Below are 59331 nucleotides of genomic sequence, written 5' to 3' on the forward strand. Positions count from 1 at the left end.
ATTATACCGACGCATACCATGAGCAGACGACGCCAAATGAATCAGCTGGTAGCGTATAGCTAGTCCGCCAAATTTGAAACGGCTGCTAGCGGTACACTGGGAACAAAAAAATGGGTTGTTTACGTTTAGCACAAAGGATTTCGGACTGAATTGGCTATTTACGGACAACGTCTGGGCGCGCCTATAGCTTAGGCGGGTCGAAAGTTTTTTTGTTTTTTTTTAGGGGGGGGGGGGGGGTAATCACTGTATTCGAATTAGGAAAGTTGCGTGTGCACACCATTTCCATATTCTAATTATCCCTCACTGAAGAGTCTCACTCGGAACCTGTTTATTTTGTGTTAATCGAGATATGGAATATAGCAAACCATGGAGGTAGAAAGACTAGCCAAGATATTTTTTGTGCTTAGCTAAACATTTAGAATTAGATACTGACAAAGTCCGATTAAAGGACCACTTTTTAAACAGTTAAAGAAAAAGGAAAAACTGTGTTATTGCAGTGGTCTGTTGATAATAACTGAGTCAGATGGCTTTATAACATATAGTTTACAAATTAATTAGGCGTAGGGGATATACTCTTTTATTTACAGATGATAATAAAGTCCTATTCAAAATATTATTTGAAAATCATTAATAAATTTTCAATTTTCAAAATCTGAGAGAGAGGAGGCGGGAGGGGGGGTGGCCGGTGGGGGACACGGCGTTGACCTTTGAGAAAACAATTAAGATATAGATTGCTTCTTGGAAGGTATCCTTATAGTAAGTGTTGTTGGGTATAACTTTACCAGCAATTGGAAATGAAATCAGCTTATATCTGGATGAAAATTGTGTGGCACTATTTACCAATACCTTCATAAAATCAAATAATTTTTTTAAATGATTTGTCACAGTGATTTTTATGAATAAATTAGCATAAATTATATGACTTTTTGGGGGGTAAAATTTGCCTTAAAAAAATATAGTTTCGCATGTTTTCATCGCGATTGCGCGATCTGCGACCGCCAGATCTTAAGGGGACCATAAAGCACCCCCCCCCCCCCGTTGGTGACAAGAGTAAAAATGGTTCCATGACTTGCTCAGGCAACGATTGCTCCGATTGTAATCTTCACGTTAAGCCACTGAACCTAAAACCTAACATCCAAAACTAAATAAACCCTTATTCTAATCTTACATTAAAGGGATGGTCCAGGTTTATATTGATTGATTGATTGATTGATTGATTGATTTTATTTGGCAAGTCACCATAACATATAATTATACAGTAGCATTAAAACAACAGGCTTGCACAGGATGACCCACGAAAGCTCGAAAGCTTATTTCCAGTGGGGTCCTCATTATACAGAATTAAGATAATAAAATGTTAAAATTATACTATTTACATATTAAAAATGAAGAAAAAAAATCAGAATTTACTATTACCAATAAATAAGATATATAGACAATAAATAAGATATATACAAGAATATAACGAAGAAGAAGAAGAAAAGAAGGAGAAGGGAGAGGAGGAACAGAAGAAGAGAGGGGACGAGGAGTAGAAGGAGACGGAAGAAACTGATAACGAAGGGAAATAAATAAGGAGAAGAACAACAGCACAAACGTGACGACAATAACAACAAGAAGAGGAGAATAGGAAGAAATAAAAGAAATAGAAAGAATAGAAGAAAGGACATATCGAAGCTTCAATCAAACTATGTAAAATACATGATAATACCTATAGTAGAGAAGAGAAAAGAACTAGGTCAGTATTCAGGCTAAATCAACCGTACAGCATATCATTTGCATCTTCTTTTTGACTCTCAAGTGAAAGATATTCTTTCAATTTCCTCTTAAAATGAATTGATCAAAATGCTGAAAATTTGATCAAAATCGGATAACAAATAACGAAGTTATTGAATTTTAAAGATTTGTATTATTCCGATGAAACAGTTCTAGGCATGTCTTCATAAATATTTAAACAGTTTTATCATAAATTTCGGCTCGCGATTTGCGCTCGTATTGATAAAAAATATGAGTACCCAGGCTCCCATTATTGATGTAGGAAAAGACCCAATTACCATCCTTTTCATGATTTAGAAATTTGACATGTCCAAAGGACACAGACGCCCCCGCTTAACGCTATCAGAAATTCATTCAATAATGATTGAACTTATAATATCGTGCAGAAACCAATATGCATATTATAATGAACAAATTTGGACCTTTGACCTAAATACTCATACTTTCCATAATAATCTCTGATAGAATTATGACAGCCAGTTCATTTGATGTGACCTGACTGTATTTTGGTGTCATCTACCCAGACACCAAACACTTAATATCTGGTGCATATTTCCAAAGTTATCATGCGGAAACCAACTCGCAAATATAATGAGCTGTGACCTTTGACCTGTCGAGTCCGAATTATTTTGATCTCAGCCTGTATTTTGGTGTCATCTACCTACACACCCAATTTTGAATTATGCACTTTCGCGCTCCCATTATTGATGTAGGAAAAGACCCAATTACCATCCTTTTCATGATTTACAAAACATGAATAAGTGTCCAACTTTTAGGTCTAAATCTCATTTTTCCCGCTCGCGCTTCGCGCACGCATCAATTGTTTAGTTAGAATGTCCAGTCCTTAGGTCGGGTGACAGAATTTTTAAGCTCGCGCTCCACGCTCGCAGCAATTACTTAGTTATATACAAACAATTGCTCAAAATGTTTAATATTATATATATATATATATATATATATATATATATATATATATATATATATATATATATATATATATATATATATATATATGTGTAAAGTTATACATGTACAACAGCTTTGGCAACTCTTTTTATTTAAATATTGTAAAGAAATTGATTTCTTTACAATATATATATATATATATATATATATATATATATATATATATGTGTGTGTGTGTGTGTGTGTGTGTGTGTATGTATGTATACACGAGTTTGTTTGTTTTGTGTGATCGAGTGTCTTGAATGTTGATTCATGATTTTGCCCCCCAATCCCAATCTGAAAATACCCCGAGATCGGGTTAACGAGCATATTTAGCAAAACATAGGCCTATATAATAGTCATGGATCTAGTATAGGTCCATGATGCTATACAGCGCACCTAACTTTTACTACGTTCCCCTGTACACATAATCTATTTCTTTTAGAAAGCTAGCTTATTACAGACCCCTTCAATGTTAGTTTGAATATCAGTCAAGAATTCCTCGCTCATTTACTATACGCTCGGTTGCATGGCAGTAGTCAGTAATAGATCAAATGGATTATTAAAATAGTCATAGCATTGGTGATGTAAACATTTGTGATTAAACAGATCATCACTTTATTTGGATACAAAATTTGATTCTGTTTGTTGGGGGAAAATAATGCATAAATCAATAATTGTTATCTCCATGCAGTCACTTTCATGAAATCCATTGTTTTAGCATTAAAAAAGGCAGGCCGAAACTATAGGTGGTGACCATCCCAAGCCAATAATTTCCATTGTTTTTGTTTTTTATCATGTAGCGCCTTGAATAATGATTCATTAGAAAGTGCGCAATAGAAATACTTATTAGAATTATAATTTGTTATCATTATCAATTAGAAGAAAATTAAAGTTCGGACGTGCCCCAAAAGCACCGTGCTCATTTCAAATAGATATTTTCCCCGGGCTTATCCTAAAGGACAAGTTCAATATGTTTTTTTATAAATTATATAGAAACATAAGAGTAAACGAATAAGATATTAAGTTTTGTTTCTAATATCAATTTTGTGACATATTGAGAGTAACCTTCTTAATGTGTAATGGATATATGTATATTGACTATTTTGTCTGAAAAAATCAATCATTTACCTGCGCATTTGGAAAGACTAAAGCACATTTTAGATATAAATAATTAATGTTATTAGAAAGTACTTTTTAAGTCGCCATGTTGTTGCTGCTGGTGTCGTCGGGTTTATTTTTTATTTTTAAGATGGAATATGGATAAGAGCCCAAAGAAAGATTACAATATTTTTGACTTCCCGGTCGATTTTAATATTTTACAAGTAATTGGAAAAGTCACCCCTTGGCGCAAAGGGGTATAGAAGAAACTTGTTCACACTTTCCCAGAATGCTGGCTTTTTGCACCTGGATCAACCATTTAAAGGTCAAATTCACCCCAGAAAAAATGTGGATTTCAATCAATAGAGAAAGCTTAACACAAGCCTATACGCTTAAAATTTCATCAAAACCGGATGTAAAATAAGCAAGTTATGCCATTTCAAATTTTCCATTATTTTTTCACAAAACGGATCGATTTGACTGAATCATAGAAAATTAATGTTAAAACAATCGGGTAATTCCAACTGTTCGGGAGGAATAAAACTTTGTTTTATATGACAATGAGGAGAAAACGGAATATTTCATATTTCTGATAAAATACAAAGGAAATAGTGAGTGGGTGACGTCATCAGTCCCCTCATTTGCATACCGACCAGGATGTGCATGATTTTTTTGTGAAATCAAACGAAAATTTAAAATGTCATACTTTCTTATTTTACATCCGATAGTAAAATTTTCAGTGTTATGCTTGTCTGATTTTTCTCTTTTTATTCAAATAAACTTAATGTTGGAGTGGACATGTCCTTTAAAGTGTGATACCGCAGTGGCGGATCCAGGGGGCACAGGGGGCGCACCCCCCCCCCCCTATATTTGAGCGGCGCCGAAGGCGCCGCTCAAAAAAAATAAAAGAAAAGTAAAAGAAAGAAAATAAGAAAAATAAGATATAATATTAGCAACAGTAAAGGAAAGACTATCCCCCAGCAAAGCACAATCATATCATCTTCCTTATCTTTTCTTTTAACTACCCTTTTCCCAACAACTTATCAGAATAAGAATAATCAGCGCCATTTGGTTATAAATCGGCGCCAGTCAAGAAAAATCGGCAATGCCAGAGTCTTAACCGGCGCCGATCAAGGATAATCAGCGCCACCGAAATCTCAATCGGTGCCGGGCAAGAATAATCGGCGCCATCTGGTTAGTAAATCGGCGCCGGTAAAGAAAAATCGGAACCGGCGCCGATCAAGGATAATCAGCGCCATATCTAAATCGGGGCTGGTCAAGAATAATCAGCGCCATCTGGTTATAAATCGGTGCTGCCTGAGTCTTAACCGGCGCCGATCAAGAATAATCAGCTCCACCTAAATCAAAATCGGCGCCGGACAAGAATAATCAGCACCACCTGGTTAAAAATCGGCGCCAGTCAAAAATAATCGGCGCCTCCTGGTTCTAAATCGGCGCCAGTCGATTATGAATTCGTTACCGCTGCCTAAATCTTACGTGACGTCGGTAAAAATAATCAGCACTATACTTGTTCTAAATCGGCGCCGGTCAAGAATGATCAGCGGCACCTGGTTATACATTTATTTTTGAATGGTCATAACGAATAACAAAGCTCATCGCATGCCCTTACAGAGTGGACTGGGGCGGGGCAGTTGCCCACAGATGTCATGAAATCTTTAATTTGTTATTTAAAAAATCCCAGAATCATACAAAAGTGTAGAGCAAATCCTTTAATTTTGATCTTATTTTCCAATGCTTTAATAAAAAAAGGTCAGTCACTTTTCTTCTTTACTCATTCCACATTGTGCCACCTCTATATGGCCTTAGTGTAAGACAGCTATCATCATGACTATAGTGTTTTATGAAGATGATTCGATATTTTAGTCCAAAACTTTGCTAAAACCCGTTGCTAATACCGGGAGTGTATAATTACGAAACCAGACGTATATTCGTTAGACCTTAAACCACTAAATATCATTTTCAATGTATAAATACAGTTTGTCAATACCTTTGTTTTAACGTTTAAATGTTTACGCCACAAAATTTGATTTATTTTCATCTTCCATTAAGTTAAATATTATTCATCTGATCACTCAGGAAGAAGTTAAAAAAAGATAACGATACCTGTAAAACTGGAGAACTATTTCCAAAGCTCTGTCTTGAAGGATCTCTTTCTGAATTCAGGTCAAAAGCATTATATCCAGTTTCATCAAAGTAATTAAATAAAAATTACTCATCATTACAAATTGCATTATATTTAGTTAAAAGCATCACAATATATATATATAAATACCAAATCTGTATATAGGCCTATACATCATGTACATGAAAATTGAATGATAATATATAAACCTGGATTGGTGATGTATTCCTAATGATTCATGATGTAGTATCATTGTATATACAGAGGCGTCGATCCTGGGGGGGGGGGGGGGCAGGGGGCGGGCGATCGCCCCACCAATGAAAATATTGGGTGGGCAAACATATCGTTTTGCCCCCCCCCCCCATGATTCCGCATGTGCAAAAATAAAATAAGATGGTAATGTTACACATAAATCAGCAAGCGAGATTGAGCTACACAACTCGTTCAGTCCGCTTTTCAGATTGGAATATAAAATTTTTCAGCACGCGCTTCGCGCTCGCAGCATTTCTGTAGCAAAAACCCCATACTTTTCATGATTAAATAGGTGAATAGAATGTCCCGTTTTCAGTTCTAAACCTCAAAAGAACTCCCGCTTCGATTTGCAATAATCTTTTGTTGGATATAATCCTGTTCTTTCATTAAAACTGTCATTTTTTCAGATCGAAATATCAAAATTTTAAGCTCGCATCTATTGTTTTTTTTTAGATACCCATCTTAATCATTGGTACCAAAAATGCTTAGAACATCAAGCTTTCTGGTCAGAATATAAATAAATTTCAGCTCGCCCTCGGCACTCGCATTATCTGTGTAGTGAGATAATTATGTATCCTCCTCATGAGTTACTACAAACAGTCCTAAACAGGCACCTTTTTCCTGTTTTCAGGTCAGTATTATAATACTAAAAAAATTTAGCTCGCGCTAGCGTTAATTTGTTGGTGAGATATGTGTCTCTATCTCATGAGTCATATAAATAAATAAATATATATATATGCATATGTGTGTGTGCGTGTTTGTGTGTGAATATGTTTGTTTTGTGTGATCGAGCGCCTTTGGAAAGTTGATTCATGATTTTGCCCCCCCCCCCATCTGTAAAAAGGATCGACGCCCCTGTGTATAGTAAAAAAAAATTGCATCTCAATTAATATACAAAAGTATTGGCCTCATCGCAATTGAAGGATTAGTATATACACGAGATTTTGAAATCGCACATAACATGCATAATTTGTGTTACTTTTTGCTTGTTTCTTTCTTGTGTGAAAAGCTTTGCATTTGTTCAGTAATCATATTTGCATCCGTATGATTTCTTTTGTTCTCTTTTTCTTTCCTGTAATACATATATGTACGCGTATAAGAATAAGTCTACTATACTTTCTTCATTTCCAAGGGGGATCCACACTTTACAAGCTTTGCTTTTTAGTGGATCCCCTCATTTCCATTTATGCTCTATATTATACTTTTTTTTCTGGGTTTTTTTTACGAAGTAAGAATGCCCTTCTGTAAAATTGTACTTGATTTGTATTACTTTATATTACTTTGTATTGTGTTTTGAATGGAATGAAATAAAAGAATTGAAATTGAATAAGTTTTTCAATCTCTCTCTATATATGTTTAAGAAAGATTATATTATGTTTAAATTGATGTATATTTTCTGTTATAATGAGATATTTTTAAGTGGACTTCAGGGAATGGTCACGTACGCAGCAAGGGGGAGGGGGGGGGGGCAAATTCCCGATCAGCTGTTGTGAAAACACTTTTTTTTTCCTTAACATTTCATGAAAACTAAACAAAAATGTGCAAATGTGAGATGTGCACCAAATACTTTTATTACACTTATAAAAAAAATAATCGCCCCATTGAGCAGCTCGGTCCGTTTGCTCTATCGTTTTTATTTTATTTTTTTTAATAACTTCGAGTCTTGCCCCCCCCCCCCCCGGAAACATTATCTGCGTGTGGTCATGCAAAATGGCATGACTGGAAATTATTTTTGAAAAGAGCATTTGACAGGGTCAGACTTTACCCCTTTTTCAACATTTTCTTTTATGGCGCCGGTGAAGTGCAAAAATATGTGCGCCGCTCGGCAGTGCGCCCCCCCCCCCCCCTTTCGCCAAAAGCTGGATCCGCCTATGATACCTTTCCATGACTTCTTACAAAAACACGATATAACAAGAATAATGCAGGACAAGAATAATACAGGACTCTTTCAGGGTCTGACTCTCTTGAGATCGAGAATGATCTTGCTTACAGTTCAATAATGAACCATGCACTTCTTTTTTGTTGTTCGTTGAGGTTCGTTCAGTCACAAGATCTTGGCCAACTACATGACTTGTATGCAAGCAAAGGCCGAGTGATGGCGCGAGACCTGCGCGCGAGACCATTAATGCTGACGGAGAATTCCGAAATGTATTTGCAGCGATATGATGCAAGGGAGATCAAGGCAACGCTCCGATCGTATACATTGTAGACAATATACGATCCAGATTTCGTTTTGTACCATACCTTGTGCTTGAAAGTGCATAGTGAGTCACGCACGGAGCGACCCCCCCCCCTTTTTTTTTATACAAGGTTTGATATCAATTTGACTGAGATACCAATATAATTTCATAATGTATAAACACAAAGAGATGTTATACATATTTTAAGTTCAGGTAACAATCGCAATATTTTTTTCCTGACGGCTACAGTTTAGTGCACCATTGGATTAAAATGGTTGGATCAGAAAGCGCACTCCTGTCAGGGGACTTATCAAGGCCCTTTTTTATTACGGTGGCTGTCCTGCCTTATTGAATGATAGTTCATTTGAATAATATTATTCAATGAACTATCATTCAATAAGGCAGGACAACCACCACTATACGGCTTCCAGTAGAGAAAAATAAGAATAAAATTGTTTTATTAATAAACAAGAAAGACAGAAGAGTATTTAAAAAGAGGTGGGTCTGTAACTCTGTAGAAAAAAAAACATTGTAATGGCGATCAATCTCGCATTTGCACCTTTCATAGAACGACAAAAATGACCTCATTATTTTTGTTATTCTTGATTTCAATTTCTTTCTTTTTCAGTCATTATAATCAGTATTTTTCATGCTATCGCTTTTTTTTCAAATACTTCTGTGATCTCACCCAAAATTATAGGAAGCGGGCACTGCATGGTCTGGTCCCTCGCTATACACATATTGCGTGGTCATTCTATTCGTCAAGTTTAACCCCCTCCCCCCCCCCACAGAAACTGAATTGAGATCGAGTTCTTCAATAAAAAGACAAAGTTCATTTGATTGAGATTTGTGTGACCTTAGTTTGGGAGTACCTGATGGATGTCATTGTTTAGATTCCTATACATGCATTTCTATGGCAGAAATAAGCAGAAAAAATTATTTACCTATGGTATTATCATTCGGATGCAAAAATATGCTGCTATGTTAGTGAAATTGTATATATAGGCATAGGCCTATATGCTATGAAAACTAATTTAATTCATAGGCATGCCATAAGCGTCGTGGTGTAGCGGTTCTGACTCTCGCCCTGCAATAAACCAGTTCGTAGTTATACTTCAGGGGCAATTTCGGTCAAATGACCCTTCATTTCTTTCATTGTGATAGGCAGATTTCAAAGCAAGATATTATGTAAGCTTGCCTTACATAGCAGGATGAAGAAATTGAATAGACCAGGTGACTAGAATAGCACATCATTCCACACTCGATGAAGGTATTTGTTGCATTCCTACTTTGAATGCATGTTATAGCATATTATACAATGTACTTTTCAAACTGTGAGATACCAGTCGTCCGTGGACGCATTGTTGTTTTTTGTGGATGTAAATGAACAACACAATTCAAAAGAATACATGAATAATCAAAAATCAAAGTTGGTGCTTATCTCATTAAATTTTAAACCACCATGTCACTTTTGTACAAATGACCTTCGTCTGATCATTTTCCGATCATACGCAGAGTGGAACTATATACGAACTGGCTTATCAGAGGGTCATGTGTTGCACCGCGACCTAGCGTCCTTTGGCAAGGCGTCAATCCACACTTTGCCATGCACTCTCCACCCAGGTGTTAAATGGGTACCCGGTAGGATGCGAAAGTCTATGAAGTTTGCATATAGCAATTGAGTCTTGGAAATCTTGTTGGAATGCTCCCCTGGGAGTGGAGAAAGTGCATACATTGTGTGCGGGCATGTCAGGATCCGATGACCGGGGAAATAATAATTGCAATGTAAAGCGATTAGAAACAAAGTGTAATAAGCGCTATATAAAATTTATGTAACTATTATTATTTATTATTATTATGTGCGTTTACTTGTGCAAAGCAGTGCATGCAATCCATGCATGGTGCAATGTTTCTACAATGTACAAATAAAATGTTTTCAGTCATCATGAGCAAGTAAATAAAAAAGTAGGAATTGACAGGTTCTGCTATAACTATGGCTGTCTATATAATTATGACGCCACATATTCAAATCTAAAACATAATAATAACGGCCCTTAACTATTCTTGGATATATTTTTTATATCGGATCTGCACTATAACTTTCCGTTGCATCGGAGCATGACTGAAATACACTCGTGACCAATGCCGATTTTTTTTTTAAGTAAGAGGCCAACTGAATATAAGATTTTTATATAAGTGCATTTTTGTAAATCCCGATAACAGGGAATCACCAAGCACGAAATGAGAGCTGAAGCATTTCGTATGTTGGCCTATCATAAGACTCAATTCAATTCAATTTATTTTTCATTCTTCAACATAATACAAATAATTACATGATAAATCAATTCAATTTAAATAAAAGCATGAACAAAATTCTACATTGAATAAATAATATACATATTCAATAAGTGATTCAAATATAAATTAACATGCATGTCAAATTTAAATCAATATAATCAATGTAATTAAATATAATTAAATCAATATAATCATATATCATGAGAAGAATGGAGGGGTCCACTGAAAAGCAAAGCTTGTAAAATGTGAACCCCTCAAAAAGTTAGGATAGAAAGAATATTGAAATATACGTTAAGGAATACATGAAGATAACGAAAGGGGCCAAAAAAAAAATCTTATATACAAGGATTGTGAAATTCAAAGACAATACAGGGGCAGCGGAACCGGGGGGGGGGGGGGGGAGAGAGGGGGTACTTGCCACCCCCCCCCGAAAAATCCTTGTAGAAAAAATTGCCCCCATTCAAAATACAAAATGCACTTTTGTTCAAAATGAATGTGCCCTTTTTCAAAATACCCATTTTGAAGTAAAACATACATTTTAGGTTATAAAATGTTTGGCTCGCACTTTGCGCTCAAATCAATTATTGTTTAGTAAGGTACTCCTCCTGTTCATGCATGGTTATACAGTGCGTCCCAGAAAAAACGAAACCGAGATTAAGCGATGATTTATCATAACTTGATCACAAATACAATAGACAAATGACCTGCCAATGTAAAGCTTAGAATCTCCTCTTTCATCTGATATTACCTAGATTATTCGTCATTCACGCATGAGTGAGCAAAAACAATTTGAAGAAAAGATACCAAAGACTCATTTGGCGGGGGATATCTGAATTTCAAAAAGAAAATCACATGCCTAAAAATTTCAATATCTGCTCTTTTATTTGATACCTTAATCACAAAAAATGGTCAAGAAGTAAAAAAGTTATGTTCCCTCGAAACAATGCTTAATTGTATTTCCATAATTTCATTAAATAAACGTGTTTTCACCGGTTTCCCACAGAAGCTATGGCTGATCGTCAACAAAACGGAGTGTCAAGTGAGTTTGAACGCTAGCCTGTAGAACCTCTTCATTTTATGAAATTTCTTGAAATTCAAGCATTATTTCAAATAACCAGAACTTTGTTATTTCTTGACCATTTTCTGTAATTGAGGTATCAAATTAAAAAGCAGATATTGAACTTTTTAAAAATGTGGTTTTCTTTTTGAAACCCAGATACAGCCCGCCAAAGGACTTTTTGGTATCCCCTCTTCAAATTGTTTTTGCTCACTCATGCGTGAATGAGAAATATTTTACGTAATTTCAGATGAAAGAGGAGATTCTAAGCTTTACAATGGTAGGTCATTTGTCTATTGTATTTGTGATTAAGTTATGATAAATCATCGATAAATCTCGGTTTCGTTTTTTGTGGGACGCACTGTATAGGGATTGTATCAGCCATTTTGAATGTCAAAATACAGTATTTATCACTTCCATGGCAGAAGAAATGCTATATTTCATAAAAATCATGTTTTCAAATAATGTTTTATCATACAAAAGGATTTTATGGATTTCATAGGCAAGTAAATCCAAATTCTTACAAAATTACATGTCCCCATTTACATTGTAGATAATACTGTTAGGGCCTAGCTATAGGGGCCATTTTCCACAATACAGCATTTATCTCATGCATGACAAAAAAAAATGTATGTTTCGCAGAAAACATGTTTACAGACATTATTTTACTAGGTGATCACAATTACATGCATTTTATAGTTCTTACTCTTGTGAAAATTAATTTCTCCAATCGCATTGTACACAATGTATAATGGGCATATTATGGCAGCCATTTTGAATGTCAAAATGCAGCATTTATCACATAAATTGCATTTATTTTTCGTCAATATTCCACTCGCTCATCTTAATACTAGTAATATGCATTTTAGTACTCACTCTTGTGATTTTCTTTTGTCCCCATTATTGTGCATAATACCAGGGCATTTGGTGTCTTTTTTATTATTAAAATGCTTCATTTATTACATACATGACATGAGATACATAATGTTAGTAATCATGTTTTCATCCATTATTTCACTAAAAATCACAATTAATTGCATTTAGTGCTCACTTTTGTGAAATTTAGTTTTCCACTATCATATTGTACATAATATAGAATACAGGGGTCTATGGCGGCCATTTTGAATATCTAGAAAATAATTTTTTGTCAAAAATCGTATTTTCAGAGAGTATTTCACTCATGCAACACAAATACCTGGTACATACATTTTATAACCAATGTGCGGGCAATTTTATGATTTTCATGGGTAATTTGCATATTTTGGCGGTCATATATTGGATTTTGCCAATTTGCAGAAAATGCTCAAGGTTACACGAGTGGCATCATTCAGATTCGTAATCAGCACCCTCGAATTGACAAGATACCATAAAAAAAATATTGTATATATGAAAAAACAAGGTTTGGTCAATTTTCTATGGGGCCTATCCTGGACTAAATGGAATGGGTATCTATCTAAACAATAATTGATAAACAATGACATTCTGACCCAAAAGATCGGATTCTAAGCACTTTTTGAAACGATGAACAGGATGGTAATTCAACTAAACAATCGATGCGATCGAGGAGCGAGATGAAAATAAGTGATATACTGACTTGAAACGGTAACATATCATTTTGAACTACTGCATTATATTGCATTATGAAGGGTAATTGTATAAATCTCCCCGGATAAATCCCGTTCGGGGTTCGCCCTGGGAAGCATGGGTGTAGAGTCAAATTCAAATTCAAATTCAAATTCAAATTCAAATTCAAATTCAATTCAAATTCAAATTCAAATTTATTTATTTCACTTCCATCAATTGTACATACATGAATTGTATACCATTTATAAACATAAATATTTGTATACGTTGCTGCAAAAAAAGTCATAAACATAAATATTTGTATACGCGTTGCACAAAAAGTCATCGCCAAGATGTTTATTGGGTATAATAATGGAGAGATTTTATATAATATAATATAGAGAGATTTTACCTGAATCTCCTTCATTTTTTTTTCCGAACAAAATCGCATTGGGAATATGAGTTTAAAATTTGTGTATTTTCCATAGTAAAAACTGCCATTTTGACTATTCTATACTAGGTTTTGATATTTCTTGTTTCAGCTGTTCAGTTTACTTGTTATCTTTTTTCCTTTCCTTTGTTCTTTTCTTTCTTAATTTTTTCTTCTTCTTTTTTTCTCTCTTTCTTTTTTTTAATGGATATTTTGGTTTATCACAAACAAATGTCATAGTTACAATATGCGTATAGATTCGTTTGAAAAATCCGCCGTTGACTCAGAGCTCTGTCCCCTCCTCATGAAATTTTGGGTACGTGTCCCCCCTGTTCCCCCTTTTCCGCCGCCTATGCACCCCCCCCCCCAAAAAAAAAAACACGAAAATACGTTCCGCTGCCGCCCTGCGTGAAGAAATAGGCCTAACGAGAGCTGAAACTGAAATTTTATATTCTTCTTCTTTGAATCTTATTTTTCTTCCTTTGAATCTTTCCCATCTTCTTTGAATCTTTGAATCTTCTTCTTCTCCTTTTCCCGGGCCTTTTTCTTCTTTGACTCTTCTTCTTCTCCTTTGAACCTTCTTCTTCTTTAAATCTTGCCCTTCTTCTTTGAATCTTCTTCTCCTTTTTCTTCTTTGAATCTTCTCCTTCTTCTTTGAATCTTCTCCTTCTTCTTTGAATCTTCTTCTCTGAATATGAACCCGGGATCTGAACTGAACCATGCATTGTAAGTGTAACGTCGATTTCATTTTGACCAACATACACAGGGGGTATGGTGGAAAACAAAATCTTATTTTCTCAAGCGTTTTCTTTGTTTGACAACAAATCGCCGCGCCAAAAGGCGAAATTTGCGAATTTGACAGCTGAATCAACGGAATTCTCAAACGAATCTACGCAGCGCAAGGTTTTTCAAACTGTAACTATGTTTGTGATAAACCAGATATCCATAATCAGAGAGTGAATTGTAAGTATAAATAACAAAAATAATATTTTACAATTGTTTGGATGCCAATGTAAACGTTTTTATTGGAAAAAATAGTTCGGAAATGAGAGTAAGTGAGAGACGAGTCAGAGACCGAGTGAGCGATAACGGTCCCACCCTAATGAAAAAGGTGACGGCATCAAAATATTTCATTTGAACTGTTCTGTTAGTCATGTACCGGTATTAACGTTACTCAGCTACTTATGATTCTTATGAATACTTATGGACGATAGTTGATACTGAACGAAGTCATTAAGACTGTATTTTGCTCCAATTCTCTTTATGATGGGGTGACCATAATTTGCGCACATTTCAAAAATTATCATGAAGTTGATTCTCAATCAAAAATTTCTCAGAGTCACAGGACACAGCTCACACAAAATTAATCAAAATCATGAATAACAAATGGAAGGCAAGATCCCAATTAAAGTCAAATTTTCTTGACGGAATTATAAAGTAGGTCAAGGGTTTCGCTGGTATCGCGATCTCAAAAAATTCCATGGTGATCGACTAGTGCGGCCTTGGCTGAAAAAGGTCATAAAAAGTGTGACCTTAATTTGTTTTGCAAGACTTTAGAAAAGAAATCAAGCAGATGCAGACAAAGGTTAGATAATGAAATTAATATCAGATGCACCGTTGAAATGCCATAATAATAAGGCATTTAGGAACGCTATATACTTTTATACATAGTAGGATGGGGGGTTGGGTGTCTGGACACTTAACGAAAGTTGCAATTGAAGTAAGTTTACACAAAAAATGAGCAGAAAAAATCGCCAATTTCAAAGTTATTCACATATTCATATTGTTTAGAACATACCTTGTGAATATCTCCGCAATATGTGCTTGCAAACTTGTTTTATTTAAACTTCAAAATCATCTCTCCGGATTACTTCATTTTATCGCACCGCAGCTCCAGATCCCCGTAGCACGTGCGCCCTCTGTAGAGGCTTGCTATATATCTGATTTTTTAGAGGCTCTCAACATGGGCTCCGGTGAGGGGGGGGGGGTAGGAGGGGCTGGGTACATTTTATGAAATGGAACATGAAAATATTCCTGAATTTATTTTCTTTTAATATATTACCCATTGTTTTTTATTCAGATTCTAAGTGATTATGCGAATTAAAATGATAGCCTATTCTTCGATATGTTTCATTTTCTTTATATTAAAACTTTATGAGGGATTTTTTTTTCATGCAATAATTGTCATTTTATGAATAATATTTTCATGTGCATAATATTTTCAAGTACTGGTAAATCATATTTTCTTTATCTAGGATCATTCATTTAAATTTTCCTTTGTGGCTTTCTTTAAATCTCTGCCATTCATGATTATATTTTTCTCTTTCACTCTTTCTGTTATTAATGTTTATGTCAATCATTCTTATAATTATGCAGTTGGTCACCTATTCAACCTTTTATTATTCCATACTCTCATATCCCACTTATAGTCATCCTTCCACGCTTTCCCTTTCGTTGGTATAGCCATGATTTCTTTTCAAACAACTCCACACAGTCATTTTCGCAGTAGTATATGTATATATCATTCAAATCAAAACACCATCGGACAACACTGCATAATAAAAGAGTCGCACAATTTTTTTTCAAGACGATTCATTTGTGGGTTTTATTCACTTTACTGGAAAACAATTCCAGTTATATTTTTTTCTTTTTCGTCTTTTTTTTCAACATATATATATGCAGACAAAAATAAATAAACTCCCGGCTATACAAATGAGTTGGCTACATGCAGCAGGGGCAGAAGAAATCATCGCTTCTTGCAACGTATGCAGTGCTGACACAACGGGATAAGTGCACCCAGTGCGTGCACCTGTCACACTGGGCCCAAGAGACGATGTAGATTGTCTTCCTATCAATTGATGGAGGGACTCGTTGATTACACAACAAGTGTCTTTGTCACCTTCCGAGGCATCTGAGTCTGAGTCGTCACTAGGCCTCTCGGTGAATTCCAGCTTCTTCTTGATCCCAGATGGACCTGGTTGACACTCTGCGTTGCTATCATGCTCACCGACTGGAAAAGGTGGAGTTGGCCTAATTGGTGTCAAAGATGTCTGAAGTTGCTTGTTTGCAGCCAGGACCTTCAAGTACTCCGAAGTCTCCGTCACAGCCACTCCAGATGGTTGATACTTGTAACTTCTTTTCTGGTTGTTTGACTGAGGCTTCTCGGAGGTACTCAGCGGTGGTTGCATTTCTGCAAGCAAGTTGGCGATGTTGATGTGGTCATCTTCGACATCTTTGGCATCAGATGCTGCATTGTTGTTGTTGCAGTTCTTTGTTGAGGTCACAAGATCAGAACAAGAACATATGTCCTTCTTTGTTACTTCTTGTGGACTGAACGGAATGATCCCTGTGGCACGAAATGATGATTTCAGGTTTGAAACAGTCATCGCCATCCTGTGTGCTTGGCAGACAAGCTCACATATGTTGTATCTCGTGATGACAAGACCGACGTGATCACGCATAAACCTGCTGCAAGCTGCGTTGTACGCAGACTTCATTGGGCTGAACAAGCCAACATCCAACGGTTGCAGAAAATGGCTCGTATGTGCTGGAAGAATGAAGATAACTATGTTCTTTTCCCTTGCGAAGTCGATGACGTCTGGTGTGATGTGCGACTTGTGTCCATCGCAAATAAGCAGGACGTGGTCTTCAGCCTTCCTGTGCTCATCGACAAAGGGAAGGAAATGCGTCTTCATGTATGAGAGAAAGATTTCGGAGTTGCTCCACCCTGAATCTGACATCTCAACCTTCGTTCCTGGGAGAGCTCCTTTTCTAAGGTCGCTGTTGACACGCTTACCCTTGAATATGAGGAAAGGTGGTAAGCTGTCACCTGCTGCGTTGCCACAAGTGATGAGGGTGGTTATCGCCGACCTTGGGGATGTGATGGCTTGTGGACGATGGCGAAAGGATCGGCGTCCGACGACCTTCACTGGCTTGTGCTCTGCATTGAACCCGCTCTCGTCGACGTTGTATATTAAGTCTGGTCTCATTTCCAGGTTGTACTTCTTAAGGGTGGCTTCCAGCTTCTTAAAGTAGCTGTCCACCACTTCCTCCTGGGAGCACTTTGCCCTCGACATTGACAAGGCAGCTGGCCTCACGAGCCGGATCCTTGGCCATCTCCTCATAAACCCTCTGAACCAGTTGTTGGTAAGGAAGTGCCTGGTGCACAAGCGCTTATTAAATCTATCAAATTTTCTTGCCAGATTTGAAGCAAGGGAGATGACCTACGTGAAAAGAAAACAAGAAAATGAATATATTATTATGATGATTTATTTCAATAAAAACTTAATAATATTTGTAAACATCTTGGTTTTCCATGTATTGGCAATAATAACACATCAGAAATCGAAACAAATGATAATATTCACGAGTAATGCAAGTTTGCAATGCCAACAAGTTCTTTATAAACTTAAAATATATATATTATATAGATAAAAGTTATAGTCATGTATCATTAACATCAAGTTGTTTCATCGAAAAGATAATACATCATTATATAACATTGTTAAATAAAATTGGCTCATATTTTATATTTATGTGTGTCGCGTTAAAAGTATATTGAATGTTAGGGTAATAGGGACAGTGATTTTCCGTTTCAAAAAATTGCCTTTTCCGTTTCAGAAAATCGTAAATTCCGTTTCAGCATGTCAGAAAACGGAAATTCCGTTTCCCCATAGACTTTGTGTACACGGAAAATTGGCAATTCCGTTTACCATTCAGTAGCAATATATCACTCTTGCTGCGCTGGTCAAAATTTGTATCTGCCACTGTACCAACAACGCAGTAGAATCCGCTCTAATCGGATCTATGCAGGTACACAAAATAATTTCACAAACAAATCTGACATAAATACATCCTTACCTTTCACATTATTATCATTATTTTTTTGTTAAATTAAATTTTATCGATAATTTTGGGGGTTTTTGGACATCGTTTCGACCAGTCAACGACTTTAGCCTATCCGCCATTTTGGATTTCAAGACCGGAATATCGTGCTGTTACATCTTCAAACGTAGAGGGCAGCAACACACGACCGTGTTGTTTGCATATGTGAATGTTTTCGATACGGCCGACCCCGCCGCCGGCCAAGACCCGGCGCGGGACGCGGGCGAGGCCCGCGGGGTACGATCGAGAGTGATGGAGTCAAGAGCAGTCACGATGTGTGGATTGTCATACTTTGTAGTGAAGTGAGATCGTGTTTTGTGAGGTTTTGTGGCCAGTTAATATTCATATTTTGTTGAGATTTTGGAGTAATTACTGTTGCTGTTCTGTGTATTCTGAGGAAAAATATGTTTTCCGTGATTTTCCGTTTGAAATGGCACTTTCCGTTTCAAAAGGCAATTTCCGTGAATTCCGTCCGTTTTCCGCGATCGCGGAAAATCACTGTCCTAGGGTAACAAAAGTATCAATTAGCCTACTTACTTCACGTCGGGAGAGCCCATATCCTCTATCCGCCAGGTGAAGAATGTGATCGACCAACTTCTGCTCCTCCTCTCTTTTCAAAATGGGTGAGCCTCCTTTCCCAACACGCTTGTACTTCTTGGTCATGAAATCATGCAGGGAAGATTTCGGGAGACCGCACTTTATTGCAGCTTTCCTGACCGATTCTCCATCATCAATCAGCCTGGAGGCAGCATCATATATTTCGGAACGTTGAAAAAAACGTTGAGGATTCTTCTGTTTGAGTAAAGGAGAGTAAAATAAGATTAAATAAAAAATGATAGAAATATATGCTAATCTATCTTTTTTTTTTAAATCTATCATAATAGGCCTATATATCATCGACCCCCCCCCCTCAGACTCACTGAAATTAGCACCGTCGGCATTATACCACGACTCTCATATCACCACCACAATCACCACCATTATCATCATCACCGTCACCATCATCACCATCATCATCACCACCATCATCACCATCATCACCATCATCACCATCACCACCATCATCACCATCATCATCACCATCACCACCATCATCACCATCATCATCACCATCACCACCATCATCACCACCACCATCATCACCATCATCATCATCATCAATTAGATAGATCTATCATCGTCATAATTCCCATCATTATCATCTTCATTCATAATCATTATCCTCGTTATCATGATGAATCAAGTTTTGTTTGCACTCGTAAGTTTCTTTCGTTCGGTATTTACGATCGTGAGAGGGCGACACCATGACCTTTGCACTCAATCACGAAACGTCATCAGTAAATTCAGAATAGCACTTCACGTCATACAAAAGCTGCAGCGGGAAGAACATCGGGCTCGTAAATTGCTCCGATTTATAGCACAAACAGTCATTTTAAGGTACGAAAATTGTAATTTTATTCTAAATTGTACCATAAAGGTACCTTATTAGTAATAATACTCACATTTTTTTGCCTCATATTGAAGGAATGACTATCCAAAAATTTTTCCCAGGGGTCTGCGTATCGCTTGATATGCGTGCTGCGACATATACGCACTTAAAGTACGCGTCCGGACACCCAACCTGTCCGGACCCAGGATCACTGGGTATACACTATATCATAGTAGGGTGTCTGGAGAAAAATATTATTTTTCTTATTTCAAGAAAATATCACATTTTCTTTGTGAATTTGAAGAGAAATGACCTTCAGACTGACAGAAATGTAACATTTTTGAAAAAAATCTGATTATTGGCTGCAAAAAAGAAGAATGAAATTAGGTCAATTTTCAGCATTTCTCTGCCATAGACTGTGTAGTTAAGAAATGGACACACACAAATCCAAATTTTTAGCTTCTGAGAGCTGTTATAAATTCATTATTAATGCCAAAAACTTGTCCATAAAGAGTCCAATAGGATTTTTTATGCTCTTTCTGATGGTATGATTTTTATAAAGATTTGGAAACCAGATCACAATGAAAAATTGCGACAAAGTGAAAAAAATGTGCAAAACAGAAAATTAATTTTCCCATAGAAAACGCATGGGGAAATGGCAATCTCAACACACACAAAAATAAGGGTTTGCAATTTATCTCTAAATCCTTATTTAAAATGATCATATAAACTTGTCCTTACTGTCAAAAGAAGCCCCTGAATTTTCTCTTTCCATACATGCCAAACACAAGTTAATAATCAATTCAGATTACATTTTTCTAGTAGCCTGAACTTCCCGAAAAATATGTGCCATATTTTCCCCTAAATCAGCCTGTCTTATGCTGACACTTTTCAGTGTGGCTTCAGACACCCTAATCATAGCGTTTACACTGTAGATCAATTTACAACACTTAAAAAAGCTACATCTATCCTAGATACAAGTACGTTTTCAACTGTTTCTTAAATCTAAAAATTCGCTTGCTGTCACATTTTACTTATTTTGGAGACCTCTGCTCGCAAACTGGCGATTTCTTGATGCTTATCGAGAACATCAGATTTTCTTGGAGCGGATGCAAAATGTAGCAAAATTTGCCAATGTTTTCACAAATAGAGACCTTGGTCTTCAAGAAAATTACCATAGTGAGTAATTTAAAGTCGCTCTTTCTGTTGGTGTTATCAGTTTTTCAAGATATGAATTAGATGTTGAGATATTCAACCGTGCGCAAAATAGGTAGACTCTAACACGCAAATTAAAGGTCAAGTCCACCCCAACAATAAGTTGATTTGAATAAATAGAGAAAAATCCAACAAGCATAACACTGAAAATTTCATCAAAATCGGATGTAAAATAAGAAAGTTATGATATTTTAAAGTTTCGCTTATTTTTCACAAATTAAGCACACCTCTGCACGAGCAAACACATAACAAACATGCATGGGTATTTCAAATGACTCAAAAGTCACAAAACAAGTTATCTCACAGAACCATCACTACTTAAACCACAACAAAACATCAAAAATGAAGAAGCAGGGGCTTGATATGAATGGATTTTCATCTCTATTGACTCGGACAAAATAATCATGTTCTTCATTGACCCTTCATGAATATCTCTGCTCATTTTGCAGGCTTGCAGCTATTCAATTCAGACCTCATCCAACACTTTTAAATCCTGCTCTTTTCGTGATGGCATAATCATAACAAGCATGGTATCATTTAAAGATAATTAAATGGTCTTTTGAATGATATCAAATACCGTATGCTTTGTGTAAAATTGGGAGTTGGGAGAAATGAATGGCCAAACTCAGATTTCAAAAGAAAAATTGAGGGTTTTATTTTTAACGTTGGTATTGCTATTAGGTTTCAAGGTTTCAAGCTACACTGACTGCCTCCTTCAATCCTGAAGATTCTTGCAGTATTGTAGTACCGGGTACCGGCAGGTGCAATACACCGGGTTAACACCCTACTCTTTGACGAATAGTGTATTGGTTTTAACGTGCATAGGTCGTGACTCTCCTATACACGGGACCAACATTTGCGTCCTTTCCGATGGACGGAGTGTTTTCCAACTGCATTCACACCTGCACTGAACACAGCGGTGAGGCACGCTAACACACAACGCTAGCATCAGATTTTTTTGTTAGACGTCTTCCGGCATGCTGCGGGACTCGAACCCACGCACGTTGAGATCTACGATCTTATCCGGAACAGGCGCTCTAACCGACTGAGCTACGCTGCCTCCTAGTAAATTACTATATTTTACAGTTTAGCCTCGGTTACCAATTTAGTGGCCCATTCTGAACATTCTGAACATGAAAGTAAACTAAAGATTATGACATGGCCTTCACAGTCACCCAATCTGAATCCTATCAAGATAGTTTGGGATGAACTTGACAGAATCATAAAAAGGCAAAGCAGCCAACTTCAGCTGAGCATCTTTTGTATCTCCTCCAAGAGGCCTGGAAGAATATCTGGCCAGATTTCCTCAAGAAACTAATCAACCGAATGCCACGTGTTTGCCATGCCATCATAAAAGCCAGAGGTGGCTGATTTAAGGAAGGTGTATCCTTGGAACTTGTGAAGAAAGTCAGATATTGCAGATACAGAAATAGCATTTTTTGTACTGTGGTTGTACTTTATGTCTGGTCTCATCTCAATTTCAATCATCACAATTGTTTTCTCTTTTATTAATTTGTCATTTTGTCTTCACCATTTAAGACATGCTTAACTTCAGGAACAGTTTGAATGGTATAATTGAATTATTAAAGGTCAAGTCCACCTCAGAAATATGTTGATTTGAATCAATAGAGAAAAATCAGACAAGCATAATGCTGAAAATTTCATCAAAATCGGATGTAAAATAAGAAAGTTATGACAATTTAAAGTTTCGCTTATTTTTCACAAAATAGCTATATGCACAATTTAGTCACATGCAAATGAAAGAATCGATGATGTCCCTCACTCACTATTTCTTTTGTTTTTTATTGTTTGAATCATACAATATTTCAATTTTTACAGATTTGACAATAAAGACCAACTTGACTGAAACATAAAATGTTAAACAATGGTAATTCCACATGTTCAGGGCGAAATAAAAATTTGTTTCACAGGACAATGAGGAGAAAAATAGAATATATCATATTTCATATAAAAAAACCCAAAAGAAATAGTGAGTGTGTGATGTCATCAGTTCCCTCATTTGCATACCGACCAGGATGTGATTATAACTATTTTGTGAAATTAAGCGAAACTTAAAATTGTCATAACTTTCTTATTTTACATCTGACTTTGATGAAATTTTCAGTATTCTGCTTGTTGGATTTTTCTCTTTTTATTCAAATCCACTTTTGGTTGGGGTGGACTTGTCCTTTAAAGATAAAATGTAAGAAGAAAAATGAAAAAAACAAGAGACATTAAACCTTGACCGGTAAGTTTTGAAAATATGAAAATGCTAAATTATTTCACCACTGGTATTTTAGTTTGCTTCAGAAGTGATGTTTGTTCATTGTTTACTGATCAATTAATATTGAAAGATTCTGCACTAAAAACCAATAAAATATGAAATGCACAGAGTCAACCCTAAAAACACAACATGACAAAAATTCTCAATTGACTTAAATTGACAATTTGAAAGAGAGGGGTGTTTGGACACACCTGATTGCTTTCTGAAACGATTTTTCATCTTCAAAATAAAGCCAGTTTGAAGCCTGATAATTACCCTTTAATTTGATACAAAATTGTCACCGTGTTTGAAGAGCATTAGTGAATAAATTGTAAACGATTGTAGAAAATCAGTTCTGGTTACAGGTGTACCCAAACTTTTGACTGGTACTGTATAGTAAATGGAAATTACGTTCTCCCAGAAGCTTGTTTTCCCCCAAATATTGGATGCTTAAAGTTGTGCACCGTGATCTATTTTGGCAATTTAAATCACATTCTAGACCCCAAAATAATTGCTGATTGTTGAGAAAACAACTTATTTCTGCTGCAAAAATGCTTATTTTGCTTATTTTATTACTAACAATAATTTTGATATAGAAATCAGTAAATAATAATTATTTACTTAACAAACAGACCGTTTTCTTCTCTAAAAATCATCTTTGCTCAGCTCTGCATGCCTTTATAAAGCGAGCACATGCACGTTAAAAGCACACATTTCCTATTCAGTAGGGACTTGATCAACTATGTATGGATTCATTAGGGTCTATGACTATTCATTTAAAAATTGTATTTACAAAAATTTTAGAATTTTTTATTTTTTAATTCGATCTTGCTTTTCATTTATGTTTTTTTTCTTCTTTTGCTTCATTTAATTAATATTTTGATTTTTTTTACTGACTAACCTGCATTTGATTTAGATATTTTCAATTTGTGTATTGGCATATTCCTCCTGTAGCTCTTATTATTATCATTATCCATTATTATTACTATCATAAGTAGAATAGTAGTAGTCCTGTGGTATAAATACTTATTATTATTTATTACTATCATCATCAGCATTATCAATGTTATTGTTCCATTTTGAAAATGTAAGAATTCATAATTCGTTCTGTCTTCATGATGTAAAGTGGAGTGAGGCATTGAATAAACTGGAAAAAATATTTACAAAACGGCCCATGGGTTCTCGAGATCTAGTAAAATACCATAAATTTAAAAAATGATGCATTTAGCCATTTTTTGTTGTTGAAAAAACATGAAATTTAGCCTACAAGAAAAAAAAAGATGATTTAGATTACCGGTAGAGCTAATGGGAATCTAGCATATAGAGTAAAAAAGTATCACAATCTGCCAAATTCCTTTCTGTATAAAGTGTTAAAATACGTGTAGGTCTACTTCACTATTTTCAAGTTGGACAGGGCAAATTCTCAATGATCATTGATATTATTGAATTTGTTTGTTTATGGGCTCCTTTTCTCAAGTTGAAAATAAAAATATATCAGCTTTAATCAAGATGGAGTCATATGGCAAGTCAATGTACGTTGGTTTTACCCATAATACCCCACAAATCCATCTTTTAAAAGTGATGTTATTGTTTTTGTCAAGTTGAGAAAAGGAGTCCAAAATCATAGATAAAATCAAAATCAGTGATACAATACTTATTCTTGGCTTATCAGTTGGTAGCTTTGTATAAAAAAAAGTATTTTTAAAGTCTATATTAGATTGGTATGCTTCACAAGGATTATATTTGGCATCCTACATGTATTCCCACATGTAGACATTCATGTCAGTAGAACTAGCTTGACATCAACTGAAATCAGTCTAGAGTTAAGAAAGAAGGGAATTTTCCAAATTTTCTTGATAGTTTCCAACTTGATCAAAGTGATAAAAGGAATTATAGAATATACATAGCATTTCATGGATGCATAGATGTAAAATGTGAAATTTCAGCAACTTTGGGAGGGTATTTTGTTTATCCCTATTTTTGTAGAATTTGATAAGTGTTCTATATTTTTCTTTTGTTAAACTCAGGATAGAAAGATGGAAAAAGATACACAAAGCATGGATGCCAAGACTCATCTGGTGAAGATGATGCAGGTTGCCGTGGAAACAGAAGATTTCTATCAACCATACCTCGAGTACATAGGTCAACAACAAGAGGTATAGCAAACTTTTTACTCTAACTAGGCATGTGACTATATACATTGTATGATTGTACATGTACTAGTTGAATACCAGATTTCCACCCCAAAATTCATTGACTTTTCACTGTCACATGAAAAGTAAAGACCCAACACAGATCATTTGTTTCACTTAAATGGTAAACAGAAAATCACTGTCCCTAAATGTAACATTTGTGTACTGTTGACACTACAGAATTAATGCTGCTATGACCTATCTTATGGATTATCCTAACAAAAAGTGTATACATGTATGATCTGATTGGACCATTTTCTTTTCAGGACTCTGATTGCATTCTACCTTACATGCATGATGTCATACTTGATCGGCTGCGAAGCTTGAGCCGGTTTTTCCAGCTTTGTCCAGAAACTTTCTTCCTGGCAGTCAATACTATGGACAGATTCCTGTCCCTTGTCAAGGTAAGACAGCAATGATTATAAAATAAAAATTAGTAAGTGAGTACCTCAATTATTTCTGGAAGTATGATTGGAGTTGGACCTACATATTGATTTTATGAACATTCAACTGGCCTAAACCTCGGCTGGTCTTTAAAACATGATTTTGAGATTATCACATTCAAACAACACATAGAAAGTATTACACCGTTTTTCTGAAGATGACAAGAACACACTTGGTGAAATGTTGATTTTGGGTGGTCCTTTTCAGGATCAACATTTGCCCAAGAAAGATACATGGTTTACCATGAAAAACCTACAATAACATTCAAACTTCAATTTATTATAAGTATATGGTATAATTGTATACTTTTGCCTACAATTGGGTTTGTTAGTTGGTTTTGTAGTGCCTGTATCATACTGTGACATTATCTATGTTGGAAGTGCATCCAGAACTATATCCGTACCCCATAATATAAGGTTATCAGTCATGAATCACTACTACCATCTTACTTTTCATTTGAAATGCAGTAAATGCACACAGTGCTTGTTTGAATATCTCTGAAGATCTGTGATCTTGTATTGTATTTTTGCCAGAGCCAACCATGAATGTTAATGTTTTTTCCCCTTCCCTTATAGGCCCGTCCTCATCATTTGATGTGTATTGCAATAGCAAGCTACAACCTTGCTATTAAAGCACTAGAACCATCTGAGGTGAGACCTATTTTATTGCTTCTCCCCACTCATTTTGTTTTCCTCTTTCACTCTTTCTCACTTGTTTTGTGTCTTTCTCAGATTGTACTTGCATTGATGCCTATTTCTTTTTGTTACTTGGAAATCCCAAATCCAGGTATCTCAATGTAATTTGAATATGTAACCAAACATACACTGCTTCTTTTCAAAGACTACTGGTGCTATCACTGTTTCCAATATGTTGATTTACAGTGTTTTGAAAGGCCCTATTTTTAAGTGTGAACTGCATTTTGTTTAACAGCACAATGTTGGTTATAACAACATTTGTGACTTTTAATGTTAGTCTTTTTGTTTTCATTTTGCATTTTGATTCATTGATTCCTTTATTTTACCTTCTTTGATTTGAAATGCTTTGTGTATAGATCATACATCTTCATTTACAAAGGAAGAAAGAGAGAGAACTATAGTTCAAGAAAGGTGGACTGTAATACAATATGTTACTAAATAATATAGATATGTCATTGGCAATTTGGCTTGGTAAAAGAAAGAAACTACAATTGGAAAGTATACAACACATGGAAAGTATTATATCAATTGTTTTGAACACTTTTAGGACAAAAAAAATGGAAAGTTGTTCTAAAACTTGAAAAATGAATAAAGAATTAATTGACTTGTCCTCAATATCAGCCGAAAAAGAAAATAGAAAGTAGTTTTAAAACTGGAAAACTGAATAAATACTAAATTGAATTGTAATTTTACATTCCTCAGTCCTCAATATCAGCGGAGGACCTCGTTCGTATCAGCCAATGTGGGTGCTCTGTCAATGATGTCCTGCGCATGGAGCGTATTATTCTTCAGAAGCTTCAGTATGACCTTCAAGCACCCACTGCTCACCGATTCTTCAAGCTCTTCCATGCATACAGTGTTGTACAAGGCATCCTGGGTAAAGATACGGCCATGCAGAATACCCAGCTTGAGATCAGCACACAAAAGCTGGAGGCCTGCATGTGTTACTTCCCTTTAACTCTGTACAAGGTAAGAGCTCAACACCCTCATTGGCATAACATTACCTTTATTTTAAAAAGTTTAATATTTTATTTTGATTCACAGAGCCTAGTTGTAAACCAGCTATTATTATTATTTTTTATCAACATACATCTACAGCGGAGGTGGTTACTCTGTATAAAGTAGTTTTGAAATAAATTAATTAATAAGTAAATTTATTTTCTAATTTGCAAATGCTGATTATGATTCTAATCATATCGCCCATGATTACCATATTTGTGAACATTATTCTACATCAATGCTAGAAAGGCAATGTAGTTTGCATCTGAATGATAAGTTAAGTTGAAGCAATTCTATTTAGAACAAAACATGTTATTTACTCATCTAAATCAAAGTTCATCCTAAAGGCCCCCTCACACCTTACCGAAGTTGCCTGAAATATGCCTTGCGATGGCTGGCGAAAGGCATTTGTTTAAAAATCGTTTTAAATGGTAACTGATAGTAAATCAGATTTACCCTTCGTGTTTGGGTTCGCACACCTTCTGAACTAACAGCTGCAATTATTCAAATTTGCGCGGAATTTTTGAACATGTTTAAAATTTCCCGACAAATTGAAAAATTGTTGGTCATCTGTTTGAATTCACATCTCTTATTTAGTCTGCGGTAATCGTTCGTGTGTTATTGTCGCGCATAGTCCCTCATCGCGCTGTTGCCTAAGTGGACCGATCTCGAAAGAACCCTTAACGAAGCACCACGATGACACAAACATACAAGAACGCCCGATCTATTCCCTCGTCTTCGTTTCTAATTGCACGCCATTGTTCACTGTTTGTTCGTCTTATTAGGTTATATCAACCCTTTGCTCACCTTTGGCTGCAATTTACTCAGAGGTGAACCGAAAAAAATCGATGTCTTTCGCATTTCATATTTATCCTTCGCTTACCGTTCGTTGATAAAATTAGACAATAGTTGCTGATCGCATGATTTGACGGAAATTTAATTGGAATTCGCGTGCATTTCGTGCATTTTTTAAATTCGTCACCCTTCGTCCGCCTACATTCCGTCAGGTGTGAGGGGGCTTTTAGCTGAAAAGATTTCAATTGTTCCAAGAGATTCAATATGGAAAGAGATTTTTGTTACTACATGCACATTGTATTTTTTTCTGTTCAAAAGAAATATTTCCAGAATCGTGTACTGTACAATTTGCCGTCTTTTCGAATTGAGGTATAGTACAATGACTCATGTGGTAGAGTTGTAGTCATGTAACTTGGTGACCTTGCTTCAAAACCAAGTCACTGCAGTGATACCTTCCATTAAAGGCATAAACACATTTCTTTGATAGCACTCAGCTAAAACCAGTCAACTGACCTTATATTAATTTTTTTTTCTTTTAGCCGTCAGTGCTGGCGCTGGCTGTCTTAACCCATGAGTTACCAAACGCATCTTGTGAAGTGCACAATCCTAATGATATAAGATGGATGAGGATTGTATGGGATATACAAAGAGTTTCTCAGGTAAGGGATATCACATTACACAGACCTTAGAAATCAATTGTAGATTTGACTTTTACCATTGATTGCAGATAAGATCAGTATGATTTATCATGAAAATAAGTTCTATGATCATTAACCTTTGTGGTACATGACCATATTTATTGATTGATTGATGACTTGATAGATGAAATGCTTTACCTCCTTATGCTCAGGTTAGTGATACAGACCTGGTGAACTGCCGATCTCAGGTCAGCGAATGTCTCAGGATGTACTCCTCCCCAGTCTCTCGCATGCCTCACAGCCGTCTGACATGGATCGTCAGCACCAGGACAGCTAGGCAACTCAAGTTCAGTGCTCAGGTTTCTTCAGACCTAGCTCCGATCCCAGAGAACAGGATTCTCAACTGTTCACTGTCTTCTGATGGAGATACAGATGAGTAAGTTCATCCTGATTTAATCAATTTGAGGAGGTACTGTAGCTCAGATTATAGAGCAATTAGAAAATTGATGCACTTGTGCTCTTTGTTTTAGGTATTATCCTCATCATATCATAACAGGTGAGTTAGAGAAGACCTAAAACCATCTCTTTCTAACTAAGGCCTAAAAAAAATTATGTTGCCCTCATAAGCCCAAAATCGGAAAAGTGGGTCGGTCAGTCAATTTTTATTGTGGGGGTTGACCCTGTTCTTTCACATTTTGCAGTCAGTCAAATGAGGGCAACTTCACATTTTTGTCTCGCCTGCATAGCAGAGCGAGACTATAGGCGCCGCTTTTCCGACGGCGGCGTCGTCAACATTGAAATCTTAACCAAGGTTAAAGTTTTGAAATGTCATCATAACTTAGAAAGTATATGGACCTAGTTCATGAAACTTGGATATAAGGGTAATCAAGTATTACTGAACATCCTGCCTGAGCTTCAGGTCACATGACCAAGGTCAAAGGTCATTTAGGGTCAATGAACTTAGACCATGTTGGGGGAATCAATATCGAAATCTTAACCAAGGTTAAGTTTTTGAATTGTCGTCATAACTAAGTATATGGATCTAGTTAATGAAACTTGGACATAAGGGTGATAGTGTATTACTGAACATCCTGCCTGAGCTTCAGGTCACATGACCAAGGTCAAAGGTTACTTAGGGTCAATGAACTTTGACCATGTTGGGGGTATTTTTGGAATTGTTTTTAACTTTGACATTTTATGGATCTAGTTCATGAAACGTAGACGTAAGAGCAATTAAGTATCCCTGAACATCTTGTGCAAGTTTCATGTTACATGATCTTGGGCAAAGGTAATTTAGGGTCAACGAACTTTGATAATGTTGGGGGTATTGGTGGAATTATCATAACTTTATAGTTTATAGATCTAGTTCATGAAACTTGGGACATAAGAGTAACCATGTATCCCTGAATATCTTGTGCTTGTTTCTGGTCACATGACCAAAATCAAAGGTCATTTAGGGTCAATGAACTTTGGCAGTGTTGGGGGTATTTGTTGAATTTGCATCATAACTTAGAAAGTGTATGGATCTACACATGTAGTTCATGAAACATAGACATAAGGGTAATTGAGTATGAATGATTGTTTGCACATGTCTTAGGTCACATGATCATGGTCAAAGGTCATGTTGGGTCAATGGACATAGTATTCTTTTGTGAATAATTATTTAATAGCTGTTTTCAAAGTCAGCACTGCTGCTATATCGAATCGCTTAATGCAGGCAAGACTGCCAGAGGCGTTCCACTTGTTTAGGCCTAACATTCATGTATTCTTTCTTAACAGTTTGGTAAAAAAACACCATTAAACATTTTTTACATCTTCAAAAGTTCAATTTTGATGAAACCAGATATTGAAGTCAAGTTTTTCAATTAGAATAGAACAGTTCGTTGTGACAGGTTACAAGTGAAATACTGATCCTACGGTAAGATATTGTTAAATGAAACTGTATTTAGATCATATATTCTTTATGTTTTTCACTGGATTTACCTAAAATTATGGAATGGCATGTACACAAATATTGTTTTGCATTCAAGACCATAATATCTCCCATTCCCTGATTGACGTTCTTCAGGTCATGTGAGGTGCTGAGCGATGGTCCAGACAACCAGTCATCTCCTACAGACGTTGAGGTGGCTAATCAGTCTTCCCCCTCAAGAACTCTTGTCCTAAACACTCATCAACTTGCCTCTCTTTCTACGGACAATGAAATATGTGTGGAGAACAAGCTCTTCACATATGAAGACGAGTCTTTAGCACACTGTCCAACGAGAATCCATGGAGGTAGCTGACTAGAGGCTGACAAGGAATCTTGATTCCTTGACAAAAGTTTAACATGGACACCTAAATCCAGGGTTGTTGATTGCTGGCCGATCAAACCAACTCGGGATGTAACGTCTACGGCATAACTATGCTGATCTTAATCAGTTATTATGTAGATTTGAAGGAAACTTGATTCCCTGACATTGAACAGGACACCAAACTTCAGGTAATGATCGCTGGCAGATCATACCGAATGTGAATGCATCATCTCGTTCAGAACTATGCTGGTCTTAGTTGCTGTAAGTATGGTTAATCACAACTAGTCTCAAAAGGACTAGTACTGACATTGGGTTAGACGTACCTTCTGAAAAACTGTCAACTTTTCTTGTTGGTTTTATCACTGACATAGAGTGGCTGATCTTCTAACTTAGACCCATGCCGTCCCATGCTCGATTGTATTGTCTCTAAAAGAACAATAGAAGCCTAGTGTCCTGAGCAAAGTATCGACCTTGAATGGAGGCGAAGATGGAGATAAACATTGACCTTGATGATGTTAAGACAATAAGACTGTTACATGTATGTATACACTCTGGGATATGAAGGAGCCAACTCCACAATTATAGGTAAAATGTGTGTTTCAACATTATTGATGTATTGTGAGTTCTTGTGTTTGAAACATTGATGGAACTTACAACTTGTGATCAATAGATGTATGTGCTGAGAAGGTTATGTTACAAGAATTGCAAGCCAGGATTATGCCATTGTAATACATTGGTGATTTATTGACATCGCTACCAGAACTGCCTCAAAGGCACTACTTAAGGACAGCTTTCCGGCATATCTTCTATAGGGATAGTGTTGCCAGTGGATATGATGATGAAAGTGTTTAGGAGAAGTGCATTTCTTCACGGCACAGTGGTACTTCCTAAAGCTTCTATCCAAGATATGCTTTTTAAGATGTGACTTGTAGGATGTGTAGGGAGCACAGAGAGAAAAATGACAATTTGTTGTGTCAAACCAAAGTGCAAATCCAATTTTGATGTTAAAACCCTGTGAATTGTCATTTGTTATGTAAGTACAAGTATGTGATGCAGTGTCCTAGAGATTAGAATTAAGTAATGTCAATAGAATAGAAAATGAAAGGAGTTAAACATGTAGGATCTTGTATCTTGTGCATAATCAAATATACACCTGTAGGTGTGCAAAAAATATTTTAACAGCTGACAAAATATCTGTATTACCATAAACAAAATATAAAATAAACATGTTCAATGTCTTTAAACAATGTGGGATATGACAATGCTTGAAAAAAAAACGTAATAAAAGGGAAAGCGCTAGGATCTGACATGAATAGATTTGATCAAGATTAAGAAATACATGTTTGTGATTTGTGAGTGGAAAACTGAAAAAGAAAAAAAAAATGTGTGTTTTAGGCATCTTTTTCCTAAATCTTTTTTTTGGGGGGTCAAAACTGACAATATAATTTGCTAACATTGTAAGACAAATTTGCTGTCCAATTCAATCGTACTATTTCAGTAGTTTACTGTTAACAGTGCATTTTGTGAAACAGGGCCATTTGGAAAGAACGTGGTATTATGCAACTGATATGAGTGTATGCTGCATGTTTTGGGGCAGTGCATTGATTAATATATTTAATCATTCTACATGTACAGCTGTCTCCTAGGATTTCCTTTATTCATACGTTCAGTATATACGCACTCGTTCATATTTTCTTGAAGTTTTAGGATCAGACCTAGGACACCGTCTCACTACCTTCCTAAAAGTTTAACGTGTAGTGAGAACGGTTGAACGGCGTTTGTGCGGTACCATTTCTTGTCAAGGAAATTCTCATGAAAACAAATTAATCATGATATTGCTAACTACTGTAGAAACCAGTTGCAGACAATTTAAATCATATTTGACTGACATGTAAAACTGAGGTAGTCATAAGTTTTTGTAATTTCTTTTGCTGTGAAAAGCAAATTTGAAGGAGTAGCTTTAAATTTTTTAGCACGACATTTGCAGGAGAATATATGTATTTGGTAAGTTATTGGATGGTGCTATGACATTGCTGCATTGCAAGTTTGTGGTACGGTACTGGTATGTGTTGGATTGTTCTCATGTCTTCAGGAACTTGTTTTGGGGGCAGGTGTTTCTATGTTATTTATTCAATTTACCATTCTGTTCGTTTTTGTATTTCTTCAGTCCCATACGTGTGGTCTGATGTCATGGTCATGCAATTAATTAAGGCATGTGATTTATATGCACTGGTGATACAGATACTATATTTTTGTATTCATTCATGTATTACTTTACTTTAAACGAATCTATTTTTCTTCAACTAGGTGGGTTGTTGATGAATTTAACTATTTGTGTATGGCTTGTAGTTAATATTTACATGTAAATCAATACTTACGGCATATTCTATTTTCTTTTTACAAAGTGCATGTAACATTATACAATGTACATTTATGCCTACCTCGAATATTTTTTCTAATACAAATTGATTGCGAGTTTTGACATTTAGAGGCTAAATTTTTTATGTATCCCACACCTTCAATAAGCATGAATATTGGCTTATTAAGTATTAGTATTTTTTCTTGTTTTAGACACAAAAAAGATAGTTCTTAGGGAATTACAACACGAATTAACTGACTTTATTAAAGTTTGATAGGTGTGATAAGATTATTTTACTACCATGCAGGTAAAAAAAGTTAAATATTTTAGGTATATTATTCCTGTGTATATCAAATACTGTTACAAAAGAATAAAATAAAAAAATTACAAAGCTAGTCCTTGTGAGACAAATACGTTTGTGGAGACAATCTACCGAATACAAATACTTTGTAAGAAGCTACTCCTTTCTTTTATCACAACTGTATAAAACTAAAAATAATCATCTCTGTCACAAAGCTGGTTAATGATAGATAAGTTTTGGAAACTATTTATGTTCTTGAGAATGATGCCGTGATCAATTTCTACGCTTTTTACACAGAATTGTCTTAACCTCGGACTATCGCTAACCTCGTACCATCTGTAACCCCGTACTAATTTTTTCCCTTTTCACACAAATTTTCTGCCTAACCCCTGCTAAGAAAATGCTTGCTTATCTCAAACATAATTTAGTAATCCCGGACTAGTGGTAGGCGTTCATCAGTGCTTAACTCTGATTGGACAACAGTGCTGGCTTTGTTGCCCCTGGGCCATAAATCTAGCAATGTCCTTGGCTTAGCCTGATTCCTTTTTACACTAGCAATATTAACACCGGACTATCACTCTTAGCACCGCAATTGCTCGGCTAACCCTTCTACTTTGCAGGGCCAAATAATATAGGTGGGGTTAGCCCACTTTGCAAATATGCTGTGTAAAAAGAAAGTGGCTAAGCTTAACCCTGTTGTATACATGAATGTAGGGCTAAAAGGCAATTTAGCCGCACCTATGGTATGCGATAAGGGAAATTTTTGTGTGTGTAAAAAGCATATTAGTCTTCAACCTTTTTTTTTTAGTGATGTCTTTTTAAATGTGAATTCATAATGTCTTATTGTGCTGTTGACAGTATTCAGTTTAACATTCTGTCATGATTAGAGTGAGTTTGTCAAGTAGGAATTTTTCATGTTCTTATAGTTCATTTTATAGTGACATGGACTGTTTAAGAGAGAATGTAAGACAGTGTCACAGTGAAATTACCAAGAATGCCCATGGTCCTATAAACACAAAACTGAGCGATTCATTTTACTTGATTTTTTCTGAGCAATTGCAATGTTTCTCTATCATAGGTAAACCCGAGGATCAATCTTTAAGCTTTTTGTTAAATAAATTACTTAGCTATGTTGCAGGTTTTGCCTATTGATTAACAAAAGCAGAAGGTGCTGTGTATAGTACGACTGATCAATTATTTTTGTCATGTCAACCCGTGTAATTCACAAAAGTCATTTTTATTCAATACATTTATTTTTGAACATATTTAGAATTTATTTTTTAATATTTGCACTGATTTAAATGTTTACTTGCATGACCCTATTGTCCTCAGAAATATATTGAAGCTAATTTTTGTATTTTTATTTTTGAATCATTGCAAATTACCTTCATTTAAATGGCAGGCATGTGATTTTTTTGATAAATATTTTGTTATATCCACACTATTCTACTAGAGATCTTTAATGACCACATAACTTTTATATAGTAGCTCCATGTACATGTAATTGCAAATTATTTTATACTGTGATAGATGTCTTTGTGTGATCACATATGGGAAAGAAATATAATTTTATAAACCTATAATCTATTTTTCTGTTTTCATGTTGAAATAGGTTTGTGGATAATGGACATTGATACTTTCTCATTTTCCCTTGCATTTAGATATGTCCATATTTTACATCATTTCCTAAGTCAACAATTATTGCACATATTGATGTGGCCATGCTCATTTCTTATAGAACACTAATTTCATTATTTTACCCTCAAGTCTTGGAAAGCTTTTATTATAGAATATATTTAATCTTGACATTTTCTTGTTCAATGCATATTTATACAGGCAGCTAGTATTTTGTGTATGATGCACTTGTCAAGAAAGTAGCAAAATCTTTCACTAACATTTCAGAGCTCCTAGACTTCACCAGAAGGGTTTTTGAAGTGTAACCATTTTCAGTTAATTTGGTCAAATTTCTGAAATCAATTATATACTGTAGGTATTGATTTGATTCAGAGCCTAAGTACAAGTTTGTTGAACTTTGATTGTGTGGAATCAGTGGTGAATCCTGGTTGTAAGATTTTTTTTTCAGTATTTACATCTTTGACAAAACATTGTTTACAGTATGAAAGCGCACCCTGAGGAATTGACTTAATCTTTTATTGTTTCCGCTTTAAAGTATCATAAACCGAAATCCTTTGACATTCCATAGATTATGATATATATATTTTTATTCACCTTGACAATCCAGTTGAGTGCCATGGGAGTATTTTTTTTTTTACAAATGCGCAGTGTAAGTCAACCTTATGATAAGTTAAAAATGCTCCTATATTGCATCACAATTTTTCAGACCAGATTGTGAGTGGAGCATTAGTTTCCTCTTCACATAATGTACATGTATGTAAGTCAACTGAAGTAGAATTACATGTACTTGTATATCCATCCCCTTTCTCATATTTTGATTGATATGTGCAATGGAACTTGTGGCTTTTAAATTTACAATACAGGACAGGCCTACATCCATCCATGATTGTTAACATTGATTTTGAAATGCCTTCTAGCATTACATTGTATTTCTTTGTTAATGTTATGGAAATCATAATAATTACTGGCCTAGGAACTGGTAAGTGTTCAGCCCTTTAGCTGATTTAAGCTTTTTTGGTTTTCATTTTCAGCTTAATTTCAGCTTATTCTAGCTTTCCTCTGTACAAAAAGTATGGAAGCTCTTTTAATTCACCTGTAGTATCGCCTATATACATATGGCCTAACGCATGAATGGTAGAGGAATTGGTCTGTATTTATTCATCCCTTTCAGGATGTGGCTTTTGTATGCCATGTTCATCTTCATCTATTTTGTTTATTCTGATTTTATATTTCAAATCATCCGTTTCTCAACTGTCATGCTATTGTTCCAGCTTTCTCTCGTACCTTCTTATTCTCTCTCTCTCTCTCTCTGTTATTATCATTATTGAAGGTTCAGTTGTTATCTTTAATATTCTTATCACCTCTATAACTTCTCAACTATAATCTTCTGTATTACTGTCATTAGATATTACGTGAATTAGCTTATGGAAGTTAATGTATTTGACCTTTCAGTATTATGATCATTGCGATGATATACTTGTATTGTGACCAAATCAATGCGTCAACGTTCTTTAGGAATAGAAAGGTATTAGAGTTAGTGTTTAAAAAGTGGTCTTGTTTTATGACAATAAAAAGTTTCAAAAAAATATGGATAGGTTTACTTTGTTTTCTGTTTTGTCAGATCTCAAGACTGGTGATATGAATTGTTTCTTTCCAATCGTTGAAAAAGTGGGTTTGTAGTATTATTTTAAAAATAATGCTTGATTTTTTCATTCTAGGGGGAAAGAGGGAATAGGAAGAAAGTTGTTCCTTTTAAGGGGTTTCAATTAGGAGTCAAGCCTAAAGGGATTTTAAAAAAGAAAGAATGGAAACTTGTGCATAAAAATAGATAGTGACAGTTTTAACAAAATCGGTAAGTTATGAATATAAATTTACAAATATTTGCTAAGAGTCATGATGCCTATATACCATTGCAAATGGAAATTTCAAATTGGCTGCATCTGTAATGTAGCTGGTGTAAATTTGTGATAACTCCTTTTGCTAAATAAATTGTTTAAAAATTCTTTTTTCATTTTGAGTCAGAATCTTTTTTTTCCTTTGGGGCCCACAACAATTTTGAGTACTGCCCAGAATGAAAATGCGTCTAGGAGGAAAACACAAATTCCTAATCATTAAGTACATGATAAATAAGATAATTGTCCCTGCAATTTAATACTCACCAATGTGAGAATTTTAAGCTCTTATTCATTGTTCGATTTCTTACAAACATTCACCATAATGTTTATTTTATGTTTGCACACAAAGCAATTTATTGCCAGGGTTGAATTTCCCTTTAATACACACTGATTTCAGTCAAAAGATGTACGATCAGACAGGGAGAGCTGAAGGTAGAGGCGAATGTTAGAGAGGGGGGGGGGCAAATGGGCACTTTCAGGAACGCCAAATAAATGACTCGAAATTATGAAGACAAAGTAATGACAGAACAAGGGAAATGAAAATGCTTGAAAGTTTAATCTTACGAATAACAAAAGTTACAAGTGTCAAAAATCGGAGAAGCGAGATTGCCGGTCTTGCCCCGGGTTTAGATGTTGAAAGGGGCGCAATTTTAATACTTGCTCCGGTCGCTGCAAATCTACAGTGGGGAAAAGAGATACAATCTAACTTAAATGAGATTAAATTTGGATTACAATGCATTTGATGGAAAGATCCTCCCTTTTCACGTCGCCCCAGATCCGTTACTATGGTAACAAAATATCGTACCTTGTATCTCGCAACAGCAAAATAGTGCAAAGATCACTGCACTCAACGTCCCTCTTCTGTGAACTTAATCCGTTGCTATGACAACAGAATCCCATATCTTTGCCCGCATACCAAATTAGCAGTCCTTTTCGATATCAAAGCCCGTGCTGTGTGTCGTATGTCAACAGGGAAAATGCTCGGTTTGATGCAGCTCGTGCTGAGCTGTCTTCGTCACACACGAAAATTAAATGGTCTGAATTGTATGCTCGTGTGGATTTTTTTTTCTCCATGCGCGTGTACAATCGAATTCCCTGTGCTCCTCTCTCTCGACGGCATAAGCAATCATAGTCGCTCCACCGTTGTAATTACATTTCTCCGATAGCATGGTGTGATCTATATTCACCTGATTTGATTATATATACAACCCCCTATTGTGTGCAATATTATAAAAGAAGTCGATTTATGTAGGACAAATCTATACCGTTTATTCTTCTACAAAACGTCGGCGCGCATCTTCATCACAAGAGGAATCCGCATGATGTCAATATCCATTCTTCATGGTTGATTTGCTCATGTCATGCATTGTTGAAATATTTTAGTCCATGAAACCAATGATAAACCTGGTGAAATATACTATCAACGACGCCTTGGATAGGCATCCGTTACATTCCACCACGCCTATTTGGAGACCGTGGAGTGAATATAATTTTGAACGATTTGTATGATACGTTGTCGAAATCGTCGATGAACCTGACATATATTATATCTCGGCATTAACGGTTCGCCCATTATAACCTCCATCACTAAGAAACGACATCGAAATACATATTCAATACTGAAGTAGCGTTCTGTTTTGTGTGTGACCAAAGAAAACAGAGTAGACAGATGAAGATGATGAAGTTGGATATTCACGAAGCAGGTTTGTTAATGTTTTCTCATTTTAGTTCTAAATAAATCGTATTATACTTTTCACAAGAGGGGACAATGATAATTATAATCTCACCAAATATGATTATAAATATATTTTGTAATCCCATGCATGTTGCAAATCAAAACAAAACTTGACCGTACATTATTTCTTGTTCATCTATAGGGAGACGATATAACTACCATCTCCTTGGAGGACCTTGGATGAATTATTTACTGTTTAATCAGTATCTCCATTGGTTTGAATTGGTTTATTTTACAGTTACAGATTGAAATGGTACTGTGAGCCGACAAATATAATTCATAATGTTGACTATACAGAATGGAAGGATGGTTCAATTTTGGAATTTTCTGATGTCAATGAATAATTGGTAATGTATAGGTCTGGCACAACAACAACAAATGAATAAATAAAATAATGTTCTTATCTCATTAGAGTAATCAATAATGCTTATTTTTTATCATGCTAATTAAATTGTTCTTTATAACGATTATATCATTGTATGATGATATAATATACAGTAGGCCTATGTGTATACGACGCTTCGAAATAATGATGACATTTTGTTATACCTACCCCAGTTGCGTGTTATATTATAACGATGATAATGATGATCCACATCATTTATATTGCGCCATATTTTTGTTAAAACATTAATAGGCGCATGCATGGGATGCAGGCTCATCCAATATCCAGCTAATTGCTTCACATCAGCTGAAATAAATGAGTTTCGAGGGACGATGAGTTCATTGTTGCCATTACAGACACTAAAATTATTATTTTATTTACTTTCTCTCATGTTTTTTTAAATATTTTTATTTCAAAAAGCTTTTACTGGGGACCCAAGAAATACAACCGCAGCGTTGGACCAGGGTCAGGTAGGTTCGATTGATTTACCTTGATTTAATTTCATTAATAAGTTATTAATAACATGAAAATGATTATTATTTCATTCGCCTATCTCATGATAGCCACGTCAATATGGCCTGAATAACAAAATATGTTATACCATGGACCATGGTTATACCCTATCCCAATCTAAGCACCTAACTCGTGAGCCTGTGGGAGACAGAAAATTCGATATTACAGTCTTTGCATGGTTTGGCTCGGCCTGGGATCGAACCCATGACTACATTATATTATTTATTATTTATTCTATCTCAATCAAAATTGCATTCTTCAACCTACCTTCAAATAAATTGTTCAGATTTGATTCAAAACGCATCGAATCATTCACATATAGGTAATGTAAATTATTATTCATTTCTTCCCCAACTATTAGGTTTTGTAAATTTCTTGATAACGCGAACTAGCAATGCTATCACATCTATACAAAAAATAATAATCAATTCCAAACATGATAACATTATTTTATTGATTAAAGTACGTAGAAAATGTTAGTAGACTGCATGGGCTTTGTTCCAAAAGCTAATAAACTTCGCTCTAAATAAAAATTACCATACACAGATGGCAAATAAGAAGGGGGAATAAAGATGACTCCGGTGATCTTCCACCATTTACATTACAATTGAATATTATTTTGAAACATTGGTCTTCAACTCGATTTTGAAAATTTGTTAAATACATGAAGAAAATGATTTAACAACAAAACATGAAACACCTTGCAAACCAAAGTTCTAAATTGTACGAATTTTGAAGTTTAAACTGGGCCCCAGCCCCCCCTCCCCCTTATGGACGGAGCAAAAAAATGATGAAAAAATTGGGAAAGAAAAAAAAAAAAAAAAGGGGGAAAGAAAGGAGGAAAAAAGGAGAAGGAAAATAAGAGAAGGAACGCGAGCGAATAAAATAAGGTCATGGGAAGACTTGGAAAATATTTCAAAAAAATCTTTCGTGTCACTGTATTAAATTTTCACTCGCGCTTCGCGCTCGCATTGCATGTTCGATGAGATATATATCTTGCTCAGTAGAATGATGTGTAGCTTAAAGGACAAGTCCACCCCAACAAAAAGTTGATTTGAATAAAAAGAGAAAAATCAAACAAGCATAACACTGAAAATTTCATCAAAATCGGATGTAAAATAAAAAAGTTATGACATTTTAAAGTTTTGCTTAATTTCACAAAACAGTTATATGCACATCCTGGTGGGGTGCAAATGAGGAGACTGATGACGTCATCCACTCACTATTTCTTTTGTCTTTTATTATATGAAATAGGGAATATTCTATTTTTCTCCTCATTGTCAAGTGAAACAACAATTAATTCTTCCCTAAACATGTGGATGAGCATTGTTTAATACTATATGATTCAGTCAAGTTGGCCCTTATTGTCAAATCTATAAAAATGAAATAATGTATAATTCAAACAATAAAAAACAAAAGAAATAGTGAGTGAGGGACATCATAGACTGTCTCATTTGAGTTGTGCATATCACTGTTATGTGAAAAATAAGCAAAACTTCAAAATGTCATAACTTTCTTATTTTACATCCAATTTTGATGAAATTTTCAGCGTTTTACTAGTTTTATTTTTCCCTATTTATTCAAATCAACATTTTTCTGGGATGGACTTGACCTTTAAAATATCAAGTTTTGATAAAGACAGAAATAGAAAAAAAAAGTTTTGAAGTCAACAACCAAAACATATTTCAGCTCGGACATCTAGCTTTCATTATTTTGTTTGATTTACAAATTGATTTTTTGTAAGTGCTCTGTAAAATGTCCGATTTATGGTGTGAATATCAACATTTTTAGTGCGTTTGCAGTATTTGATTTGCCAAGTAGGTCTACTTATTGTCTTTGTGTATTCCATAAGTTCTCAAAATATCCTTTTACGTGTGCCTGATTGTCAAAATGCAGCACTATGAGCTAACACTGTACGCTCGCATTTTGATTGGTGAGTTATGTACACCTCTATATTAATTCTATAACAAACTACTTAAAACCACTTTTTATGACAGTTTATCAAAGATTTCGGCTCGCCATTTGCGCTCATATTAATTGTTAAAATTATATCAACCAATGAATCCTATTCATGAATACAAAAGTACCTATAAAGTATCCAGTTTTCAAACTTCAATGTCAACAAATTTTACCCACTCATTAGGCTTTTTAGATTAATAGATATTATAATAAAATTTTCATGAATTCCAAATACATGTAACTAAATTGTCCCCCTTTCAGAAAGGATCGAATATCGACAAGTTTCATCTCGCGCTCAGGAAGGGAATAAGAAGATAGTCATCATTTTCATACAGGGGCCGCGGAACGGTTTTCAAAGTGGGGGGGGGGGGCTGAGCCAAAAGTGGGGGGCTGACCATAAACAATAAATTGCAATCATATGGTCATTTTTACGTTTTTGTACACGGTTTTGGAAAAAAATGGGGGGCTGAAGCCCCCCAGCCCCCGCTTCCGCTACCCCTGTCATATCATGACAAAATGTCCTTAGGCCTAGAATGTCCCGGTCCTATAAAGGTCAAAATAATAATTTAAAAAATGAGCTCGCGCTTCGCGCTCGCATCATTTGTTAAGTGTTATCCACTTCACAATTTCCCTACACAGTGCTTTAAATAGTGCTTAGGTTGACCCTTTTCATATCGTAATATCGAATATTTTCAGCTCGCGCTATACGCGCTCGCATTATTGATTTTTATGATAAAAAATGAAATGTATTTAGAAATGCAGATTCTGTCTAACTCGAAAACACACATGTTTACTGAGATAAGCAGCTTAATTTTTATTTAAAACGTTCTAAAATTATCAAGTTTCAGATCAGAATATATAAAAAGTTTCTGCTCGCGCTTCGCGCTCGCATTATTAATGTAGGAAGTTACCCCATTACCAATCCTTTTTTCACGATTTACAAAACATGAATAGAGTGTCCCGTTTTTAGGTCTGAAATCTCAATTTTTTTCCGCTCGCGCTTTGCGCTCGTATCAGTTGTTTGGTTATATACCTCTACCGTTCACAATTTCAAAAAGTGCTTAGAATGTAAATTTTTTTAGATCGGAATGTCAAAAAAATTCTGCTCGCGCTTCGCGCTAAAAAATCTTTGAAATATGTATTGTCTTAATGGCTAACTGCAAAACGTCCAAACGTCGCGCTCACAGTAATTATCTAGTTACATACGCATCTTGTTCAGGGTCACAAACATTGCCCAGACTGTTAAATGTTCAGGACAAAATACATGAAATTTCAAAATATTTTTTCTCGCGCTTTGCGCTCGCACTATTTGAATAAGGCTTATGAGATTATAATAGATTTATGTTGGTTTTTGTCTCACCTGCATAGCAGAGTGAGACTATAGGCGCTGCTTTTCCGACGGCGACGGCGGCGGCGGCGTCAACACCAAATCTTAACCTGAGGTTAAGTTTTTGAAATGACAGCATAACTTAGAAAGTATATGGACCTAGTTCATGAAACTTGGCCATAAGGTTAATCAAGTATTACTGAACATCCTGCCTGAGTTTCATGTCACATGACCAAGGTCAAAGGTCATTTAGGGTCAATGAACTTAGACCATGTTGGGGGAATCAACATCAAAATCTTAACCTAAGGTTAAGTTTTTGAAATGTCATCATAACTTAGAAAATATATGGACCTAGTTCATGAAACTTATACATAAGGTTAATCAAGTATCACTGAACATCCTGCATGAGTTTCACATCACATGACCAAGGTCAAAGGTCATTTAGGGTCAATGAACTTTGGCCGAATTGGGGGTATCTGTTGAATTACCATCATAACTTTGAAAGTTTATGGATCTGATTCATGAAACTTGGACATAATAGTAATCAAGTATTACTGAACATCCTGTGCAAGTTTCAGGTCACATGATCAAGGTCAAAGGTCATTTAGGGTCAATGAACTTCGGCCAAATTGGGGTATTTGTTGAATTACAGCCATAAATTTGAAAGTGTGTTGGTCTAGTTCATAAAACTTGGACATAATAGTAATCAAGTATCACTGAACATCCTGTGCGAGTTTCAGGTCACATGATCAAGGTCAAAGGTCATGTAAGGTCAAAGAACTTTGGCCACGTTGGGGGTATTTGTTGAATTGCCATCATATCTCTATAAGTGTATTGGTCTAGTTCATAAAACGTGGAAATAAGAGTAACCAAGTATCACTGAACATCTTGTGCGAGTTATAGTAGTTTTCAAAATCAGCACTGCTGCTATATTGAATCGCGTGATGCAGGTGAGACGGCCAGAGGCATTCCACTTGTTTTAGAATAAAGCTAAGAATTGACTGTTATAGGACATGGGCGTTTTGCCCCCCCCCCCCCCCAAAAAAAAAAAAAAAAGAGAGAAAAGGAAATGGATAAAGGTGAAATATGATATCATTTCCAAAATATTATGTAAAAATCTATCACAAAATTAGATTTTTGTAATAAAAATGTCGATTTTCCTGCTCGCTCGCAAATTCTTATTAATTTTACGTGATACGCCAAATCGAGCCCCCTCAATTTTTTGGCATATTACGCCACGGAGACAACCCCTTCAAAGAAAAAATAACAAAAATCAACTTTGAGCCGACGATCGGCGGGGGGAAAATATGGGTGAAAATTTTACGGTCCCCCCCCCCCCCTATTGGCAGAAGCTGGATCCGCCCCTGTCACATGATATAGGATACCTTGTCTTTACGTACGTTTAAAAAAAATGCGAATTCAAATTGCTCATATTTGGAAAGCAGACTGCATACAGTGTGTAGGGCGCTAAAAATATTTGGAGGTATAGAACGAATTGCATGTAGTAATGATGAAAGTTAAAATAATAACTAATAACTGATGAAAATTATAATCGGATGGGATGAGGAAAATAAGAAAAATGAAACAAAAGAAGATACAGGCCTTATTTTGTGAAATAATATGAATAGCAATATTCGCAATTATTATCATGTTGTTTAAAATCATGCGTGATTTATTACCTTGGAAAAGCTTATAAACGAGAACGGTGTAAATGTCGCGTAACTATTCCTCTATCTGCTAAACTGTAGAAAGAAGGCAATTAAATTATACTACCTGTATAAAAGGTGTGATATATACCATAAACTGCGCTAAAAGGGTGTGAAGTGTCGTCGTAATAACCATAACTGTTTTACAGGTGCATGTTATCTTGTGTCCATGCATGGAGGGCGTCACTTGGGGCATTGGTAAGGGAGGTTGTAGAGGATATGGAGGAGGTGGTCGCGAGGGGCGGGGGTGACAAAATTGATATATTTTCAGTCATTCCATTTCATTTCCGTCACTTTTTGATGAAGGTTGGCCTATTTCACATCTCTTCTGTTTGTTATGGTACCTTCTTTCTTTTCTCAAAAGACGATAAATATTTACTATTTTCTTACTTTTCTGTTCGCTCGACTCGCACTTTTCTACAATGTGGGCGTATAGGGGTAGACACTCACCAAGCTCTTACAAAATGGAGCAAGTATGACGAAAAGATATTGCACGTATTTTGCTCCTTCCTTCATTTGATTCATTAGCGTACCTAAGGGGGGGGCAGTCTGCCCCCCTGACGAGTCGCAACACATGCAAGGGACGTATCTCTGCCCCCCCCCCTGACGAGTCAAAACTGATCCCTGACGAGCCACAAGTGGCCCCCTCATTTAACCTTTTTTTTTGGTGCGAAATGTTTTTTTCTTCTTTTTTTTTTGCTTGTCAAATTTTTTGGCGGAAGAATTTGCCCCCCTTTGGAAAATCCTAGGTACGCCACTGATTTGATTGTTATTATTTCTTCTTTTTCTTCCCCCCCCCCCCTTTATAATTTTTATTCATCTCTATCTTTTCTTTCTTTCACTCTATCTGTCTTTCTTACTGACTTAATTACTTATATACTTACACGCTTACTTGTTTAAAATTTAGTTGAAGTTCAATTTCTCTTTTTTTCAGGATCCAAAGGAAAAGGATCGAACAGGTACCACTGCTTTACACAAGGCAGCAGCGAACGGACATGTTGAGATTTTGGAACTTCTTGTCGCTAGAGGGGGTGATATCAATCAAGCTGATATTACTGGATCAACATCGCTCCACGCTGCAGCGAGAAATGGGCATATGAGTGAGTTAATTGTGGCAAAATGTTTGGAAAAATATTATGTAACCCGTCCGTCGAAGTTGCTTTATAAATTGTATTAGTGACGTAATGATTCCCAAATCTGCATAAGGGACACAATATGGCGTATGAGAAATGTTTTCAACATAAAATTTGATTAAAAATAGAAACAATGAAATGCTAGGATAAATGGTCGTTTGCAGCTGGGGGGGGGGGAGGGGGGGGGGGTAGTTGCTCCTCTTTGAAAATTAGAAGAAGAAAAAAAACATAAACGTTTTCACAAAATTTACAAAAAGTGTGTGCATGAAATCATTAAATTTCAGCGCAAAAGCAAAAGCACCCCATGACAAGCTTGGTTGCTTTGCTCCCTTGCATTTGTTCTGCGTATTGCCATGGATTCATGTAATATTCAGTTTTTCATTAATATATTCATCCAATTCGAGGCGAAATGCCTGTCCAAGCCATGTAATATAGGCCTATTAACATGCGAAAATAAAAGGTGCACTACATTGTAGTTCAATATTTCGAAATGTTAGTGGAGTAACGATTTGTAACAACCTAAAGTGATTTTAATCTGATTTCAGAAGCTGTAAAATGGTTGGTTAACAACGGATCTGACATCAGAGCTAAGACTCTGAAAGGAAACACAGCCGAGGATGTAGCAAAGACTCACAGTCAATTTGAAGTATCTTCTTTCTTACGAGAATGTGGTATGTCTAGCCGTCTTGGACCGGCATATTTTATTATCTATTTTACCTATATTAATATGATAGTCATTCTGATAATAGATGATAATTACAATGCATGAGACAAAATAAAAGAGTAACTTCCTGTCAACAATAAAGTTGCCTAGCAATCTCATCATTAATGTTACTGGTGAGGATATTAGATGAAACCCTACATGGCTCAGGGATCGAGCTATGTGGTTTTGTTACTAAGAAACATTGGTCCGAATATTAGCCGATGGGACGTATCACCATTAACTCATTTCAAACCACATAGAATGGGTTGGAAGCTACCACTCCCAAGTTTTATTTCCTTCTTATCGTTGTATGGCTTACGGGTAAAAACAATATATTACAATTAAAAGGGTCTACTGATGGTAATCGTTATTGAAATGATCATCTCAATGTTTTGTCTATTTGGCCGAATATCCCCACTCCTCCCCCCATAGTCTGTAAAGGCGCCAAAATAGCCCAGTCTTTTTAGGGTTGATCTATACCCTTCTGTTCTTGCGCAAGTGTTTAATCTCATTATTTCATCATTATTTTCATGTTGATACATCTTTTTAATTGGTTCGAAATAGCTAACAATATCCAATCTTCCACAGCGAGCCTAGGATTTTCAAAATGATCACTCACGCGTTTTCTATGCGTCGCCCAATGTGATTACTGGATCAAAGCCATGTGATATTGGCTTGTATAAATCTTAAGTACATGATTATGTACGTACTTAATCCCTTTATATCCATTTAGACTAGGACCAACAAGCTGCTTTGAACATCTTTAAATCAATTTAAAAAGGCTCCACAACTACCCCCAACGTCCCGCGTTTAGGGCGTGACGAGCTTAAGCTAAATGCGAAATGAAGGGATTAATCTGGGGTCTCTTTTTTTTTTTTTTAATAACTTATTGATTGTACTCTGTGCAATTAATCTTGTAAACAATATCCGATCTTTCGTTCTTTTGAAACTTGGTCTTGATTCATCTTGCAGGAAGAGAAAAATTTGACTGGGAGATCGACAGTGGGAACTTCGGCGGAAGGACATGATGAATTGACACTCGGGTTGACACTCTCTCTGTTCGGCCCAGGTCTGCATGAGGCCCATGCCTATAACAGCTTTTACCAAATTCTGTCGAATGTTTTTGTGCAGCACTATCAAAGTGATGTTGTAACACCCACCCCCTAAAAAAGCGGGGAAATAAGGGGTTATATAGTTACTTAATTCAGCGCACTCTTAATTGCAAATATACAAAATAACTCATCTGTGGTGAAAGTCGTAATGAATTGCACTTGTGTTCTCATCATGTAATATCTTCTACCAACACGACTGATCTTTCATGATTTATCTTTAAATTGACAATTATTTAAATTCAAATATTTAAGATTTAAATCTAAACCAGGAGTTTAACGGTTCACTATCCACATGGCCAATTGTGGTTCATTTTAAATCACTTTGATTAGAGTGGAGTGCACAATTATAACCCATTTTCTTAGATGCTACCAAGCAACCTGAGCAATGCATGCAAATACCAATTGAAATCTTTTAGATAAATTGATTGAATGGTTTAATTACTGATACATTCTTATAAGAAAACAATGTGCAAGCAGCATGACGGAGTATATAACAAGATATTCAATCTGCCACAGATTGAAAAAACTTTGATTCAAATTATTATTAAAATTATGAGGTCGAAATATCAATTGGTTTGAAGGGTTACCACCCTGATATTGTACTTGGATATAGAGCTATAGTATTGTTACCAAAGCTCCGACATACATTTGTGAGGAGACATGTCGATAATTCCCGAGAATGTTTACAGGTTCATGAATAATAATATTTCACTGAAATCTTAGTGCACCTGTACTTCATAACTTTCCACTAAACATTTTCGTGATTAATCGTTGATGTCTTTGTGATGAACAGTTGTTGTCAGTTCGTTATTGATCTCGATTAGTCTCGTTTTGGTGAGTGTGTGTGGGTGTGTGTATCACTGATCATTTTAGTAATTCCTTCTTGTAAAGGATCTGAACTGGGTCTAATTATCACCTCTTTGTGAAACTCATCAAGCTGCCTTACACATGAATGGGTTTTACACAAGTGTGTATTCACTCTAAAGGTTACATCACGAAAGAAATTCACATCCCCAGCATGAAATGTTGCGGCTTTATACAATGGACATCTTTCGTTTATTAGACCATTATTAGACCTTCAACTCTCTTTTAGATAGTTCAAAGGAATATATTTAGCAAATAATCTCAAAACGTAGCTACAATAAAATCATGTTTTATTGACGTTTGTTTAGTCTTTGCGTGTAATACTGAAGCAAACTGATTTTCACTGTTTGGGTCTATTAATTGTAGCTTTATATTTCTTTATTGTACGTTGGCTGAATGCTGATGCTTTGGATTAGTGATGATCAATATTTTTCCATGTTTTATTTAGTGTATGCTCGTTTGCTTTCTTAAAATTTATATTAAAATCTATTGATCGAATAATGTCGGGTCTTTCGCAAATATGTAATATATTTTTTTTGTTATCAAAAGTGAAATTGTCCTTATCGATCACTGCGAATTTTGTAATTTTGTACAAAATCCATATAATTATCATTAACAATATTTTAAAAGAAAGTTAAAATCTTTCTTACTGAACTCCTATAATCACGTCTAAAAAAATACATCATCACAGATTTTTATCTTTATTCACCGTTCCTTTTCATTCATGAGCTACTTTGCTTCTGTTTGTCTACACTCCTCTCTCTGTAGTTCATATGCAGTTCTCACATTCCTTCCTCACCCCCCCCCTTTCCTCTCTCTCATTCATCCGCTTTCTTTCTTTAGTTTCTCATTCCTGAGTTTTTTGCGTAATTTTCGTATATTTTGGTTATTTAATATTTTCTTTTAATGATGTCTCCTTTTGGCGATCATGGTTTATACTTTGATTTGTATATATAAAATTTATTTCTCGCTTGTCATATTTTGAGGAGCCCACAATATACAAGCTTTTGCTTTTTAGTGGGATTCTCCATTTTCACAAATTATAAATCACAAATCCTTTACGCAAGATTATTTTGTATGTAACTTTCTTATAACATGTCCTTTTCAAGTTGATTTTATGACCTTGTTATATTTCTTTATGATGTCGACTTGTTATGATTGTATTTGATTTATATTTTGTTGAAAATGAAATAAATGAAATGAAAATGAAATGAAATGAAATATAAATGAAGACCAAATCGATGGCGTCTATCAGTATTATGCTTGTATTTTCTATAAGCGGTTTCATAAATTTTGTCGTTGGTGAGTTCACCTCGTGTCATTTTCACAGTTTTTTTTTCTCCTGATGTGAAGAATAGCTCACTGTCTGCATTCAGTTTGACTTTAATTGCTGCTCATGATGAAGGCTTCTGCACAATATCAAGAACAAAAAGGAACCCGGAATAACATCCTTCACTATAATATGAACAGGAATGATCCGGAGTGCTATGCCCTCTGCGTTTTCCTCGTCCGAAGGGCCCCAATTCAAGAGACTTTCATGCGTCAACTTCATAGTCAACATCCTAACAGTAACAGATCGTATTCATTCATAATATTTCTACTCGTTGTCAAAGAAGATAGCCTTATGGTAGTCCCGTGAAACGGGGTCCATAATGACACGAGGGAAAATAATACAAGTAACATTTTTAATTCAAATCATTATTTGGATACATCTTTCGAGTAATAATTATTTTGAAGGCCATCAAGGGGTGCGCTATTAAACGATATTAAACCAAACTCTGTCCAACTATCATAAATAATTATCTAAAATTCAAATTTGTGAGCGAAATAACGCAGGCTTACAGAGGTCTATAGAAAGGCATACGTAGTATGAATTAGGGGGCATTTCATGAAACAAATAATCATTTCTACTGACAATATATTGTTGTAAGCTATAAAGCCCTGCAGTTATGAATCTGATTTGTTCAGAGCAAGTTTGTCAGTAAAAATCACTATTGCTTCATGAAACACTCTTAATCATGATCAATCTTAATCGTGTATGGCGAGTTAATTATACCCAAGGTTTTCATCAAATGTTTAATTATTATTCAAATAAACGAATTTCTCCATTTATGTTATTAATTCTTTGTCTTCTTTAGGTTGTTCGTCTGGTAAAAATATTGGAATACATAAATAAAATGTTATTACTTTGATCATATTATAGTAAATATATAGAAAGACGAGAAACGGACATGGGGGGGGGGGGGGTACTGTCTCGATTCGTTGACACATTTTTTCTAATTTGAATTATTGGGGTATCAGAGAGTTACTTGGCCCACATATCTCCTTTAATACATTTCTTCCTTCTTTCTTTCCTTTCTCCTTCTTTTCCATTTTTCTTACTCTTTGTGTTGAGCCTATTTGAAAAATTATGAGAGCAGGTGCCCCTGCCCCCCTCCGTGTAGCGCCAGTACTGTTTACCCATTGTGTCACCTGTCCACTGATGATAAACTATAGATAAAAGTAAAACAATAAAAATGATAAAAAGATCCATACTGTTCCTCAATCAAAATTTTTTCGATCATACCATAGAAAGAGTCTGCATGGTAATTTTCTCCGCTTATCTTGCACCAACTGACTGGAGTATCGTAATTCTCATTAAAAGCCTATGAAAAAAGTCTCCTTCAATCTGTCAGCATTTCAGTCTTGTGAAAAATCAAATTAATCTCAATTAGTCGTGTCCTCTGAAGAAAGGAAACGAAAACATTAATACCAATTTGCTGATAATTAAAATCATATTCAGTAGGAATTCTTTTACGGACCAGGTGTCATGTATCACCATAATGTACGTGTCAGATTGGAGGCAAAAAAAGGTGATGGATTAATTGATCTTCCTCTTGTCAAATTTTTTTCTCCTTTTTCTTTATAATAAGGCAATTTTATATATAGGTTAAATATTAAAACCTATTTAGAATTGATTAATAAATAGGGTAAAAACTAGATTCCGTGTAAATAAATCAAGGGTAAAAAGACAAAGCCTGTCACTGAAAAAAAAAGTTATAACCAAAAACGTGCAAGAAATCATACAAAAAAGCCTCAAGGAAGGACAAGTTATATTTTTACTTTGCCCTTACCCTTTTTTATGATATGGGCTAAGCAGCTCCTTTTCATTCATTTATATTTTCATACGTTTATTTTGCGTTACTGTAGACATGAACATTTTTCATTGAAATATACACAGGCCACTAGTATAGGCTTTTTGCTTATCATTTTGCGCACTTACTTGTTTAAATAAATTGCTTTCTTAAACATCTTGTATTCTTGTATTTTATTATGATCAAGCGGAGCGAGCGAGCAAAAATTCTCAAAAGTGTTGTATCATTATAAAAAACACACTTGAATATCGACTACTGTATCTGCCGCATATATATATTTTTTCAAAGTATATTTGCTTTGAAACATTATATTCTTTGTCTACCGGCGAGCGAAGCGAGCCATCACAACAAAATATTGTTTTAGCCATCCCAAAATATAATGAAGCCTGTCCCTTATAGTTATGCACCTTATCGCACAATTATAACAAATATTATGACAATAAACATTGTGTTACTGGAAAGGGATCGCTGCTGGAAAACATCATGAATATGGATTTTACGAGCGAGCGCAGTGAGTGAGAAATATATATTGATTACGTGACTTACATCCAATTACGACTTTACACATCTCTATTTAGGCATACTTGGAACATATTGATTTGTGACAATTTAGACCATGATTAAAGTAGGCCTATTACCAAATAATAAATTGCACTTGATCGTCAATTTATTTTTATATTTCTATTTAATGTTTGCGTTTACATTTTATTCGTCTGGGTTTATAACGTTTTTTTCTTATTCATGCTTCCTTTTGCATGATCAGTATACAACTTTCATTAATAATCATAACGCCCATTTAACATAATAGCAGGCTTGAAGAAACTTACAATAAAAACTTTCGGACTTCCAGAGCTATAGCCCTTACCAGCGTGAGACCAGCTGTATGGATTTTTAATCGTTTCTGAATGATCTCCCCTAGAGAAATCAACAAACGTCTTTGAATCATTCTCAAGCCGAGCACTAGCAATCTAATAAACTTTCAATGATTCCAATAATCAAATATCACTTTGGCTTCATCCCAATTCGTGTTTAAATCAATATCACACCCAGTCTCTTCGCAACTAATTCAAATTTTCCTTCACATACGTTTGCATTTTTCAAACACGTGTTTTTTTTTATTCATGACAAATTTTTATTTCTTATATACTTAAAAAAAAGTCATATAGAGAATATACTATATCTTAAAACTGAAATGAACTACTTTAAACAGAGTATTCATATGAGTTTCGAACCATTTATTTCATTCTCCCCCTACCAACATAATTTCAACATGATAAGTGTACACTAAAGGCTATAGTTGCAAACATTTTGCTAAGCAATATGAATATTTACAGAAAACTTTTGGATTAGGGATAATCACTTTCATCACTTTGAATATTATAAGAAAAGGTTCGGACCAAATGAGATTTTGGTCAAAATCGTATGTGTAATGATTAAGATCCTAATGATATTGCTGTCTTTGAAATCCTGTTTAAATAAGACGTGTGATAAACGTGACGATATTTGGGTTCATCTTCCTGAGTTAAAACAAAATACAGGGTGGATAACCTTTATTTTAGACAGGAAAAATGTGGTCTAGACCAAGGAAACAATTTGCGGCTCTATGACTGTCTTATTGATTTTTAAGAATGGGTGGCTAATTATAGCTAATAAAAACCGCGCGTCTTTTCCCCAAATCCTTCCTTCCTACGCCATTCGTCTGCTTGTAGACCTCTATGTTTCTCCACGTCCGGGGTGATATAGTTTTTATTTATTTAAATGTGATTAAACTTTGTTGTCATGGATTTAACTGCTTCAAAATAACGCCACATACAATTATTGTAAATGGGCTAATGTTTTTACAAAGTCATAAACCTATATGATTTGAACTTGTACTAATAAAAAAAAAAGAGATTTAGATGAAATTCCTTTCACCTTTCCAAATTAAAGGTAAGATGTTGGTTTGATCACTATTTTCTAGTAAGTAAATGCTTTTGAAATCGTATAACAGGTTCAGTACTCCATTGAAAGCACTAATGACCCTTTTCTGTGATGAGGGAGTGTCACTGACGACAAACTATTCTTTTTTTTTAATGTATAAATATCAATAATTTTGCAGGCATAAATCACTTAATGACTGAGTACAAGTAATAAACGAAGAAAAAAAAAGGTTTTGCACGCCGACGTAAGTTTTGGATGGTGTTATTCAATGAACCTCGTGTATCATTATTAGATGTCTCTATTAAAACCCCGTGACATCCAGACGCCCCCATTACCCACACACCTCAATTCGTCTCGTCGGTTAAATTCTAAACAAACATTTCAATTGAATGTTTTCGAGACAGATATCATCCTACGCTTGCCATTATAAGGGGAAAGAAGAAAAAAAAATGTAAAGTTGAATTTTATGAAAACAGGAATGCGAGCGAGTAGTTGTTGACAGAGGAAACTGATATCCCAACCATTTTTTTTTGGGGGGGGGGGGGGGGTATTCGGAGATTGATTCCCAGTACACAATGTGAGTAACAAAACTTGACACCTCACAAACCCCCAATCTATGGAAAATATCTGTCATGAACACATAATTATTATATATGGCCTGAAAGAGTATCTTCTCCCAAATAATTTCATACCATATTTATGTGGATATATTAACGTTTAAAGGTATTTTTTTACTGTGATGTAAAGTTCGATTTGCGCCAAAGAAAGGCATGGTTACAATGAATGAATCCATGCCAATGATGTCATAATCCTATACATGGGTAAGAAATACATATTTGCAAATCCCTTTTCAATGAAATTGTCTGGAGGATTGATACTAAAAAGAGTCTCTTAAACAATTTTTTATGTAAATTATTGAAAATGTGTTTTGTAACGGAGTTTAATGCAACCCTTGTAGGGTTTCATTAATTGCAGTCATGCCTTATTTTTGGTGCAAATCAAAATTTACATCACTGCAAAGAATACCTACTGATTACCCAAGCGTGATGGCATATTACATAATATCAAATTATTAAAGAGAATATACTTTTTCCAGCCATATATAATGATTATTGTGTTCATGACATATTATTTCCCTCAAATTGGGGATTTTTGAGGTGTCATTTTTTAAAATCACATGCACGGTAAGCACACTTTATATGCCCTTTGGACGTACTACACAGGGCAGACGGGGGCAGAGGGCACCCCCATCACGGAAATTTTGAAAACAATTAAGTTAAATTGCAAATTCTCACAAAAATGCACATAAAATGTGCACGAAATAACCCTTTTTAAAACTTTAAAATGTAAAAAAAATTAACATAAATGACTAACATTTTACATATTGTCCCTGGGAAAAAGTGGAGCGTTGTGGCCCAGTGGATTAGTCTTCGGACTTTGAAACAGAGGGTCGTGGGTTCGAATCCCAGCTATGGCGTAATTTCCTTCAGCAAGAAACTGATCCACAATGTGCTGCACTCAACCCAGGTGAGGTAAATGGGTACCGGTAGGAAGTAATTCCTTAAAAAGCTGTGTGCGCTATGAACGCCTAGCTTAGCCGGGTAATATAGGAGCGCCTTGAGCACCTAATTACAAGGTGGATATGTGCGCAATATAAATACCCTATATTATAAATGTATGTCCTAATATTTGTTCCCCTGTTATGTGTTTATAGAATCCTTTTCATTTTCGAAATAACCTGCAATTCCACAATTTGAATTGATTCAAATTATAATTGATTAGGACATAAATGTCTTTATCATGAAAAGTGGAAGTAAAATGATTTTGAATGTTTACTAATCTTTTTTTTTTTTTTTGGGGGGGGGGGGGGGCTAGATGGAATATACGCGATCGGGTTATAGGTCAGATTAATGAAAGAACACGACTACTCATCGACTATAGACATCATCTTGGTCTCCAATTTTCGTTTTTATTTTGGGGGCCTATTTGATGTTTGCCTTTGCACGAAGATTATTTTCCATGCTACTTTATATCATAGGGATTTGTATCAATATCCCCATGTTAATGTTACCTTTGAATTCAATGGACTATTCTTCGGCAGGTTGTAACAGATGAGGGGGTGGGGCAGACCATCACGATCTGGACTATAAAGAAATAGTTCAATCTGCTTGCGGGTTGCAATGCACTTCAAATGCCACTGCATGTTGCGAGTATACCCTCGATAATTAAGAAAAGTATAGCAACTCATAATCTGAACGCCATTTTGCGTCTACTATATTACATAATTGGGACCTTTCGCAATCCTCACGGACGCTAATATTAGGGTCCCCTAACACAAAAGTTAACGCTTAATCATACACTTGATTTTTAAGATTGAATGTGCATTATAGTCAATAGAATCAAACGTAGAAAACTGCTCTACAATCAATGCTAAACTTTGTGTTACAGGGGGGTTACAGGCCCTACAGATCTGCTTTTCGTGTGCAAAATCCTTTTCTGCGACACATTTGAACTCGTTTCTTTTTTTTTCTTTTGTTTCTTTTGTTTATTCCTTCTACACAAACGATATGCCTCTCGCACACGATGTAATGGGCATTATGTTTTACTTCCCCCAGAAATGGGGATTAGATTCAAATTCCGGGGGGACCACTTCCATTAATGAGTGGATACCAGGCACGACCATGGGGTTTCGAAAAATACCCTAAACAAGCTGGGAAGTAATTCTTTTCCAGATTATGAAAATGCATCTCTTAACAAGAATTTGGCTTGTGAAACCCTACAAGTATTGGATATCCCTTTTTTGTCAGCATTTTAAACATCGTTTTGACACCCTTATAACGTTACATAGGCCTATACGTAACGTACCTGCCCACTCTGTCCCCTTTTACGCGTGGTCGCTCCTGGGATCCACTAATCAATGGAAGTGGGCCCCCCGGGCGGCCTCTCGAGCTCTAGGAGGAGTCAAATGTGGCTTTGGAAAGTCGTCCTCAATGAGATATATCGCTGTTACCATAGTAGCAACCAAAATTTTGCACACGAAACGCATATTGAATGTTTCCGTCGCAGATGCGAAACGAAAAAAAAATCTCATGTCACACAATTTGCATTGCAGGACGATGATGACGGGCCCAAAAAGTCTCTTCCAAAATCAACTAACGTCGTAAATAAGCGTGCGCGTCCTCAAACGAAAGGTCCGGAATGTTTATTCAAGTTCAATGAAAGAAAACCTATGTACAATAAGTTGTCAAGAAAATCAGTCGCCCGTGTCTTCTTGCCAGTGTCATAATACCGCGTGTTACTATGTCGTCACGCCAATGGGGCAAAATAAAAGCGATAAACCTAATAAAATTACCGATGGCATGAGGAGCAAGACATATTGAAAAATGGCGTTAACAAAGCGGACAAGTTATTCCTTTTCTTGTTTTTGCTTAAACTTTCCTCTTTTTCGGGCTCCCATTGTAAAATTTGATATCCCATCCCCCCCGGATTTTTTCCTCCCGAGCTTTTTCCCCGGCCCAGGGCTTTGTGGTATTTCAACCCTAACTACACTGGGGGAGGGGGGCATGCAATACTAGTTTTGTCTATTTAAGCTTATTGTTAGCAAGTATAGACAAAACTTGTTTAGGGTTCATATTCTGGCGACAACTTGTTAAGGGACCAAAATGTGTAAATTAGCCCGCGAAAAACTTGTTTAGGGGGTCATTTTGCACACAAATAAAAAAAAACTCGTTTAGGGGGTGTCATGTTTGGAAATAATTTGGTCACGCATGTGTACAGCAATACACTGACTTGACTGCCCCCCCCCCCCGGATCCCAACCTCTTTTCCCCATGGTTGCGTGATATAATTATCTGTCTCTTTCTTACAATGATGAAAATAGATGGATCTGCATGCTATGTTATAACGATGATTGTGTTGGAAGCGTTAGGACCTTCTAATCTAGTTGGTCTAGATATTACCGAAGAAATGGAATATGAAGCAAACACGCGACTTTATTTTACAAGGGGCCAGGATGTTACAGTTTATGTTAGTACATCATATTCTTTAAAAAAATGTTATTCTCGATCGGTGTCCAGTCAAATAAGACAACAAGAATTAAACAAAGAATAGATGAGCATAACACTAAGCCGTACGTTACCAAACCATTCAATTCAGAAACCATTAACGATATTGACACGATCGGGTACAGTTCCTGTAATTTACACACCCAAATCTAAGAGAGAAAATATATGTAACTAAATTTGAGCAGACACTTTAATAGCCCAGTCTGTTGCCGCAAAAATGACGTCCAACTTGTTAATTATTCACATGCAGAGTCATACCATTTTTAGTAACTTAACGTTATGTTTATTATTTTAAATTTGATATCGCAATCAGCCGAATAGACAATCAGACGCAACGGTGATTACCGGTAACAAAACATTTTGGAAGGGAGGTGGACCTGAAGCGAAAACATGATATAGAAAATGATTGTTTGGAAAGGTTTAAAATCAAATGACAAAACCCACACACACGACATATATTCCCCCAGGTTAAATAAACAAACAATTCTACTATTGTATTAAAAATGTGCAATTCATGTGCCTACATACTGTTTGATAACTATTCGAAGTATTTATTGACAGAAATTCGTACCTTTTTTATATAGTGACCACCTTGGCTCTTTAATTTCTCAACGCATGGAATTTTGAGTGATTTGAAAACATATGATCTAGTCATCAAGGTGCGGTGATAGCCCAAAAGAAGTATTAAAAACTGACACGACAATTCATCAATTTGCCAACCCTTCTGCATAATCATATCCGGCTCTGAAATTACATTTATAACAAACAAAAAGCCACAAAAGGTTTGTCTAGGCCATTTAAAATATCCTCCAAGTAACGTTACAACCTTATGAAGACTATTTTTTCTCCTACGCAGGAAATGTCTTGCAATCATTTCCTTTTTTCTATCTGACTAATGTTATCACATGTCTTTGTATAAACAAGTTGAATTTTGGATTTGAAAAAGAGACATTTCAGAGCAAAAAAATAACATAACGTCTAATAGTCTGATGTATAA

At 35.6% G+C, this 59331-nt stretch overlaps 2 protein-coding genes across 2 annotated transcripts; both read left to right on the top strand.

Moving 5' to 3' along the window:
• Positions 1-24342: 24342 nt before the first annotated feature.
• LOC129262047 (cyclin-G2-like) lies at positions 24343-36036 on the top strand. Its single transcript, XM_054900083.2, has 7 exons — positions 24343-25689; positions 25992-26129; positions 26745-26819; positions 27567-27833; positions 29198-29317; positions 29509-29732; positions 31365-36036. Exons 1-7 carry the CDS (start codon positions 25570-25572, stop codon positions 31579-31581), a joined length of 1161 nt encoding a protein of 386 aa, XP_054756058.1. The 5' UTR covers positions 24343-25569; the 3' UTR covers positions 31582-36036.
• Positions 36037-38708: 2672 nt separating this feature from the next.
• LOC129262046 (cyclin-dependent kinase 4 inhibitor C-like) lies at positions 38709-48946 on the top strand. Its single transcript, XM_054900082.2, has 5 exons — positions 38709-39483; positions 40321-40370; positions 46340-46505; positions 47084-47209; positions 48214-48946. The coding sequence occupies exons 1-5, from the start codon at positions 39450-39452 to the stop codon at positions 48267-48269; spliced, it is 432 nt and encodes a 143-aa protein (XP_054756057.2). The 5' UTR covers positions 38709-39449; the 3' UTR covers positions 48270-48946.
• The last annotated feature ends 10385 nt before the right edge of the window (positions 48947-59331 follow it).

This window comes from Lytechinus pictus, chromosome 5, assembly GCF_037042905.1.
Source record: "Lytechinus pictus isolate F3 Inbred chromosome 5, Lp3.0, whole genome shotgun sequence".
NCBI lineage: Eukaryota > Metazoa > Echinodermata > Echinoidea > Temnopleuroida > Toxopneustidae > Lytechinus > Lytechinus pictus.

Bases quoted from the DNA above. Each gene is read 5' to 3' on its own strand.
- LOC129262047 (XM_054900083.2), top strand. From the start codon at position 25,570: ATGGAAAAAGATACACAAAGCATGGATGCCAAGACTCATCTGGTGAAG. The intron at 26,130-26,744 runs GTAAGACAGCAA...CTTCCCTTATAG, and splicing joins GATTCCTGTCCCTTGTCAAG to GCCCGTCCTCATCATTTGAT. The intron at 27,834-29,197 runs GTAAGAGCTCAA...TTTTTCTTTTAG, and splicing joins TCCCTTTAACTCTGTACAAG to CCGTCAGTGCTGGCGCTGGC.
- LOC129262046 (XM_054900082.2), top strand. From the start codon at position 39,450: ATGAAGATGATGAAGTTGGATATTCACGAAGCAG. The intron at 39,484-40,320 runs GTTTGTTAATGT...TATTTCAAAAAG, and splicing joins GTTGGATATTCACGAAGCAG to CTTTTACTGGGGACCCAAGA. The intron at 47,210-48,213 runs GTATGTCTAGCC...TTCATCTTGCAG, and splicing joins TTCTTTCTTACGAGAATGTG to GAAGAGAAAAATTTGACTGG.